This window comes from Miscanthus floridulus, chromosome 13 (genome assembly GCF_019320115.1).
Source record: "Miscanthus floridulus cultivar M001 chromosome 13, ASM1932011v1, whole genome shotgun sequence".
NCBI lineage: Eukaryota > Viridiplantae > Streptophyta > Magnoliopsida > Poales > Poaceae > Miscanthus > Miscanthus floridulus.
The window spans coordinates 65,038,422-65,099,211 of NC_089592.1; the positions used below are offsets into that span (position 1 = coordinate 65,038,422).

At 47.3% G+C, this 60,790-nt stretch overlaps 1 protein-coding gene across 1 annotated transcript; it reads left to right on the forward strand.

Annotated features, from left to right (window-relative positions):
- The first annotated feature begins 25,025 nt into the window (after positions 1-25,025).
- Positions 25,026-28,810, forward strand: LOC136501357 (alpha,alpha-trehalose-phosphate synthase [UDP-forming] 5-like). Its single transcript, XM_066496870.1, has 3 exons — positions 25,026-26,890; positions 27,455-27,728; positions 28,221-28,810. The coding sequence occupies exons 1-3, from the start codon at positions 25,026-25,028 to the stop codon at positions 28,548-28,550; spliced, it is 2,469 nt and encodes an 822-aa protein (XP_066352967.1). The 3' UTR covers positions 28,551-28,810.
- Positions 28,811-60,790: the final 31,980 nt, after the last annotated feature.

The following is a 60,790-nucleotide window of genomic DNA, read 5'->3' on the forward strand; positions in this document are numbered from 1 at the left end:
ATTTTAAATGTTCAAAGATGAAACTAAGCGTCGAGTAATAGTTGAGGAACTAAAATAACTATTCTACCCTTATCTAACGCAACCCAGTCAAGATGGAAACGAAGTCAAACAATAAAATAAGCAACGTGGTGACCCTTCACCAGCCACGTTTTGACAATTATTATATAAACCTGCGAACCCGAGACGTGGTTCAAGCACCGTGTTATATACCTTTCCCATCTCTTCTAACGACGAACCAGGCGTATAAATTAGCAGAAGTAAATTTAATACCAGCCAAACACAACCCAGGGCTCGCCAATTCATCGCCCTAGCTCATACCAGGTACGACTTGCCAATTAGATGGCCGTTGACAAATCGACTGAACAGCCCGGGTGGAGTGAATTTGGATTCTGGCTGACCGTCGCAGACCCGCTGATAGCACGTTCGTTTGACTGTGGTTTATCATAAATGATAAATTTTTAGTTAAAATAATATTTTTCTGTCACACAAATTAGGGCACTCCTAATGCAGAAACCACTATAGTTTCTATGGGTATTAATTGTACTGCCACCTAAGCATTTTGCTGATGTGGCAAGATAGTTATTGAAGAGAGAGAACAAAAATCATAGAAACTGGGTCTAAGTTAGAAACCATGTCTACACGAGAACCAAGACACGAAGGGATGTGATTGGTAGCGAATGGAGAGAGAGTGTATGTGATTGGATAAAAAGTTGTTCTGTAGAAACTATCCATTGAAACCATGGTTTCTATACATAGTGTCTATAAAAATTAATAGGTATAGAAACTATACGTAGTTTCTAGCATTGCGACTGCCCAACAGTACTTTTTCACGAATCACGAGAAGAATCATAGCATATCTGTCCCGGACGCCGGACGTCTACTGTCCTGGCACGTGTGTATTCGCACGAAGGAGCGGTGCAGTGGGAATCTAGAAGCAGACGCAGTGCAGCGTGCTCTGTAGTATGCTGTACTGTAGTATCCTAGCTCCTCCGGTAAACTAAAAGCTATGTTTATTTTCCCCTCCTAAACTTTAACTCTTATCATATTAAATATTTGGACATATAGAGTATTAAATATAGACTAATTATAAAAATAAATACACACATTGAGACTAATTTACGAGATAAATTTTTTAATCCTACTTAGTTCATGATTTGACAATACGTTGCTACAGTAAAAAATGTTCGCTTAAGCTTATCAGCCAGAATCAGCTCTACTTTTCAGCCATAGGAACATTGTTTTTCTCTCACAACAAATCAGTCATACAAATCAGCCGCATCAGCAGTAAGTCTTGCCGAACAGGACTAAAGCGGGGGGCAGTCGCCGTGTGTCGAACGGACGATATAGAGGAGCACCGACCCAGAAGGTGGAGGACACCCGGGGCAGGGCCAGCCCTAGCCGGCTAGCCGATCACATTGACTCCACCGCAAAATGCCATGCCCATCGTCAGTTGCCCCCGCGCCGCAACCGTGACCCCCGCCTCGGTCGGCCACGACGCGCGAGCGAATCGTGGCAGCAAAAGTGCCCATGTTTTGCTTGCCTCTCGGTCTGTGTCTCTCCGAGTTCGATGAGTGGTCGTGTCGGGTTCATAAACCCAGTGTCCCCAATGGACCCGCTTCCATGCAAAAAGTTTGGCCCAGCAGACGGCATCGTGACAAACGCGCCCCTCCTGGGCCGGCCTAGGAACATAATGATAGGCCAGGACAACGATCCGGTCCCCGACCAGAAGGCCTGCCCAAGGTGGGGACATAGTCCGACTCTGACCTCCTTTTTCGATTGGGGATACGCCGGACCTCTACTCATGATTCTTCCCCGACCGACCTGGTTGGAGCCAACTGAGAACGGCCGACTGGGGACGCCCGCTCAGTGAGGGTCCATGGATCAGGCAAAGCAGATAAGGTAAGGCGTTCAAGTCAACCACAATACCGATGACCATACCCTGCCATGCCTTGCGCGCCTTCAGGACAGTGCCACCATGTCATGCCAGACGAGCACTATGCAACCTTCCAGGCGTGTTAGAGTACAAACAGTATTATAGGCGCCGACGTTTACCGTACCAGGTGAACACAGTAGAGCATGCCACATGTGTCTGATATAAACAGTATTGTGGGTGCCGACGACCGTCTCGTACCCAATAGCGTGGGCAACAAGCCTAGGTAGCACACATATCCATTCTCCCTTTCTCTAACTTATAAGGCCATCCCCTTCAATTATAAAAGGGGATGTGCTCTCTCCTCTCTAGATGGCGTTCTCTCGGCCCTCGAAAGAAACGAGGCTAGATGTTCTCTCTGGCTCTAGACAACCTGAGCACTTGAATAGCTCAATGGTTCTAGAACCCCTAGTTACACAGCGCAAACGCTGTAATACTTAACACACGTTAGAGCACCCGTCACTCTCGCCCATTTGGTTTAGAGTTTGACTGGGCCTCTAACACCCCCTTCTCATTCCTACTCGTTTATAACCCTACAACAAACTTTGAGCACATGGGCTCAGGAATAAAGTTACCAACCGACTAAAACTAGACATAGAGCACATTGCCTGAACCAGTATAAATCATGTGTCATTGAGTGCTAAGCCACATCCGATAACAACGCACGGCAAAACTACAAATATTTACTTGTTGGTCACTTTTTGCACCGACAGTTGGCGCCGTCCATGGGGAGGATGCCGTGCATTCATACTTTTGGTCATTGGATGGCCCACCTTTCCACCATCTTCGGCATGGTGGGCTCAAGCGATACGATTCGCTTTGGCTCACTAGAGTTTCCTATGCTCCCATCTGTTGGGATGTGGGTTCCTCCTGTCTTCCAGCAGCTCTAGACTTTCCTCTAAGGGAGTCTGGACTTCGTCGTCGACCAGCTTGGCATACTGTGCCTCCACAAAGAGGCGCTCATCCCAGCGTCCACTAGAGGAGGAGCGCTCTCCACCGGCCCTGGGCCACTCAACGACCCCAACATCGAGACACTCGTGCCTCGCCTTGAGCCCATTCTGTGCTCAAACTCCACAATGAGTAATGTACATGTTATTCTTTACTCGCTGTTTAATACCTTCCGCTGACTCTCTAGAGGGACCCTGTTGTCCCCACCGTGACCGCCGTGCTACCAGTTCCCTTACGGCTTCACTTCCACCACGGACGTGTACGCGTGGGGGCTCCGAAGGATGCTCACGCCGCCCCCTCTCACATCTGAATTCGTGGGGATGGCGGGCTACACACCCGCCTCCTTTCATGACCTCATGGATCATGAGGTCAAAAGCGATGGCTCCAGCATCAGCGACCTCGTGGCACCTAGCCACCCTCTGTCCCGAGAGTGTGCCATGGCTGATGCTCCGAGACAGCCACCGGTGGTAGCGGAGTCTCTACAGACTCACACCCCTCTAGACCTTCACGCGGAGGCCCTCGCGCGTGTGTAGAGGCACGGCGAGGAGTTACAACAAAGGTGGTATAGCCAGCCACCACCTACGCTAGAGTGCTCGACGTAGCATGCTGTGTCACATGCGCATAACCCAGCAGGCGACGCCCGAGGTCGTGCCTGTCAAGTCCATCACAACATCCTAGATGGAGGGAACGACCCTCAGTTTGCTTGAGCTGGCCAGAACATCGTTGCTGCGTGATGCTTCTATGTGGCCTCCCCAATCTTATGGACCCGTAGGAACAACCAATCCACCAGAACCTCCAGACACTGGTAGAGAACGCTGCTATTCAGCAGGCAGAGAGCTCCACGTCACGACACCAGCTCACGGTCTCATGCCCCACTAGGGGACTAGGGCTACACTAATCGAATCGCTCTATCCACTCGCCACTACAGTTGCCAGGAGTGGGGCAAGAGGCCATGGCTACACCACAGCCCGACCCGGCGCCCGCTCCACACCGGCCACATATGTGCGAATGTCTTGGGCCGAACCATGACACTCGCTGCATCATCAACAATCGACGCCATGCTTGGCACGATGATAACGTCTATCGAGTGGCTGTGAGAGCAGGCAGCGCGGATCTCAGCCTAACCATTGAGGAGTGTGGGGACACACACCCTAGGTGTGGAGACCGACCAAACAACTGTAGCCCCAGCCCAAATGGCCTAGGGCCACGGGCCTTTGGTTGTCATATCCAGAGAGCGACGTTCCCATATCGCTTCCGACCACCCACCAACATCGTTAGAAACTCCAAGGAGACCAACCCTAGTATATGGCTCAAAGACTTCCAGCTTGCCTGCCGAGCTGGAGGAGTAGATGATGACCACTTCATCATCTAGTACCTCCCCATCTGCATGGGGGAGCATGTATGAGCATGGCTCAAATTCCTTCTGCCCGACAGCATCCATGACTAGGCAGATCTCAAGAGAGTCTTCATTGGCAATTTCTAGGGGACATATGTCCGTCCTAGGAATTCCTGGGACCTCAAGAGTTGCTAGCAGGAGCCCAACGAGTTCCTATGGAATTACATCTATAGGTTCTCAAAGTGGTGCAACTCCCTTCCTGATGTCGTCGACACGGACATCATCAACGCGTTCCTCTCTCGGATGACCTACGAGTCCTTGATCCACAAGCTCGGCTGTGTGAAGACCTGTACCACCCATGACCTGCTCGACATTGTCACGAACCATGCCTCTGATGATGAGATGGTCGGGGTGGTCTACACAAAAGGCCAAGCACGAGGACTAAGGCGAGGGCCCATCTACACAAAAGGGGAAGAAGAGCAAGAAGGATCGGCGTTGATCGACTAACCCAACCTTGGTTGCTATGATAGATCGTGCGGGCAAGCAGCCCTAGTAGGGCCAGCCCGACCACTTTGACAAGCTCATGGAGAACCCATGTACCAACCACACTTATCCCTTCAAGCACCTCTATAAGGACTGTGAGCTCCTCAAGCGCTTTCTGTGATAGTCCAGCAAGCCAACGGAAGGGAAAGGCAAGGAGGTGCTGGCCAAAAAAGGAGGCACGGCGGACAAGGATGACGATTGCTTCCCCGACCTCAAGGAATGCCTCATGATCTTTGGGGGATCTAATGTCATCCACTCTAAGCGCTAGCACAAGGTACACTACAGAGAGGCATGTGCCACCGAATCGGCCGTCCCCTCTCTCCTTAGCTGGTTAGACTCCCCAATCACTTTTGATCGGAGAGACCATCCTTCCCATGTTGCCCGACCAGGTCGCTACCCACTCATTGTCGATTCATCGTCCGTAGGAAGCGCCTCACCAAGGTGCTGATGGACAGAGGCAATGACCTCAACATCCTTTATGTCGACACCCTCAACGCCATGCACATCCCTCGGTCTGAGCTCCGCCCAGTGAGCTCTCCCTTTCATGGCATGATCTTGGGGACACAGGCGTACTCGCTTAGGCAGATTGACTTGTCCGTCATGTTTGGTGACCGAGCCAACTTTTGCTCAGTGGTCCTCACCTTTGAGGTGGTGGACTTTCTAGGGTCCTACCATGCCATCTTGGGCAGCCATGCTACACCAAGTTCATGGCCATCCCCAACTACACCTACCTCAAGTTGAAGATGCTAGGACCGAATGGCATCATCACCATGGGTAGCACCTTTTTCGCATGCCTATACATGCGACCGCGAGCATTATGAGCTCGCTGCTGTTGTCATCAACTCCGCCAAGCTCCCAGAGCTTAGGAATTTGTCAACTCTAGTAGTCCCTAACTGCAATGAGCCAACCTCCTCATGTGCCTTCCACCCAACCAAGGAAACCAAGGCAGTGGGGATCGACCCCACCGACCCGACCAAGATGGTGCGGATTGGGACCAAGCTCCTAGCCAAATAGGAGAGTGAGCTCGCTGACTTCCTATGTGCCAATCGTGATGTCTTCATGTGGAAACTTTCTGACATGCCAGACATACTAAGGGAGGTCACCGAGCATGCACTACGCCTTGTTCCGGGCTCAAAGCCCACCAAGCAACGCTTGTGTCACTTTGACGATGAGAGGCGTAGGGCCATATGTGAGGAGATCGCCAAACTCTTGGCAGCCGGATTCATCAAAGAGGTATATCACTCTGACTGGCTAGCCAATCCTATTCTTGTTAAAAAGAAGACTAGAAAATGGAGAATATGTGTTGATTATACTGGCCTCAACAAGGCGTGTCCAAAGGACCATTTTCTTTTCCCACCAATAGACCAGATAATTGACTCCACCTCAGGATGTAAAATCCTCTCCTTTCTAGATGCCTACTTTGGCTACTACCAGGTCACGATGAAAGAGTCCAACTAGATCGTGACTTCATTCATCACCTCGTATGATTCGTGCTGTTATGTAACCATGCCTTTTGGTCTAAAGAACACTGGCGCCACTTATCAACGGTGCATCCAGTGGTGCTTTGCCGACCAAATAGACCCGCCCAACTAGCCTGACCAAGTCGAGCGGCTAAAACCAACAATTGTCGTCTATGTAGATGACATAGTGGTGAAAATGGCTCAAGCCAGTGACCTGATCGTAAACTTGGCCACAACACTCGTGAACCTCCAAAGGTTCAGCATCAAATTGAATCCCGAAAAATGTGTTTTTGGGTTTCCGAAGGGGAAGCTACTCGAATACATCGTGTCCTACATGGCATTGAAGCCCACCACAAAAAAATCATGGCCATCTCCAATATGGGCTCTATACGCAACGTCAAGGGCATACAGAGGCTCACTGGCTGTTTGGCTGCCCTAAGCCGGTTCATCTCCTGACTAGGCGAACGGGGGATGCCTCTCTACAAACTTCTCAAGAAGACAGACGCATTTGTCTAGATAGAGGAGGTACAACTAGCTTTGGAAAGCCTCAAAGCATCACTAATGTCATCACTAATCCTTGTCACCCCCGAATGGGGAGAAGCCCTCCTCTACATCGCGACAAGCAACCATGTTGTAAGCGCCACCCTCGTCGTCGAGAGGGAGGAGCCAGGACACCCCAGAAGGTCCAATGTCCAGTATACTTTGTCGATGAGGTACTCTCTGACACCAAGGTTTGATACCCCTAGGTTCAGAAGCTTCTATACGCCATGCTGATGGTAACCCAGAAGCTCCTGCATTACTTCATCGACCATGAAGTCATAGTCCTCACTTCATACCTATTGGGAGACATCGTTCATAACTGCCATGTCGTGGGATGGATCTCTAAGTGGGATCTCGAGCTTATGGACCATGACATTGGGTATATCCCTCACACTGCTATTAAGTCTCAGGCTCTCATTGAATGGACAGAAGTCCAGCTCCCGACCATAGACATCACCCATGAGTATTGGATGATGTACTTCAATGAGTCAGTCATGGTGCCTTGATCTCCTTGGATGGGAGCAGGCACCACTACATGATCCGTCTCCATTTTTTAGCCTCAAACAATGCCACAGAGTATGAGGCTCTCATCAACGAATTGCGCATCACAGTTGAGCTCGGTGCCATGCGACTATATGTTTGCGGCAACTTAGATTTGGTCATCAACCAAGTCATGAAGGAGTCCTCCTACAAGATCCCTCTCATGGCGGCATACTACCAGGAGGTGCACAGGCTTGGGGACAAATTCCAAGGGATTGAACTGCATCATGTCCCCTAAAAGGACAATGATGCCGCCGATTTCCTCAAAAAATTAGTGGCTAGGTGGGCTCTGTCTCCAGATGGGGTCTTCATCAATGATCTCCATGAGCCGTCTACCCGCGTTATGGAGGATTTAGTCCAGACGCACTCCAAAACTAATCTAGCACTTGAGGGATCCGACCTTCCGACGTGCCCTGACCCCGACCAACCGCTCGGGTGCTCCGACCCAGGCACCTTCATGGCAATGTCGTCCAATAAAACATAATCATGATGGCGCTCAATCTGGTCGACTAGAGAGCACCACTACTCACCTACCTCCTCAAGGAGGTTCTCCCACTGAAAAGGACTAAAGCACGACAAATTGCTTGATGCGCCAAGATGTTCATCACCATTGGTGACAAACTTTACAAGCGGAGCCCATCGGGAGTACTCATGAAGTGCGTCCCGACCGACCAAGGGAAACAACTTCTTCTTGAAGTCCATGCCAAAATTTGCAGACATCACGCGGCCCCGAGGTCGTTGGTTGGCAAAGCCTTTCTTCAACGTTTTCATAGGCCCACCATGCTACAAGATGTAGAGGCGGTCGTCCACAGGTGTGAGGGATGCCAGTTTCACGCTTAGCAAACTCATTTGCTGGCGCAAGAGCTTTAAACCATCCCCATCACCTGGCCATTTGTGGTCTAGGGCCTCAACATGGTTGGACCCCTCAAAAAGGCCTCGGGCGACTCCACTCACCTGCTCATAGTGGTGGACAAGTTTATCAAGTGGATAGAGGCGAAGCACAACACCAATATCCACTCAGAAGAGGCGGTCAAGTTCTTCCTCGACATCATCTATCGGTTTGGTGTTCCTAACTATATCATCACCGACCATGAAACAAACTTCACTAGAAAGAAGTTCCTGGACTTCTGTAATGGATACGACATCAGGATCGATTGGGCCTTGATCAGACATCCACGTACTAACGGTTAGGTCGAGCGGGCCAATGGCATGGTCCTCCAGAGACTCAAGCCCCACATCTTTGACCGACTCAACAAGAATGTCATGTGATGGGTTGTAGAGATCCTAGCGATTCTCTACAGCCTGAGAACGACCCCAAACCGATCCACAGGGTTCACATGTTTCTTCCTAACCTATGGAGCTAAAGTAGTGTTGCCCTCTAACCTTGATCACGGTGCCCCAAGAGTGAAGGCTTTTGACCGAGACCGAGCCATGGAGGCTTAGTAGGACGTGGTCAACCTACTCAAAGAGGCTCATGAGACAACTGTCATTCGCTCTGCTAACTACCAGCAAACTCTCCTCAAGTACCATAAATGAAAATCAGGGGGAGGATCCTCAAGGTCAGTGATCTCATACTCAGGAGAGACCAGTCCACCAAGGACCAACATAAGCTCTCTCCACCATGGGAAGAACCCTACACGGTGATTGAGGTGATCTGACCAGGCGCCTACTGGCTGAAGGACGACAACGGCAACGTTCTCACCAACACATGGAACATTGAATAGTTACGTCATTTCTTCCCCTAAAGCTCGGGCTTACCATTTCTTTCCATTCAATGTTTGCTCCTATAGCACCCTAGCCCGAGAACTCTTAGCCTGGGTCGCTCAGGGGCTCCACAAGGGTGCGACACCACCCTCCTTTTTCACTATCATGTAGTAATACTTTTTGCCCAAATGAAAGGGCATTGCCCAAGCGAAAGGGCATTCCATTTCTTTGATTACCCTACGTAGCTTGCGTTTTAAACTCCCAACTGATCACACCCTGCCACGACCTACGGTTATGAGCAGCTAAGCCTCGCAGGCCACACTCGGGTTCTTAAGGTTGCAGCCTATGGGTCAATGCATAGGTGTGAAAAAAGAAAGGACAAGAAAGTAACCTATGCCTATGGTAAAAACAAGGGCGGATCGGACAAGCTTCCCCTCATGAGTGATTTCATGACAAAACGAATTTGGAATATTCACGAATGTAAAACTATTCACACAGGGGGCTCTCCCATGAACTCATCTTTTACATATACTGACTATTTCTACTCTAAACTTGGTTATGGCCCCCTAGTGGCATCGGCTGACGGGACGGTCGATGAGGATGAGGGCAGCTCGCTTCCGGTTGGGACGATGCTCGTCTTTGACCCAGTCTCCACTCCCTCCATAGGTTGGACGACATCTTCCTAGCACACGTCTTTAGCCACACATGAATGGTGAGCGTCCATCACCCACTATGCGGTGACCTGCTCGGCAACCATCTATGCATATGGCGCCAAACTCTCCCCCAGCACATGGACTTCGCCTATGCTCCACCCATCATCATATCCTCTATAGATGGCTACAAAGTCTAGATTGGGGTGATGGGTCACCACCTAGGTCAACACCCCTGATGTCCTATAGAAGATGCCATTGGAGATGAGCGCCCAAACTTCATTTGGGACCTCCACCAGCTGGACGATGGGCGTACTGGTGCTCGGTCCTAACCTAAACACTTCAGAGACGACCACCTACGTGATGTTGCAAATCTAGTTGAGCTCTCCCTTGAGAGTGTGTCACTCCTCAAGGGATTGGGCTAGTGCCTCCGTGCTCTGACCGGCCACTGCTTTGGCCATCTCCAGCTTTGCTCTAGAGAGCCGATATTTCCACCAAGTTCTAGAAATAAGACAACAAATTCAGAAGCTAAGGGAAAAAATTGAGGCATCAACCGTAGGTGGAACAGATACATACCAAGATGGGCGCTTTCAAGAATGGAGAGCCCTTCCTCTTGCCAGGTCACCCTCTCAAGCAGTCGAGCGTTTGACTCCTCTGTCCTGAGCATCTGCCCCCATAGCGCAACCACTTCTTCTTCAGCTTCCGACCCAGCCTTCTGCTCTGCCTCCAAAGCCTCCAAGGACTTTTGAAGCGCCACCTTGGTCTCTACCAAGTGGACCTTCACCGCCCCGAGTTCCCGCTCAGCAGCAGTTGCCTACTCGACCACACATAGTTCCATCGCCCACGCTCCCATCACCTCGGCCGCTCGGTCTTGGGACTCATGGTAGGTGGACTCTAGCTAGTACCTGAGCTCATCGACCTACCACGATGTCATTTCTTCTTGCTCCATCCGATCGTGTTCCTTCCAAAGAAAACAGGAGTTATGGATCGACATCATCTCTAGATCCTGTGACAAGAAGCAGGCATGCTGAGATAACCAGTGAAAGACCAATGAGTCAAGGACAAACACCAAAAATGTAGAGAACTTACCTCTACAATGCGTGGTAGGTCAACTATCATGGCATGATAGACGACCTTGACCCTCTCCAAGGCTTCCTTGAGCCTTGCCTTGGTAAGGGCGAGGTCGGACTCCATCAATAGTCCTCTCTCCCTGAGAAGGCGCCAGAGCTTCACCTCCTCCTTGTCACGAAGGACGAACCAAGCCTTTCTTGGCTTGCCAGGGCAAGGCCACACCAGCTCGTGGGTCACCCTCAACCTGCTAGAAGATCTAGCCATCACAGTATCATGCGATGACAGGATCATCACCAGATCCAAGGATGGTGGGATGGCCGGCGGCTCCACCCTGATGTCCTCCTCGCCAACATAGGGGATATCCATCGCTAGGACTCCATGGCCCGCTGGTGGATGCACCACCTTTGGCCTAGCCATGGCTCCTTTGGACCCCTCAAGCTCTGACCAAGCGGGCAAACCATGCGCTCCTTCGCCAGGCGAGGCAGGGAACCCAGTTCCCCTCCTCTCCTCCACAGCTGTTGGGGGAGGGACCATGAGAGTCACCTCCGACTCGACCTCTACCATCACCATAGGGATCATTGCCATCACTGTCGTCGCCATAGCCACCGTACTCGTGACCGGCCTGGAAGACGTAACCCCTAGAAAGGAAGGTCACGCCGCCACAAGCCTGCTTCCTCCGTCGCTCATCGCAACCCGCTGTAGGCTGGGTCTCCACTCCTCTCACATGGGAGGTGGGGAGATTCCTAGTCCCGCTAGCCTGTGGCTGCTATCAAACAAAGCATAGGATAGTCACACTCAAAAACTCAACTACGAGAACAAAAGGTAGCATTGATGCATACCTGGACAAAAGCGATAGAACCCTAAAGCTCCGACTGGCTGACGACAAGCTGACCAAACGAGGACCGCTCACGGGTTGTGACTCGTGAGCCCTCGTACGGCTGAGGGAGGAGCCTACCCGGCTGGTCCCTGATCGGTCTGCAAACGACCATGACCGCCAGCTCATGGTGGAACCACTAGAGCAACTAGCAGGGCATCTCCCCATTGGGGTCGCACACACATGCCGACCCCAAAGCCATAGGGGAACAGTCATGTCCCCCTAATCGACCGGCATGCTCCACCATGCTCGAAGCAGGGGGCGCGGAGCCGACGATGCCTCCAAAAGGTGCGGTGACCGTGCTCGCTTCACTTCTCATTCGAGGGCAGTGTCTTCGCTTGTGGCACGCTTCCTTGACTCAGGAACATCACCGCACATCTTCGTATCATGCCCGTGGCCGATAGATGCGGCCGTAGGCTCATGGTGCTCCACTGAGGTCACAACAGCGCCCCTGTCTCCATCCTCAAAGGCACTCGCATTGCCACCCATCTCCGTGGGCTCCTCCGATTTGAGCTCTACCTCCACATCGCTCTGGCTCTCGCTCGCCCGAACCCACCGGCTGATCTTCTTCTCCTTTTCAAACCTCCTCCGATCCTTCTTAGCTTTATTCTTCTTCTTGGCATGCGCCACCTCCCTTTGAGCATCTTGCTGAGCTATGCCCTCCACCGCCCTCGAAAGATGCTCAGAGGGTGCGGCCGGGATTTATAACCCGTGAGTCCCTACAAAATGGGCAACTCAAAATCAATCAAAACAAGAAGACCAAGAAGGAAAAGGTCACGAAAAAAGAAGAGGGGGGCATACCAAATTGGACATGTTCGTGGCATGAAGGGGATCAGGCATCCCTTCGAGGGAGTCTTTATCACTCAACTATAGCACCTGATTGAGTCGACTCCAGACTTCATCCTTCGACAACTCCTCTAGAGATGCATGGTCGGGATCCATCAAGCCGGCATACTCCCACATCGACTGCGTTCTCTCCACCAATGGGGAAACCCAATGGTGGAAGAAGGTATGGAAGACCTACAACCCATCGAGGCCATGCTGCACCAACTTCTGAAGCTCTGTCTTGATGACCTCCAACTTATTCTACCAACCGACGGGACCCCATGACTAGGTTCCCTCCTCTCTGGTCTTCTTCCGATAAACATCGAGAATGGCACCTCCGCCGGGTTTCTGATGTAGAACCACTCGTCGTGCCACCCTTGGTTGGAGTCATAGGGGAGTACGTAGGGTAGGGGGCTGACAGATTCTATAATGTGACTCTAGGCGTGATTTTGGGCAGCCTCCCCTCAGATAGGGCTCACCCACTGAAGACCCAACGAAAGAAGTCCACGTGCGGCTCCATCCAAAGGAAGGCCTCACAGACGGTGACAAAGCTGGCGATGTGCAACACCCTAGTCGAGTTGAGGTATTGCAACTCTAGGCCCACTCATTGAGGAGCCCGCATAGGAACTAGTGCGTGGGATAATAGAGCCCACGCTTGTGGAAGGTGAGGAAGGATACGACCTCATTGGCCTGGGGGTGCGAAACAACCTCCCTTAGCATAGGAGCCCTCTAATGCGCCACCTCCTTCGACAAGAGTAGCCCCTTCTCAACGAAGGTGGCCAGCACCTCTTCATCCACACTGGAAGGCCTCTAGTTCGACATTGTGCCTCGGATTTGTGAACGAATCTATGAGTTTTTCTCTCCCTCTCTTTACCCTCCTCTCTCCTAGAAACCGTCGTGGCACATAAACAGGCTTGGCAAAAAAGAGGAAGGGGAAGAGGAAGCAGTTGGAGAAAGGCGAAAGAATGGGAGGAAAACCCTCTCCCTTCCCCCTATTTAATGCGGAGAAGCGTGCGATGGGACACACTCTGCCTAACGAAACATCGCCTGGTTAACAGGACATGGCCAAGGCTAGGCCCACCACTACCACAACCCAAGCATAGGAAACAAGGTGCAACCACACGCAAATGACCCTCCATCTTCCCAGGTAGGGTTTAGAAGGGCCCACCAATAGAATCTCCATCAAGGAGAGGCCAACATGTCACTCGAGTTGATCGAACGGCTCAGGCTACTGCCGGGTGATAGGTAAGGAGCAACAGGATGCCCCATGCGGGTTATGCCGGTCCCCGTCACGAACGATGGACATAGATCCCTTTTGAACATATCCGATAAAGAGCTCCCCAGACCTGTCACTCGAGCCATCAAGGTAACTTTAACAAAACCCCCTTTTTGTCTTCTAGTGCATGATCATTCATTCATTCTCATGCATGCATCCATACATTCATCCCATACATCCAAGCAGTGCATATGCAACTGTTGCATCACAACACTTTGTGTTACGTTATGAAGCGGTAGTCACCTCATTTGACATGAGCAATGACTGACCGGGGTTCAAAGGCCAGCCCACGAAGGGCTCGAGGCCGCCTCGCATCAATTAGAGCCAAGGGAGAAAATGCAAATGAGCCCCAGCGGCCCTTGCCCAATCCGCTTCGAAGTGGATAGGGTCATCTCAACCTTCTCGTTCAATCCTAACCTTGAGCCACGCCCACAGAAAACTCCATCGAGGGGAGGCCAGCGGGCCACCTGAGTCGGTCTTCGGAATGGCTCGGACATCTATTGGGAGGCGGGTTAAGGAGCAGTGGAATGCCACATGAGGGCTATGCCGACCCCATTATGAACAACGGACCTGGATTCCACTCGAACATACCCGTTATTGAGCTCACCGAGCATGTCACTTGAGCCATCGAGGCAAGCGATGTTAGCTCAACCCCTCTGGTTGTGGAAACCACAGGCGGGGTAATGCACGAAACTAGCCCCATGCCTATGTAGGCGCCCCAACACCTTAGGTTGGCACTCCACCTTGCCCGACCCCTTGGCTGCGCCTGACGCTTGGGTTGGCGACTCCACCACACCCGACCCCTCGGCTGTGCCCAATGCCTGGGTTGGTGCCCCAACAACCTGGAGTTGGTGCTCCACCATGCCTGACCCCTCAGCCACGCTCGATGCTTGGGTTGGTGACTCCGCCTCATCCAATGCCTAGGTTGGCGTCTCGACACCTCGGGGGTTGGTGCTCCACCTCGCCCGACCCCTCGGCCACGCCCGATGCTTGGGTTAGCGACTCCGCCTCTCCTAACACCTTGGCAGCACCCAATGCCTGGGTTGGCGCTCCGCCTTGCCTGACCCCTCGGCCGCATCTGATGCTGACTCTGCCTTGCCCGACCCCTTAGCCATGCCTAACGCTTGGGTTCGTGCTCCGTCTCGTTCAACGGTGACCCACAATCTCACACCCACCTGGTGCGCTCGTAAAATGAGTATAAACAGCCCCTTTACGACTTCATAGAAGTCCCAAAAGGGCTCGGAGGCTCCTATCAGGTTCATAACCCAGGGTTCCCAATGGACCCACTTCCATATAAAAAGTTCTTCCTAACAGACGGCATCGTGACAAACACGTGCCTCCCGGGCCGGCCCAGAAATATAATGATAGACCAGGAGAACGATCCGATCCCCGACCGGAAGGCCTGGCCAAGGCAGGGAGATAGTCTGACTCCAACCTCCTTTTCCGATTGGGGATACGGTAGACCTCTGCTCATGATTCTTCCTCGACCAACTCGGTCGGAGCCAACTGGGAATGGCCTAGGGATCAGGCAAAGCAGATAAGGTAAGACTCTCAAGTCAACCACAATACCGAGGACCGTACCCTACCATGCCCTACGCGCCTTTAGGACGGTGCCACCAGGTCATGCAGACGACACTATGCAACCTTCTAGGCATATCAGAGTACAAACAGTATTGTAGGCATCAACGTTTGCCGTACCAGGTGAATATGGTAGAGCCTGCCACGTGGGTCTGACATAAATAATATTGTGGGCGCCGACGACCGTCTCATACCTAATGGAGTGGGCAACAAGACTAGGTAGCACACGTATCTATTCTCTCTGTCTTTAACTTGTAAGGCCATCCCCTTCAACTATAAAAGGGGATGCGCTCTCTCCTCTCTAGACAATGTTCTCTCGGCTCTCAAAAGAAAAGAGGCTGGACGTTCTCTCTGGCTCTAGGCAACCTGAGCACTCGAGCAGCTCAACGGTTCTAGAACCCCCTAGCTAGACAGCGCATACGATCCAATACTTAGCGCACATTAGAGCACCTGTCACCCTCGCCCATTCGGTTCATAGTCCGATCGGGCCTCGAACACCCTCTTCTCATTCCTACTCATTTGTAACCCCACAACAAACTTTGAACATCTAGGCTTAGGAATAAACTAACCAACCGACTAAAACTAGACGTAGAGCATGTTGCCTGAACCAATATAAATCATGTGTCATTGAGTGCTAGGCCACATCTGATCACAATGCACGGTAAAACTATAAATATTTTTTTTGTTGGTCACCTTTCACACTGATAGACCACGTGGGCGATCAGGCTACCAGCCAAAACAACGTGCGCTGACACGCAACTGCACCGGCACCCGCCGCCATCCTCCGATCCTAGCGGCAGAAGCAGCGCTATGATCTACCAGCCGAGAGCCCGAAGTAAACCGACTGACGGTCGCGGGCATGGGGCGTTAGAGGCTCATAGGCTCATAGCTGAGTGCGCTGAGTGGCCGAGTCATGGTCGTGCTGGCCAGGCCGCTGCTCCTTGGAACTCACACCTCCCGTACGGTGTCGGCCTGCGCCCCACCCCAGCCCCCAAATTTTTTACATTTTAGCCCTTTTTTAAAGTTTCTCACAAATAGACCCCTGGTGGAAAGAATTCAAAAAATGGACCCTTAGCTCAACGCCATTGGTGCTGGCACCGAGCTAACACATCTCGGCGCTAGCGTCTTTGGCACCGAGCTCCTAGGCATGGTAGATGACATGGCAGTGAGCTCATCGCCAGTCACTCTGGCGTCGAGCTCGGCGTCGTAGATCTTGGTGCCGAGCTCGATGCCAGAGTGACTAGCGCTGAGCTCCCTGCCATTTAACCCCGACCAACCTTCCTGCCCAAGCGTTCTTCCTCTTCTTTCCCCTCCCTCTTGGGTTTTTTTTCTCCCCACTTCACCCTATCTCACGAATCGGCATATTGGACCTTGGAAACTTTGATTTGATCCATAGATCTTCGAGAGCAAGGTATCCTCGCTCCCCTCCTAGTTTTTTCGCATTGATTCGGTATGTATTAGTCGGATTTTTGAACGTAATAGTCATCATCACTTAGGGTTTCATTATATCCATCAATATATGTATTATACAACCGTAGGATGATGCCAAGGCATGGAAAAGCTCGCAAACCTAGATGCATGTAGTTATATTATGGGTTCATTGTTGTGCATCAAATGGGAAACCCTAGGTTTATGGTTTAATGTTAACTACTTTGGGTTCTTAGAATAAAATTGGTTGTATTGTAGTTATGGTTCTCATTGACATTTATTTGTGATATTTTGATTTATGTTTGTTAAATTACATCCATTTTGTTAGATGCAAGAAATGTTTCGGGAGGAGTTTTGGCGAAAACGGGATCATCCTCGAGAATTATACCCCAACGCGTCTAGCAAAGATGCCCCGTCCCTCCCGACCTCCCTGTCCCTAACTATGACTGTGGTTTTCTGACCCATGATTTTCAATCGAAACATCCGGACACAGCGGCATGTTGCTTCTACACATGCAGTCATTTTAATGTAAGAAATTGTTTCCACTATCTTTTTTCTTTATTTATGTAAGTATGCTACTAATATTTTGTTGGAATCTCGTTGTGTAGGACTATGAGAGATGCTTTTCCTTTTAGTGGATCGACGGTGCATACAAGTTTGATCCTAGGTATCTCCTTTTCGACGATTGATTTAGAGGGAGACATCCACATGAGCACTTCAAGCGGTGGGTTCCACCCCCCTAACCCTCCACCAATGACGGCTAAGGAGAAGCACCTAGCCACAGTTAGATGACTCGAGGAACCTCCTCTGTGCGATTGTGGAGATCGAGCTATGATAAACCCTGAGAATACGTTGGAGTTTATGTGTCCAAACAAGCATGAAGTAAGTGCAAAGTGTATGTGTTGAAATATTGAGCTATATGTGTTCATGTACTAATGTCTACTTATTTAGGTGTTTTCAATGGCGAAGTGACGTTTCAAGGAGTGGTTGTATGGTCCTAAGAACCAATGGCCGGAAGAACCGCGAAAGGTTAAGGAAAAGAAGAAAGCAAGGGTAATTTACAAAGCACCTCCTATCATGTGTGAATGTGGTGTTAAATCCAACTATGGCCTAGTCCCTTCGGAGCTTGGAATAGGCCATTATTGCGGCCATATGGTTGAGTATGATGAGGTTGGTTATTTTTGTGGTAAACATGAAATCGTATTTTATTTCTTTTGCTAAGACATATATGATAGAATTTGCCGTTTGAACAGAGCACTAGGAAATGTAGGTGGGAATGTTATGATGGTCAAGCTAAGTTCTTGGATGAACTGAAGAAGAGGCGAGTAATTGCATGGAAGAGGGGATATGCACCTGACTACGTCAACCTATTCATTAAACATCACAAAGAAAATATGCGTGGGTTTGCTAGACAGCGCGGTATATATAACTCGATCGATGTTGGGCTTAACAAATGGGGATTGGAGAGGCGGATGACGTTAGAGGAGGAGAGGGCAAGGAATGAGGCAAGGGAGGAGACAAGAGTATAGATGCAGGTCTTGAACGAGTATATTGTTGCATTATGTGGCAGTGAGTGCTTGAAAGCATTTTTTGTTGCATGATTTTAAATGAAATATAATTACGTTGCTAACTGATTGTATTTTATACATGAAGGGATTGGTTGCAGCGAGGAAGATGCCACAGAGCTCATTCGTGCAAGGTATGAGGAGAAGAAGTTAGATGAGCATAGATCTCGAGTTGGTCGTGTCGTTTATTCACCGATTGTGTTGTCTGGTGAGGGGGACGAGAATGAGGACGACACTGGCAGACTGAGTGAGCTTATTGCTCTAGCAGTGGCGGGCTTGCAGACGCAGGAGGTTGAGGACGATATTGGCAAACTGAGCGAGCTCATTGCTCTAGCAGAGGCGGGGTTGTAGGCAGAGCAGGTAGAGGAAGACACTGGCAGACTAAGCGAGCTCATCGGTCTAGCAGATGCAGGCTTACAGGCAGAGGAGGATGACGACACATTCTTTACTCAGGCCACAACGGCCGCAGATGAAGCGGAGGCCGCTTACTACAGGCGATAGGCAGGTCAGAGAAACGCAGGTGAGCTTAGCCACAGCAACAGGGTTGTAGTAGAGGATTGATACTCGGATAATGAGTTGCTTACTCAGTACGTTTCAGACTAAGGATTTGAAAGTGCATTTGCCCCTATGTCTATTGTCGGCACGTACTTCTAGTATTAATATGTTGTGTAATGTGGCATAGTATTGAACTTTTCATTATGTGGTTGTTTTCATTATTTATGGTTTTAATATTCCGCTTAATAATACGGACGTATTGAAATGTAAACACGTGTTACAAATAAAACCTAACGACATACGATATTATATAATTCTTCTGAAATGACCATCGACCGTGCAGGAGTCCAACCATGCTATCCTGTTGGGGTTGGACTCTGCACGGTGGATTGTCGTCCCAGGGGATTGGTCGGACTGGGTGGGGGCCGGGTTTGATTGTTGCCTTGTTGGGCCGTGTCCTGTCTTGTCACATCGCAGGTTGGAATGGGCGAGACTTGAACGTTGCGTTGGCGATCACACGGGGGCTCCTCAGCGTGCGCTTTCTCGGAAGCAGGCACTTTCTTTGGGCGTACGTATGTGGTATGTCACGTTATTCCGAGATGTTTCTTGTGCTGTTTACCGTCAAATCCCTTGAGTACGTAGTAGTACATGTTTGCGTTCGTTTTTCAAAAAGTGAGACTCAAGGTTGACAGACATTGCTTCGTACGTTGTTGGCATTGGCAAGCTACCCCAGCGACGCAAGGTACTGGTAACTACTTCGGTAGGCTCCTCGGTACGGTGATGCGGTCAACGGTCACCACGGATTGGATGCCATGAGCTGCATGCGCTGATGCGCATCTACATGGACTTGGCATTTTCTTCCCTATATACTTCTTTTTTCCCGTTGATTCATCACGTCGTGTTTTAGCTGCTTTTTAGCGTGCCCTTTTCTAGTTATTAATAACTCGGCTTGCACGTTTTTCTCGTGAATTCATGCTGCCTCCCGGCCTCATGCGTCATACCAAACGGTGCTCTTCTCTTATTCCCGTTCCTATCTCTTACAGTACTATGACCCTTCTGGTAGTACGTTGTACTACTGATTTGCCATTTCATTTCAGGAACCTCACAAGTTCAGAGAACGATATGATGTGGGCACCTCCTTCCCGAAAATAGATTCACGACATCTGAACCCAGGTACGTGTGTCCGGCTAAAAGTAGATGATGGTCCAAGATCAGATAAAAAATCATCATTCCATCCAATCCCAGACAGGCGAAAGACACCGGAAATTTCCCTTTTTGTAGAACGGAGAACGACCGCTCGTTGATGAGGTCTAACAGCGGCAAGTTCGTCCTTTCTACCTCTGAAGTTTCCATATATGTCCCGACACAAGACGAGAGATTAAAACCTGCTAATTCTAGCATGATTTTTCACAAACAAAAAAAGGTATACCAGCATATTCACAAACGAAAAAAAGAATATACATGGAAATTGGACCTAATCAACACTTCCTTCTATGACCGTCCGTACAGATATCTTAATTTCTTTTGGATGAGATATTGGTAGTGGATCTTTACTGGGTGTTTAGTTGGGTGAATTTTAGATTTTGGGCTACGGTAACACTTTTGTTTTTATTTGGCAATTAGTGTTCAATCATGGTCTAATTAGGCTCAAAACGTTCGTCTCGCAATTTCCAACCAAACTGTGCAATTAGTTTTTTTTTCGCCTACATTTAATGCTCCATGCACGTATCGCAAGATTCAATGTGATAGATACTGTAGCACTTTTTTGAAATTTGGCCCGGCAACTAAACACGGGCTTATTGTGCCCTCCTGATCTCTCAAGTCTGAAGTCTCGTCCACAACCTACCAGATTTATTGAAAATCCTCATCGGCGGATAAGCTGCCATATTATGCAACGATATTTGCGAAATCTTTAAGTGTGTCTGTTTTATCGTGGTTATTTCTGGCCATAATGAAAGACCAGGGAGAATAAGTTTCAGATCAGTCTTCCTTATTTTTCGATAGCAGAAAGAAGAATGGAGACACCAGAAAAAAAGAAGTTTCTCAACTCCGGCTACATGAATGTTGGCCGTCGTTCATTGGGCATCTGTTCTCAGGCCTTTTGCCGAGTGTTTACCTGTGCGGTCATCCATACTGCAAAGCGTCGTACATGTTTAGTTTTAAGATCTGGAGCTATTCACAGCGCGGGTATAATTTAGATGAAAATCAATTTCTAGATATTTGTGTAATCCAGAGTGCTTATAATGTGTTTATGTACCTAACTATTATTTAATATAATTCTTCTTTCGTCGTAAAAAAATACACGTACACACTCGAAATTTATTATGTTTTATGAAAAAACACAGTACAACACCAAATTTCACTTTTTGACAGTTTCCTGACAAACAAAGAAAACGCTGAGATCGTCAGCCTTTTTTACAGGAACAAATGAAAGGGTTCCTTCTCCCTTGCGTGTGAATAAAATCATCCGGTGATCAAGCTTAGCAAGCGTAGTAAAAAGACGAGGGGAGAAGAAGAAACGAATCGAAGGCAAACTGCTGGGTGCACGTGTTTGTTGTTGAGCTTGGTCCACTGTTCGAGGGCAGTTGCGTAATTCCATACTCTGTTGTGGATAACCCACATTCCATTCTCTAGACACAATTATATGGACACCCTGCAACTGATGTGAAACTAGAAATTCGTCCTTCTTTGTGTTGCACTTAGCTCCATTTAAATGGTTATGCTACTAAGCGGCCATTCGACGCCCCCCAACCCCCCCCCCCTTCCCACCGGGCACCCGTGCCATTGCTCGCTCTGGCACAGATGTTTGCTCGCTCCCGCGCCATTGCTCGCTCTCGGGCGTTACACGCCCCGCCTGCCGCAGCCGTATCACAGAGCCGCCTCCACCGTGCCAGTTCGCCGCGTCGTCTGCCCATGTTGCACTGAAGGCGCATGTTGCAAACGTATGTTTTAAGTATTTCAGATGTTCCAGAGGTATGTAGCAAGTGTTTCATATGGATGTTGCAAAAGTAGATCACGATGTTGCATATGTTGCAATGACTATACACGTATGTTGCAAGTGTCTATTCACAATGTTTCATTTACTTCAAACGTATGTTGCAAGTATTTTTCTCTCGATGTTTCATATGTTGCAGTTGCTATACACATATGTTGCAAGCATATGTTCCAAATGTTTCATCTACTTCAGACGTACGTTGCAAAAAGGCATTTCATGTTGCAAGTGTTTCATGAGCAGACGTAGGCGGTCCCAGTGTGCGCGATACGTATCGAGCGCAGGCGGTCCTTGCGATATGAAAAGCGCAACAGCAGAGCAGGCAGCAGCAAGCGTGTGCAGCAGAGCAGGAAGCAGCAGGCGTGTGTGGGCGGGCGAGTTGACGCGTGCAGCAGAGCATAAAGTAGCAGGCGCACGTGGGCGAGCGAGCTAGTGCAGCAGCAGGCACAGGCGTCTGGACGTGCGCGTTCGTCCGAACGTCCGGACGCAAGCCTAGCCCCCATTTAAATGTTGGGCAAAGTTTTCCTTTTGAGAAGAATGTTGGCTCAAGGTGTACCAATAAAAACACAAGATGACTAAAGATAAGGTGCCTATATGCATGCTTTATTCTCTTTTATTTAGGTTGAAAGCCTAAGCTGATACGGTTGCATTATTTTTTTCATCTACAAATATTGTCACATAGAGAGGGATGTAAATTTATTACACTAATAGTTTTTGTTGTGGGGTGGGGGGATTGTCAATTATAACCAATTGAAAATGCAAGGGACAATACACACAAAATTTCGATCATCTATTGACCTCTCATGTGACGTGCTCCATTAGTAGCCATATTCCTGCAGAGGAGTTCGTTGGCCATGTGTTGTAATAATGTTAGAAAGCATAAAAACTAGACCTACCATTGCATGGTTTGTGTCATACGAGAACATACATGCCTATATAGCACCAAGTTCGTACCGACATCATGCCTTTCAGGTGTAGTATCCAGTTATGCATCCTTATACAATATCAATAGAATATTTTGCAATGTTCTATGGGTGACGTGAGCATTGACTATGGAGATATATTGTCACTCAAAATAAGTTTGTTTCTGTATTAGATATGCGTCATATTTTAAGGTACCATGAAAATGTGCGCAACGTAAGATGTTTGCATGAGTTGTTTATAAACAATGCCACTACATGCCAATATGTCTCACGCAGTCACGTTACGTAAACACCCACACCACCAGTCCTCCACCACACACACAGAAATGAAAACATCCAAAGAGACTTGGTGAAGTTTGGGATGTCCATGAGTATCTCAATTCACAACTTAGAATACACATAAGAGCGCATTTGGTTTGCTGATTTCGAGTGGCCGTGGCTCACGTTGTGCAGGATTGGCGGGATTAGGTTTGGCACCTCGATGTCGGCTCTTCGCCACCTGGAGCTGTAAGTGGTTCCATGGGTTGGGGTGTTCGCCCATTAATACGGTACGTGAGCTGGGTTCAAAACGTCGTGAGACAGTTCAGTCCATATCCGGTGTGGGCGTTAGAGCATTGAGAGGACCTTTTGGTCGGCTAGGCGAGCTGCAGAGCCTGGCTAACAGCATGCAAAAAGCGTCGCTGAGCTTGGTTCCTAGGAAACATATCTTGTTTTCGTTTCTTGGGAGCCTAGCTCCCGTGGGCGCGAGCGCGCGCCTCGTGACTCGACCGAGAGATAGTGAGCGCAGCTACAAGCCAGAGAGCATGCAATCAAATTAAACAACTGTTGTCGGGATCCTAGCGCTGCAAAGCAAGGCAACCAAACACCAGTGGCCTGCATGATCTGGATGTTAGACCCGATACAGGCTAGGCAGAGAAGAGAACCAAACATGCCCTTAAGAAAATACAATTGGTGCTACGAATACTGGACATCGTATCTACTATTTTTCATCGAAAAAAAACTACAAAGCCACCTTATTGTTTTTTACATTGATGGATTGGCTATTCTGGTAGGCATGCATGGCTAAAGGAGCAAAAATTCTTCATCCATTACACACTGTGAGGCAAAAAAAAAAAGTGAGCTGGCATACTAGGTAGTTTATCATGATTTTCTTGGCAATGTTGATATGCACTACGGAAAAAAAATCATTCCTAACCCATTGTGAAAGCTTTTGTGAGCAACTTTACATAATGATGATATTTTTTGAGAGTTTAAGGGCTTTATTTGGATGGGATAAAGGCTATGGCTATGGATTATAGAATTTGTATAGTTAAAAACTAACATGTGGCTATTTGAATCCAGTATTATAAATGATTTAAATTAAATTGTCCATAATATCCCTACATTAATGGGAAGGGATAAGGTCCGGGCAAAACTATCTTTTCACTGCCCAGTATCTCTTTATTATTATATAGTTGGGTTGAGCTAGATTATATCTGAGTTGGTATATTTTTAATATTGACCATAATCTTGCCAATTTGAATGGGATAGCCATATCACAAAGGAAGAAAAGCCTCACAACAAACATATGCCTGTATTCTCTATTCATACGACGTAGCATTGTGCCAGCAAAATCCTGTAAAGAATTCAATGGATGTTGGTGCGAACACGTGAACATTAAGCAAACGTTTTTTTTTTCTATTAGAGCCCTATTATATTACATAAAGAAATATAGTCCGCTGACATTCTGGTATCTCTATCTCTATCTCTGTCTCTATTTATCTACGTCTAAATAGACTCTAAAGTCATCGTATAACCGGTGCTACCAAGTACATCCGGGCCTACTTGCCACGTCAACCAAATACATTCGGGCCCGCACCCGCGTCACGTTTGCGCGTCCGAGACGAGCTACAGCTGGGCCTGCTTCCGCGTCAAGCGTCGACCTCCTATACGAGTTGCGGTCGAATGAAAAAGCGAACAGGGCGGAGCTCACCGATGCCATGCGCAAACTGGCACTGGTCAATGGTCATTGTACAGGCATGCGACAATGTCCTGGTTTTACACCTCCAACTCCAGGCAGTCGTTGAACTTCTTCTCCTCCACGCCGCCATTTATGCCCACGAACACATGTTGTTGCTTGCATTGCCAAATCATAGTCTCTCGTTTTTTTGAAAAACAAGAAAATTGGGGTTTTCGAAAAAAAGAAAATTGGAGGACCAGACTGGAAAAATTAGTTGCCATTGCCAGCTTGCCCGTCCAGCGCTTCCTTCTCGAGGCGGCCGGCTGGCAAATACCACGACCCCATCTCCCTATTCCCACAAGAACCCAAACTAAACGGCCGGGCCCCTGTGCTGTGCAGGCTGCTGCGATGGCCTCCCCCTCCGCCTCCGATGGCGGGCTCTCGTCGTTTCCGGTGGAGGCGCGCCGCATCGTGGTCACCCACCGCCTCCCCCTCCGTGCGGAACCCAACCCGGACGCGCCGCACGGCTTCGATTTCTTTCTCGACGCCGACGCGCTCCCGCTCCAGTTCGCCCGCGGTCTGCCCCGCCCCGTGGTCTTCGTCGGCGCGCTCCCCTCCGCCGCCGCGTCGATCCCTGCGTCCGAGGAGCTGGCGGCCGATCTCCTCGCGCGCTTCGTCTGCATCCCGGTGTTCCTGGAGCCCAGCCTCCACACGAACTTCTACGACGGATTCTGCAAGCACTACCTGTGGCCGATGCTCCACTACCTCCTGCCGTTCACGACCTCCTCCAGCGGTGGCGGACTGAGCTTCAACCCGGACCTCTACCGCGCCTACCTCACCGTCAACACGCAGTACGCCGACCGCGTGTTCGAGCATCTCAACCCCGATGAGGACCTCGTTTTCATCCACGACTACCATCTCTTGGCCCTCCCCACCATCCTCCGCCACAAGTCGCCGCGCGCCCGCATAGCCTTCTTCCTCCACTCGCCTTTCCCCACCTCGGAGCTCTTCCGTGCCATCCCGGTTCGCGAGGAGCTCCTCCGCGCCCTCCTCAACGCCGACCTTGTGGGCTTCCATAACTACGATTACGCCCGCCACTTCCTTTCCTCCTGCGCCAGGCTCCTCGGCGTCTCCAGCCACACCCATCGAGGCTACATCGGCATCGACTACTTCGGCCGCAATGTTGTCGTGAAGATTCTCTCCGTCGGTGTCGACATAGGCCAGCTACGTGAGGTGTTGTCATCGCCCGAGACGGCAGCAAAGGCCAAGGAGGTCGCCACGAGGTTCACCGGTCGTCAGGTGTTGCTCGGGGTGGACGATGTTGATCTGTTCAAGGGGATTGACCTCAAGCTCTTGGCCATGGAGAGGCTGCTAGAGTCGCGGCCGGAGCTGCGTGGCCGGGTGGTGCTCGTGCAGATCAACAACCCGGTGCGGAGTCCTGGGCGCGACACCGACACGGTTCGCGCGGAGGTGCAGGCGACGCGGGATCGGATCAATGCCCGCTTCGCCAAGCCGGGGTATGACCCGATCGTGATGATCGACGACCCCTTGACGATGCACGAGAAGCTGGCGTTCTACGCCTCGGCAGACATCTGCATCGTCACCGCCGTGCGCGACGGCCTGAACAGGATACCGTACATCTACACCGTGTGCCGGCAGGAGGGTCCGATCTCCAGCGGCGTGGCGGGCGCGCCGAGGGAGAGCGCCATCGTCCTGTCCGAGTTCGTCGGGTGCTCCACGTCCCTGGGCGGCGCGGTTCACGTCAACCCGTGGAACGTGGACGACGTCGCCGAGGGGATGAGCTCGGCGCTGAGCTTCAATGGGCGCGACAAGCAGATGCGGCAGGAGAAGCACTACAGGTATGTTGTCACGCACGACATTGCCTACTGGGGGAGGTCGCTCGACCAGGACCTGCAGAGGGCGGGCAAGGATCACGCGTCGATGAACTTCTTGAGAGTGGGGCTCGCCATGAACTTCCGCATCGTCGTGCTCGGTCCCAACTTCCAGAAGCTCTCACCTGAGCACATTAATCCATCGTACCACCGCACCGGCAACAGGCTCATCTTACTGGACTATGATGGCACAGTAATGATTCCTCAGGGGCTGCACACCAGATATCCTAGCCAGGAATTGATTAGCGTCCTGAATGAACTGTGCTTAGATCCGAAGAATACGGTCTTTGTAGTCAGTGGGCGGAGGAAGGATGAACTGGCTCGATGGCTTGCGCCCTGTGAAAGTCTGGGGATCTCTGCAGAGCACGGCTACTTCACAAGGTAAACACGGTTTCCTCTCCCATGTTCCCATGGCATGTCCTTAGTTGGGTGTTTGGTTTGTGAAATGGAATGCTGCATTGCTCTTAGCATTTGATAAGTGACAGGCGGATAAGATGGCCTAGGACCCCTAGGTGTGGGCAGTTTTCAGTGTTTGAAGTTTTCTAATTCCTCTTCCATCACTATTCTGTTTGACTAACTGCTGAATAGAAATTTTGTAGCTAATGGTATTGAATTAGTTCACCATTGTACTTCTGACATACGCGTTGATCATACATGCAGTTCTTGAAAATAAATAAATCTGATTATCCATATAGGAATTGCTTTTTGTAGTACACCAGAAAGGTTGGTAGTGAGTTGATGATGTCGACTGTCGTTACTCCAAGTAGTATACTTGTTCAGAGTTCTATAATCCAAACTTCTACTATACAGTCGCAATATAGTATGACGAGTGCTTCGTATACCATGACAGTTCCATTTTCTCTGTATTCTACTATTACTTGATGATTACGTGCATGTGGAATAAAGATTGGCTGCTTCTTGAAGTAACTCTGTTTTGTTTATCAGGTGGAGCAGGGATTCTCCATGGGAGTCACCCAACATGTTGGTAGACTATGATTGGAAAAAGATTGTTGAGCCAGTAATGAAGCAGTACTGCGATGTGACTGACGGGTCATACATTGAGGCTAAAGAAACAGCACTAGTCTGGCACTACGAGGAAGCTGATCCAGTTTTCGGATCAAGTCAGGCCAAAGAGCTCCAGGACCACCTGCGCGACGTGCTTGCCAAAGAGCCTGTATCTGTGAAAAGCGGGCACCAGATTGTGGAGGTTAATCCTCAGGTACGGCAACATCTAAGAATCTCACGTGCTAGTCTTTTAGATAGCTACTGCTTAATCGTTCTGGAAAAGGGGCCGCATCCTATCTTGCTCTGCATCCTCTGCGTGGGTCGCTATTTCGCTTTCGTATACACAAGCCAAGACGAAAAGAACAAGCCTCGAAATTCCAACGGTAGCCATCGTGATCAATCAAGTGTAGCTTTCAGACCAAAATGCATTTAGATTAGACTGACTTTAAGAAGATTTATCCAGCTCATGTTCAGCTGTTCAGCTACCATATCTCTTTAGCGCATAGTTTAACATTTTGTCATGTGTATTAGCTGAAACATTTTCATAAGCCATGCTTACCTAGGATGACTCTATTGCCTATGTTTATGACTTCCAGCTATCTTTGTTTACCAATATGCCAAGTTAATCTCGATGAACGTCTTCTTTGTTTTGGCATTATCACTTATTTCCTTTTGCCTCACAACAAGTTATCATATTCTTGTGAAGGAGGTGGGCAAAGGAACCGCCGTGCAGAGGCTCATTGCCGCCTTGGGGGCTCGCGGGAGAATGCCAGCTTTCATCCTATGTGTTGGCGACGACGGGTCTGACGAAGACATGTTCAAGGCTATCAGTGCTCCGTCCAGCAAGTCCGCGTTCCCAGAGGCTGCCGAGACATTCGCCTGCACCGTCGGCAACAAGCCAAGCCTGGCGAAGTACTACCTGGAAGACCCCGACGAAGTTCTGAAGATGCTCAAGGGCCTGATGGACTCGTCGGCGCAGCAGCGTCCCGGGGCCCGGGGAGGGTCGCGACCTCAGGTCTCGTTCGACGACCCCTAGCTGTGGCTCTCGGTAGAGCAGTGCATTTTGTTATGGAAATGGTAGGAGCAACAAAGGGGCAAAGGAAAAATCCACTAGGCTGATAGGTTACTGATGGCCGATCAATGTTGGACGATCCATCTGGCGGTGGCTGTTATGTTTACCCTAAGAAGCTTAGAAATTTAGAATGCAGGCTCTATTGCATAGCACTGTAGCAGCAGTGCAGGGTAGTAGACTAGCAGTACAATTGTTTTTTTTAAAAGGCAGCAGTACAATTGTTATTACATCTTCTGCGGTACCCATGACAGATTTGTTTGCTTCCAGACCATCGATTCCTCAATCATTCCACTTAAGATCCCGCGCACTGTCCACGGCGTGAAGAGCGTGCTGCTGTTCGCTTCCCAGTACCAGTGGCATCTTGTTGGCGTTTAAAGCGAGCAGAGTACTGTACGCGAACTGGCTGCTGTACGCGCAAAGACAGCACTAGACGTGTCAACGTGTGACGAGCTGGCTGCTGGTCATCGTGCTCTAGGCATTTATCAGAGCCGTGTGTTCTGAGCGCGGCTCGCTCGTCTTTTTGGCAAGGCAGGTTCTTCGCAGGGCATCGATCTGGCAGTTCACTGAAGGGCTGGCTAGCTGGCCCTGAAAGCCACTGCTCTCCGCGGCCGCGTGGTCCGCCCCCCGCATTTTGCCGTGCTCGTGCCCTGGCATGGTGGCGTCCGCAGTCCGCGTCTCGCCCTACCCGCGGGGTCGACGGAGGTCGGCGACGACATCACGACAACAGGCTTGCGGTCAGGTCGTTGTCTGTTGATCGCCGTCGGTGACTCCCACAGGGGAGCTTGCTCCCCCGCTGCCGTGCCGTGTCGTGCCGCGCTACTTGCTTCTTCTGGTCACGTGCCTTAATTTTGCGTCTCACTTGCGCGCTCTTCCATCGGCGGCACCTGTTGTTTTCGCGACTTGTAGGTGCCAAAATCTTGGAGAATTCTAACTCTGTCACCAGTCACCACACCGAAAGTCCAAGTACGAGCGAGTGCGAGTCATAATTGGACTTATATTCCTGGCAGTATGCAGTGCATTCCAGACTTTTTATTGACTTTGTCTGTGGACGAAATTCAACGATGGATGCTTTACAATCTGGGAGCACAGGAAGAACAGAAGAACCGTGCCGAACCAGCTCGTTGCAGCGAAGGTTTCTTGCTCGGTCAGCTTAGGACCAGCGGAGCGAATACGTTTGCGATCGGGAAGAACCCTTTTGGAATGCGGCTGCCTTGTGTCTCAAGGTGAAACTGAAACGCAAATCCATCCGGCTAACGATGCCAGGCAGGCAGTCTGTCTTGCAGGACGAGGTCTTTTTCCAACAGCAAGTTTCTCTTTTCGACTGAAAACGATGGCACCAAAGAGAACAGGATCGCTACAATGAGACGTATGCTGATCGAAGTGGATAACCTTTGCTGCGCTTTGCCTGTTTGTGTACAAACTGTCGGTAGTTAACTTGCCATGCAATTAATTAAGCAGAACACGAGTACATCTAACTTTCATGGCTATTGTACAATACAGAGTATTCCTATAACCTTCTTATTAGGCGGTTTCTATAATACATATATTCTTTTTATAACTGAATTAATGTTGCTTTGGGAGTTCTGATCTTGACGGTGTGATCCATATCTATCTACATCTTCTCCATGCTTAAAGCACAAGCTTTCTCAGTGTACTCTCGGCCTCTCTCAACATAAAAGGAATGGGAATCGTTTAATAATTAAAATTTGAAACCGGATGGAAGAGGGTCAAAACTACCTATATTTTTCTTTCCTATAAAAGGTAAGCCAAGAGGCCTCTTGATTTAGGCTCAAATTAAGAACCACCGGATATGGAAACCAAATCATTGTCGTACTCAGGATAATCCAAAGAAAGGAAGAAAATGGGATGAAAAAGAGGAAAGGAGGAGGAAGTAAGAAATCCAAATCCGACATACCAACTTTGATGGCTCCAACTCTGGTGACCTCATCTCTTTCTCTAAGAACCACATTGTCTTCTTCGCCAAGCTCTGATTAGGTTTAGGATTAAGGAGTTTGGATTAGGGTTAGGATTTCGGGGTTAGGGTTGGGGAGGGAATTTGTGGCTACCGGGTCTAGAGGGATGCCTAGGGAGATGGCCAGACCAGTGGTAGTGGTGGTGTGTGGGTGGAAGAATAGGTGGTGGCGGCGACGTGATCAGGGTTGATAGTGGTGATGGCACATCGGATCGAGAGGGTTGGTGGTGGAGGTGGGCGGGGGCACATGAGAGGGAATGAGGGGATGGTGGATCTTTCCAATGTTGCTATAACGGTTAATAGTGGTGTTGAATCGGAAGGTCCAGTGGTGGAGGCAGGGGAGAGATAGGATGGAGAAGCTCGCTGGTGTTTATGTATATATAAACACAAGTGACAACTTAGAAAAAAGTCTTATAGTAACAGTAATGTCCTGCACTTTTTTTAAAAAAAAAGGACATGACTTGGGGAAGAAGGCTCTTCCGATAACGTCTAGTTAGTGGCACTCGTCCCCCAGCCCATCAGCCCTATTGCCCTAGTTGTATCCTCTCCCACCAAAAAGAAGAAAACACTCTTCTTCCCCCAAACCACCAAAGCCCTAGTCGCTAGCCCCTCTCACATGGTTTCAACACCGCATACACCACCCATGACCATTGCCGGCCTCAAATCATGTCATTGCCCCTCATGTGTCCACTCCTTCTTCCTCGCAACCACATCATTTCGTTCCCACCCTGCTGTCGGCCATGACTCCCAACACCCACACCCACCACTCCACTAATCCCTACCAGAGGAGCGAGGAAACCCTAAGCCCCTCGGCCCCTCGGCTCTGCCCAACCGGATATCTCACGCCACCTGCTCGATGACACCCTTTACACCTCTCTCGTTGCCCCTCCAACCGCCTTTGTTTTCCTATAATTGTGGTTAAGCAGGCGATCCCGAGCTTCCTGGCTAGTCTCGTAAGGTGCCACATAGTCAGACTCGTAGTGGTAGGGGGAGTGTTGGGGGTATAGAACCCGTTCTCCCTACAACCATCTTGATGGTAGGCCTGCTTCTAAATTCAATGGAGTAAGTCCCAAGCTCGACAGCCCACTTGATGATATGGCCGTTGGCCTCTTTGTTGCGGAGGATGTCCCCTAGAGGGAACTCGGTGACCACGGCAATCTTGTAATACTCGAAGTAGTGGCGGAGCTTGCGCGACGTAACCAGGACGGCATAAAAAGCAGCTTCTGGACCTGAGGATAACGAGTCTTGGGCTTGTTAAGAACCTCGCTGATGAAATATACCAGATGTTGCACCTTATAGGTGTGCCTGGCCTCCTCGTGTTTGACCACAATGGTTGTGCTGACGACACGAGAAGTAGCGACGATGTAGATCAGGAGAGTTTCATCTGGTCATGGCGCCGTCATGATCGGAGGCATTGTTAGGAACAACTTGAGCTGTTCAAAAGCTGTGTCTGCCTCTTATGACCAGGAAAGTGCTCGGAGGCCTTGAGGAGTTTGAAGAACGGTAGCCCTTTTTTGCTGAGGTGCGATACGAAGCGGCTTAAAGCAGCCATGTAGCCTGTAAGCTTCTGTATATCCTTGACGTATATTGGCCATTTCATATTGGTGATGGTGGAAACTTTGTCAAGGTTGGGCTCAATGCCTCGTGCGCTGATAATGTAGCCCAGGAGTATACCAGATGGAACTCCAAAGATGCACTTTGAAGGGTTCAGCTTCCATCGGTACCTTTTAAGGTTGGCGAACGTTTCTTCGAGGTCAGCAATAAGATCATCAGCAGTTTTTGACTTGACGACCACATCGTCAATGTAAGCTTCGACGTTGCAGCCGATCTATTGATCAAGGCACATATGGATAGCCCTTTGATAGGTCGCCCCTACGTTCTTGAGTCCAAAGGACATGGTGGTGTAGCAGTACGCACCGAAGGGTGTGATGAACGGCGTCTTCATTTGGTCTTCTTCCTTGAGGGAGATCTGGTGATAGTCAGAGTAACAGTCAAGGAAGGAGAGCAGTTCGTAGCCGGCGGTGGAGTCTACAACCTCGTCTATCTGAGGCAGATGAAGGGGTCTTTAGGATACACTTCTTTTATGAATTCAGCAGCTAAGAGCCATTTTATTCTCCATTCTTTATGTGGGGTCAAGGTGAGCCCCAACCTTGACGGTCTTAGAGGGGTCATCGAGGCTGAGGCCGACCTCCTTGATTTCCTTAGACTTGGTGGAGGTGCGAGGAGGCTCTAGCTCTGGGATCTCCATATCATCGGAAGACACCGTCTTGGCTTTGGTGACTACACTAGCCATTTGGATGGAGAGGTTAGTGGCTTTGGCGAGGGTGAGACTCTCTGTCTCGTAGGCGTAGGTGATGGAGAGGTTGGCCCGTAAGGCCAGGACTCCTACAGGTGAAGGCATCTTCAGCACCAGGTATGCGTAGTGCGGTACGACCATGAACTTGGCCAGAGCTGCCCGACCAAGTATGGCATGGTAGGCGGTGTTGAAGTCGGCGACATAGAAGTTGATGTGCTCAACGCGGTAGTTGCTTGCCATGCTGAACTATACTGGTAGGGTGATCTCTCCAAGCGGTTTGGAGGCCCTACCAGGTACCACACCCCAAAAGGAGGAGTCTGAGGGTGTGAGATCTGCTATCCCGAGGCCCAACTCCTTTAGGGCTCTAGCGAAGAGGAGGTTCAGAGCGCTCCCACCGTTGACGAGCACTTTTCTAAAAAGCACTTTTTGGATGGTTGCGTCGAGGATGAGGGGGAAGCGCCCTATGTAAGGGATGCCCGCCCACTGGTTGGCCCTGCTGAAGGTGATTGGGACGTCAGACCATGGGCGATAGCTGGGGTTGACGACGGCGAGCTTCCGTTCTCTTCGGCTCTCGGTGGAGGCGAGGCCCTCGAAGATGGTGGCGACCACCTTGTCGTGGTCCTGGAAGGCATTGCCATTGCCCCTAGGTGGTCATCGGCTTCTGGCTCCATCATTGGTGTCATCGTCCAATTTTTTGTCCTAGAACTCCTTAGCCAAGCCAAGGGAGTCCTTCATCCTATGTTTGGCATTCTTGTAGAGGGGACACGGGCCGTCGAGGATCTTGTTGTATAGCTCATCGTAGTTGCGCTTGGCGTGAGGTTCATTGACAATGGCGATGATGTGGTCTGGACAGCGGCGACGATTTTGACTAGACTTGGGTCCTTCTAGCCAATCATGACCGCTGTCACGATGGTAATTGCGGTCGTCGTAGCGGCGGTCGTTGTGGCATCGGTCGTCGGGGCGGTTGTCGTAGCGGCGTGTTGGGCGATGAGTGCCCACATCCTCATTGAAGCGCACCTCGGCTTCCTCAGCATCGGCGTACTGGTTGGCGGTCGTGATCATCTTGCCAATCCTTGTGGGCGACTTGCGGTTGAACTTGGAGCGAAGCTTACGGTGATGGAGTCCTCTAATGAAGGCGGTGATGACCTCTGCTTCCGTGATGTTGGGAATAGAATTCCTCATCTCAAAAAAAATGTCTAATATAGCTGCGGAGGAGCTCGGATGGCTTCTGGTTGATGCGGTTGAGATTGTGCTTGGTGCCTAGCCATGTACACGTAGCCATATAGTTGTCGGTGATGACTTTTTTCAACTCTTCCCAGGATCCGATGGAGTCCGGGGCAAGGCTTGTGATCCAGCTCATGGTAGCTAGCATGAGCATGATAGAAAGATAGTTCGCCATGACGCTAGTGTCTCCTCCGATGGCGTGGACAGCAGTGGCATAAGCCTATAGCCACTGTGTCGGGTTCATCCTTCCTTCGTAGGGCTCAACCCTAATGATTTTGAAACCACGGGGCCACTTAAGTGTTTGTAGCGTCCTTGTGAATGCTAGGGGCCCTTCGAGGTTGTCGGCATCGTCATCTACAGCATTGTCGGCGGCGGCCAGCTCGAGAGCTGAGTTTGGGTTACTGAAAGGATCAAGATGCCCAAGAGGGGGGTGAATTGGGCTAATTCTAAATTTTCTTGCAATAATTAAATCCTATGGTTAGCCCAATTAACCCCTTGTGCCTAGAAAAGTGTTTCTATTAATCTAACGCACAAAGGACTTGCAACCTATGTTCTAAACTTACTCTAGCATGGTAATTCTATGAATGTAAAAACAAGTATTGAATTGCTCAAAGTAAATGCTCAAAGTAAATAGAGAGAGAGGAACGCGGCGCTGTTTTACCAAGGTATCGGAGAGTCGCCACTCCCCACTAGTCCTCGTTGGAGCACCCATGCAAGGGTGTAGCTCCCCCTTGATCTGCATAAGGATCAAGTGCTCTCTACGGGTTGATTCTTCGACACTCCGTTGCGGTGAATCACCCACAAGCGCTCACAACTTGAGTTGGGTCACCCACAAGCTCCGCCGGGTGATCACCAAGCTCCCAATCACCACCAAGCTGTCTAGGTGATGGCGATCACCAAGAGTAATAAGCACGAACTCTCACTTGACCACGCGAAGCCTAATGAGAATGGTGGATACACACTTTGCTACTCTTGATTCACTAATGAGGCTACTCTCTTGGATTCTCAAATCTCAATCACCTCACTAGGACCTTGCTCTTCTTGGCACTCACAAACGTGTTTCTCAGCTGTTGGAATGAGCAAAAGTAACTCCACACATGAGTGGAGCTTCTATTTATAACGTGGGCTGAAAAATGAACCGTTATGTGCCTCTGCGGGGTGACCAGACACTCTGGTCATGTTTACCGGACGCTCTGGTCAGTTCAACTAGCACACTAGTGTTTAAGTGTTGACCGAACGATCGCAGCGTCCGATCATCACTGACCGGACACATCCGGTCACATTTAACCCTCACTGGAACCTTACTGTACTCGACCGGACACTAAACCCCCAGGGTCTGGTCAGTACTGACCGGAAGCGTCCGGTCGTAGATTTACTCTTCTGGAACCTTACTAGAGTCGACCGGACGCTGACCCTCAGCGTCCGGTCACTCGACCACTCAGCGTCTGGTCACGCCAGACGCAATCTCCTTGGTCAAATGAACTGATCGGACCCTGCAGCCAGCGTCTGGTCCGACCAGAGCCAGCGTTCGATCAGCATTTGACCCTCCATTCACTTCCAACTCTCAATCATATGTGAATGAAGTTTGCTCCATAGGATCTTAGGGCTGTTGTGGAGCTACCTAGTGCTAGTTTTAACAAGTGTGCACCACACCTAACTCACTGGACTCATCTAGGTCAAGCTACACATCCATACCCCCCTTAATAGTACGGCCAAAGGAAAAACAAAGTTCTAAACTACTCTAAGTGTCCCTCCAACTCCAATCAACACTTAGAACTAGTCATCCTTAACCTTGTCGTCCATCCTTTGAAAACCGAAATAATTTCCATCGTAGGGGCATGACCACCTTGATTGCCCAATTGATCTCCATTACCATGACCTAACTTAATTGCCTCTGCAAAACACACGTTAGTCATAGTAATCTTGTATTGTCATTAATCACTGAAACCCAATTAGGGGCCTAGATGCTTTCAATCTCCCCCTTTTTGGTGATTGATGACAATACCACCTCGAGTATATGAAAGAGTGAGGTTTTTGACATGCTTGGTTCATATAAGCTTTTGTCAATAAGAACAAAGTAGTTAGGCAAGCTTATGTGACCCAAGCCAACACGATGTACTCAAAAGATATGAAATAAGCATGAGTACAAGTGGTGAAGCTTATTTGCATCGGAGTAAAGCGCGGAAGCAAAAACACATGAGCATAACACAAGTGATATGACATATAAAGGAATTCAAAGTAGAGAGCACACATGTCATATATCACAATCACGTAGATATCACTATCACATAAATATAATAGTGTGCATGAAAGTAAACACACGAATGCATAAAAGTAATAGTGTATCACACAAATAAAACTCCAAATGTATATAATAGACTAATAGCTAACTAGGCTCCCCCTAAAAATCGCTCCCCCTGAGTCTACATACTCGAACCCTTTCCCCCTTTGGCGTCAAACACCAAAACCTAAGGATCGGTCGGCGGGGCTACAGTGGACGAGCCGGGCACTGAGGTACGAGGGGCAAGCTGGAACTAGGCACCATCATCATCTGCCCCTGAGCTCTATACTAACTGACCCTCTATGGCTGGAAGCATCACTAAAGTGGTCTGGGTCTGAGTTGGGGTAGGTGCTGCCTGTGATGCTGCTGGTATGTCTGTCGTAGGATCTGAAGATGCAACAGAAGAAGGGAGCCTCTGAGTAGTCACGGTGATGGGAGCTGCTGTAGAAGGACCTAGGACATGCATATGTGGCGGTGTAGGCATCCCTGTCAACTCACTAAAAGATGCTCCAAGACTCCTGGAGACTGACGTGTCAGGCACAAATAGCGAGGGTGACTGATCCGGTGTGAAGCCCATCTGAAGTGGTGTGAACTGCGGAGCTACCACTGGCGAGGATAACCACTAGGACACCTGTACTGTGGGAGAAGCAAATGGAGCTGGAGGCTATCCCTGACTCTGAAGCCCACTAGGCTATACTGCTGGAGTCATCGTAGTGGTAGTAGGCTGACCAATCTGGGGCGAAGGCTGTGGCAGTGGGGCCCCAATGGCTATCACTACATGCTGCATGAATCCCAAAAGCTACTGCTGCATGAGTAACTGCTGTTGATGCATCTGCTACTGCTGCCGCTGGAGGACCTGCTGCTATCGCTGGAACTCATCCTGACGAGCCTAAAACTGTGCAAAGTTGGCAGTGGTCTCCTAAGCCTATCTAGCCTAATCCTGCTGCATTCGCTCAAGGATAGTAATCAAAGCAGGGTCCGTCTATGGTGCAGGTGGAGCGGAGCTGGAACTGCCAACCTCTGCATCATGTTTGCGTGGAGGCATCTGAGGAATAGGCAGGTAGTCGTCATTCGAACTGTCACTAGACTCGCTCCTCTCCTCCTGCTGTGCCTCAAGCTACTCCTCCTCAGTAGCTACTATGCCTTTAATGATCTCATCCTGCTAAGCTACAGACTTTGGTATATCTAGACAACGGCGAGGCTGACTGGGTGCCTGTGGCGTGCTATGCCTGATCCTCTGTGCCATGTTATAAGCAGGAAACTTGGTGGTGGCACCTCTATACTCTGCAACCATCTCTGGTGATCTGACTGTCACTGCCTTAAGGATAATGAACGTGATCCAGTGAGCATAGGGTAGCTACCTACGACCCTTGAAGCCCTCAGCTATCGTGTCCTCCATCTCAGACAAAGAAGATCCCAAATATCAAACACTGTCTGCTACATTAGGGTGTTGAGGAGCCATAGCTAGATACGAGTCAAGTCCTCTCTGTATCCCATCCTAGGAAGTAGTGTCCTCCTCATAATAGCCTCTAGAACTTGAGCAGTTGGAGTAAGGTCACTGGGGTTCCTGCGCAAGCCCTCACCAAAAGGCTCCTTGAAGCAGTGATGAACCAAGTCCGTAGGGGGCACATCACCACCATGAGGACGCCTAGGAGGCTCTGTCTATCCATAACAGACCTCATGTAACCTAATGGGCTGCTCCTGTAGCCTCAGTATCTCCCTGACCCTCTGACTCGTCAGTCGATAGTCTCTGCCTCTGAATGCAAAGTGAATAAAGTTATGGTGCGGGTCAATAAAGAGAGAAGCATAGAACTAACAAACCCAAGATAGAACATATACTCCTATCCGTACAATCAAATCTATCAGCCCCGGTAGATATGCAAGGTAGGGGCGAATATGCTCTCCAGCTGTTGTGACTATAGCCTCAATGCTGCAAACCCGCTGAGATCTGAAAACTGCCCCACTATTCAGATATGCATTGTAGAAGTCTTCCTGGAGCGGTGTGTAGAATCCCTCAGATGCTCTCTCATCCCTCCTCGAAGGAAACCATATATCAAACTCTATAAACCTCAGCTGCTGAACCTGCTTGGCCGTGGCGGCCCTCAAGTCAAGGTGGGTCACTAGAGGTGGACCCTGTGGTCGAGGCGGTGGACGAGAACCCCTGCGCTGAGTCAGCGGCCCTCGGTGAGACTAGAACATGGGTATGACCAGAGCGGTGTAGCTGTGGCTGGGGTGCCTACTTGGTCTCCTCGGCCTCCTTGGCCTGCTGGCCCTGCTCACCCTCCTAAGGCTGCTGTGACGGTTGTCCCTCCTATGTCTCCTGAGCTAGCTAAGGCTCCTAAGTCTGGTGTGGCACCTGCTGTGACTCTCCATATGGATGACTCTCATCAATAGCATGATGCCTTCCTGCAAACATGATAGTCCTAGGTGCACCACCATGAAGGCGCTCAACTAGCTCGATTTCAGCCCTTGCTTCTGGTGAAAGCGGCTGATCTGCAATGACAACTCCACTGCGGGCACCTCCTCTCTTGGCATGCTCTACGGCCTCAGTGACTGCAGCTGCTCTAGCTATCTCTACATCAGGGTACTTGTGCTTCTTTGATGCAACCTTCTTAATCATCTTGCCTTTAGGACCTATAGGCAAGCAAGGCGGAGGCCTCCGATCATCATCTCCTAGACCACCACCAACATTCTTGGTGCGAGCCATCTGATCTAACTAGAACCACTGCCACTGACAAGATCAACTATCCACTGACACTTTCGAGGCTTGGCCTTGATCTGTACTCATGAGCTTGGCTCTGAGTTAACTGACAACAGCACCTGTCACCTCAACGACACCGACTCGCTGCATAATGGAATAGATAGATATACAAATAAATATGATATATCTAATAGATGCAAAACCCTATGAGAGCAAGCAATGTAGGTACTAAATAGAATCGACTAGCTTGCTACCTGACAACCGACGATCTAAAGAAAAGGAGAGAAGCGTCATGCGGAGGATCACCGGGACCTCTAGGGTTAGGGTTTGCGATGAATCAATGGCCTTGGTTGCAATTTGAAGTCAATGCTTGTAATAGCAGTGCGGGTTAGGGCACGACAGAGTTAGAGTAAGGCCTTACCAGCGCTGGTGGAGTGTAGCACGGGCACGGCGGCTCAAGTCCGGTTGTGGTGCACAGGAGCAGCGGCGTGCAGATTTGGTGCGATGGAGGCACTATGGTGATGGCGTGGTGACTATGGAGGCGCGCAAGAGAAGCCTAGGAGCACAGGGAGGCGCTGTGGCGGTGAGCTAGATGGTGTGGCACTACTGAACGACGGCTAGGGCTTGAGTGGATGCAGTGCAAGGTACGGTACGCGCGAATATATGGGTCCCCCGACGTGACGGGAAAGGAAAGGAGAAAAGAGATTGAAAGCTGCATAAGATCTAAGGACCAGACGCTCCAGTGGTAGCGACCGGATGCTACCACCTAGCGTCCAGTCGATTCCAGAGAGGTCCAATTCCTCTGGAATCATGACCGGACACGTCTGGTGGACACCAACCGGACATAGCTAGAGTCCGGTCAACTCAGCCTGATTCTTCTCCAAACAACCGGACACTGAGACATCTTCTGACCAGACATAGAAAGGCAGAGTCCGGTCACTCCTTCACAGCAAGTTCACCTCCTGTGAACTGACCGAACGCTAGGCATCAGAGTCCGGTGCAGCGCCCGGTCACTCTTTTCTAGCAAATCTTCAAAGATCTTTCACGCTGCCCGTTCTCAATCAAGTCCCAACTAGAATAAGATCCAAATAAACACCAATTGGGACTGATGTGAGTGACCTCTCTCAAACCCTCAAGTTTTTCAAAATATTTTGCCTTAGGCTATAATTCTTTTTATGAAAATAGGCAATAAAAGGACAAATGGAACAAAACAACATTCATGCATATGCAATACTTATAAGTAAATCTAGTTGCTTGTCAAGTTTGATCCAAGGTTAAGCTTCTTCACATGCTTTTTGGCGGTTATCTTAACCATGTTAGACAAGCCCTATATGCATTACCAAAAATTAAACATGTTGTAAATTACAATGAATGCAAGGAACAACACAAGCTCATCTTTTAGTGAAGTTACTAAAATCAAGTATAATGAGCTCATTCCGCAATCTACAAAATGTAGCCTCATCTAGCAGTTTAGTGAAGATATCCGCTAATTGATCTTCGGTCCTTAGACCTTCTAGTGATATATCATTTTTAGCAACATGATCTCTTAGAAAGTGATGGCGGATATCTATGTGCTTGGTGCGAGAGTGTTGAACCAGATTATTTGCAAGTTTTACCACACTTTCATTGTCGCACAAAAAAGGTACATTTTCTAGAACTACACCATAGTCTAGCAAAGTTTGTTCATGTATAATATTTGTGCACAACAAGCACCCGCGGCAATGTATTCCACTTCGGCGGTGGACAAAGCCACACTATTTTGTTTCTTGGAGGACCAAGACGCAAGTGATCTACCAAGCAAATGGCACCCTTCGGATGTGCTTTTTCTATTAACTTTGCAACCAGCATAATCCGAATCAGAATAGCCAACTAATTCAAATCTAGCTCCTTTGGGATACCAAAGGCCAATGCTTGGTGTGTGCTTAAGGTACCTAAGGATTCTTTTTATAGCAATTAAATGTGTTTCCTTAGGATTAGCTTGAAATCTAGCATACATACACACACTAAACATGATGTCGGGCCTAGATGCGGTTAAATATAATAAGCTACCAATCATAGAATGGTAGAGAGTTTGATCAACCGGGTTACATCCCTCATCTAGGTCGAGATGTCCATTGGTAGGTATTGGTGTCTTGATTGGCTTACATTCATCCATCTTGAATCTCTTGAGAAGATCTTTTGTGTATTTCTCTTGAGAGATGAAGATGCCTTCTTTCATTTGCTTGACTTGAAAACCAAGAAAGAATGTAAGCTCACCAATCATTGACATCTCAAACTCCTTTGCCATCAATTCACCAAATTCTTTGCATGAGTCTTCATTTGATGATCCAAAGATGATATCATCAACATATACTTGACAAATGAAGATATGCCCATCAAGCTTCTTGGTGAATAGTGTGGTGTCGACCTTCCCAATGGTGAAGCCCTTCTCAATGAGGAAGTCCCGAAGGCGCTCATACCAAGCTCTTGTGGCTTGCTTAAGCCCATATAGTGCCTTGGACAACCTATAAACATGATTAGGATATCTAGGGTCTTCAAACCTAGGAGATTGATCAACATAGACTAGTTCATTAATAAAGCCATTTAAAAATGCACTTTTCACATCCATTTGATATAGTTTCATTTCATGATGTGATGCATATGCAAGTAGGATACGGATGGCTTCTAATCTTGCAACCGGTGCGAAGGTTTCTCCAAAATCCAAACCTTCAACTTCGGAGAACCCCTTTGCAACTAGTCTTGCCTTGTTCCCTACAACAACACCTTCATCATCTTGCTTGTTGTGGAACACCCACTTTGTTCCAATGACTCTTGCACCTTTTGGTTGCTCTTCAAGAGTCCAAACTTCATTGTGAGTGAAGTTGTTCAACTCTTCATGCATGGCATTGATCCAATCTAGATCTTTAAAAGCTTCTTCTATCTTGGTAGGCTCATAGCAAGAGACAAAAGAGTGATGAGCAATAAATGAAGCAAGTTTTTGAGATCGAGTCTTTACACCCTTTGATGAACTCCCTATGATGAGATCTTGTGGATGATATTGTAGGAGAGGTGTATTTCTTCTATTGACCACTTGAGGAGGAGGTTGTGGAGCATCAACATCTTGTGCTTGTACCACCATTTGCTCATGGGAGATATGAGTATCTTCATTTTCTACTCTCCTATCTTTTTCATCATCTTGTGGCACACTTGATGAAAAAGGTTGATCAATGACTTGTACATCATCTTCATCATCTTTTGGCTTGATGTCTCCCACCAGAATATTCTTCATAGCCTCCCTCAATGGTTCATCATCTACATCATCAAGATTCTCATGTGCTCCTTAGGAGCCGTTAGATTCATCAAAGTCCACATCATATGTTTCTTCAACCAAGCCGGTAGCATGATTAAATACTCTATATGCTTTGGACTTTGATGAGTAACCAATAAGAAAACCAATATCACAACGTCTTTGGAACTTCCCTAGGTGTTGCCGCTTCTTGTAGATGTAGCATTTGCAACTAAATACCCTAAAGAAGGAGACGTCTGGCTTCTTCCCATTGAGCAACTCATAAGGTGTCTTGCCAAGGAACTTTTGAAGGAATAGGCGATTGGATGCATAGCATGCGGTGTTGATTGCTTCTGCCCATAGAGCTTCGAGGGTGTTGTACTCATCAAGCATTGTTCTTGCAAGAGTGATCAATGTTCGGTTCTTCCTCTCAACTACACTATTTTGTTGAGGAGTATAAGTTGCAGAGACTTCATGTTTGATTCCAACTTCATCACAATAGGCTTCAATGTTTGTGTTGTCAAACTCTTTGCCATTATCACTTCTAATCTTCTTGAGCTTCACTTCAAATTCATTTTGTGCTCTCTTGGCAAACTTTTTGAAGCAAGATGCAACTTTGGATTTGTCATGAAGAAAGAATACCCATGTATACCTTAAATAGTCATCAACAATCATAAGACAATAAAGATTTCCTCCCAAACTCTTGTATGTTGTTGGTCCAAATAAATTCATGTGAAGGAGTTCTAGCACTCTTGTGGTTGACATGAAAGCTTTGGTTGGATGAGTATTTGCAACTTGCTTGCTGGCTTGACATGCACTATAAAGCTTGTCCTTCTCAAACTTCACATCCTTCAACCCTCTCACTAACTCATTCTTCATTAGCTTCTTGAGTGAGCCCATCCCAACATGAGCAAGTCTTCTATGCCATAGCCACCCAAGTGTTGTTTTGGTGAATAGGCAAGTCTTCAAATTTGCATCTTCGGAGGTGAAGTCCACTAGATATAAGTTGTTGTATCTAAATCCATTGAATATTACTTGATTATCATCTACCTTGGATACAACAACCTCCTTCTCAGTAAACAAGCATTGGAAGCCAAGATCACACAATTGTCTAACGGATAGCAAGTTGAAGCTCAATGAAGCAACATAAAGCACATTGGAGATGAAATGATCATTTGATATTGCCACTTTACCCAATCCTTTAACCTTGCCCTTTGAGTTATCTCCAAATGTTATTCTCTCTTGTCCATCTACCTCTTCATCTAGTGAGGTAAACATATGAGGATCACCGGTCATATGTTGAGTGCAACCACTATCAATAACCCAATGACTTCCACCAGTCTTGTAGTTCACCTATACATAAGAGATTAAAGCTTTAGGAACCCAAACTTGTTGAGGGCCCTTCACCTTCTCAACAAGTGACTTAGCCACCCAAATCTTTTTAGGCCTATTCTTGTTAGGGGGTCCTAAGAACATGACTTTCATCTTTCCATTAGAATCCTTTCTAAGCATGTAGTGAGCATTGAAGGCAAAGGGTCTAGCATGCTTGGGTAAGGGTTGTGGTGGTGGAGTTTGGCACTCATGAGCAAAGTGGCATTCTTGTCCACACTCAAAACATCTCTTTGCCTTTGGCTTTGGCTTTGATTGTTGTTGTTGAACTTAAGCCTTCTTCTTCTCTACACTTGCCACATATCCAATGCTGCTTCTATCCATCTTCATGATGGTGTTCATGAGTAGCTCACTTTGGAGATGCTTGCCTCTTGCAAACTTGCTCAATCCCATCTTGAGATGCTCTTTCTCCATTTTGACCTTCTTGTTCTCTTCCTTGAGAATATCATTGTTCTTCTCTTCCTTGAGCTTCTTGTTCTCTTCTTTGAGTTTCTCATTCTCAAGGATCAACTCTCCATCATGATCAAGAGTTTCTAGCACAATGGTGTTGTGGCTTTTCATCTCTTCAAGATCTTTCATGAGCTTTTCATTTGCATTCTCGAGCTTGACATATTCGTCATAGTCATTGCACTCAACCACTTTCTTGCCTTTGCCACTAGATCCTTGCTCAATGCTCTCATCAATCAAATCATCACATGATGTAGCTATATCAATCTTAACAACTTGGTTAGTAGCATCATGTGGCTCATTTGGTAAAAATTCTTGAGCAATAACAAGAGTATCATAATTGATCTTTAGAGTTGTATGTTCATCTTTTAGCTTGTTGTGGCTAGTGATGAGCTCATTGTGCACCCACTCAAGTTTATCATGTTTACCTTTAATCTCTTTCTTAGAAGATTCGAGCTCCTTGAGTTTGGATGATATAGCATCATTTGTCTCTTTAAGCTCAACATTAGCCTTTTCCAATGTGTTGCATTTTGCTAAGAGTGAATCATTTTTAGCATCAAGCTTTTCATTTTTAGCTCTACTCTCTCTAATGATCTTAGTGTATTGTCTTAGTATTTTGACAAGATCATCATATGAAGGTGAATCATCATCATCGCTATCGCTATCATCATCACTAGCTTGCTCATCATCACTACTATCATCGTTATTAGTTACCTTGCGTTCACCCTTGGCCATAAGGCATAGGTGTGTAGAGGATGATGGCGATGGTGGCGGTGAAGATGAAAGATCAATAGCAATGGCGGCCACCTTTTCATTTTCACTATCATCATCAGATGATCCACTAGATGAATCAATGTCCGTGAGCCAATCACCGATGATGTAGGCCTTTTCACTCTTCTTCTTCTTGTGGAAGTGCTCTTCTTGTATGGCTTGTTCTTCTTCTTCTCATCTTCATCTTCGTTACTTGAGTCATCTTTCTTGCCCTTGTTCTTGTTCTTGAACTTGTCTTTCTTGGGCTTGGTGCATTGATGTGCTAGATGACCAAGTTCACCACAATTGAAGCAATCTATTTCAGAGATTGGCTTTCTTCTAGAGCTTGTGAAGAACTTCTTCTTCTTGCCGTTGATCTTGATGCCACTCTTGTTTAGCTTCTTTAGCATTTTGGTGGCTTTCTTCACCATGAGAGCAAGATCTTCATCTTCATCTTCTTCATCACTTGAGCTCTCATACTCAAGTCTTGCTTTGCCCTTATCTTGGCTAGCTTTGAATGCTAAGTCCTTCTCTTTCTTCTTGGTAGAGGATGAGCCATCTTGTGGCGTGATGTGCATGTACATCTCATGAGCATTGATCTTTCCCAAGATTTGTGTCGGTGTAGCGGTGGAAAGATCACCTTGGTGTAGCACGGTCACAATATACCCATATTTGTCAATGGGGAGGACACTCAAGATCTTTCTCACAACATCGGATGGTGACATTTGAGTAAGTCCAAGCCCATTGACTTCCTCTACAAGAACATTCAAACGTGAATATATCTCATTAGCACATTCTTTGGGAAGCATCTCAAATGAATTTAGCTTTTTAATTATAAGATGATAACGTTCCTCACGCTCACTCTTGGTTCCCTCATGGAGCACACAAACATCCGACCATAGTGCATGGGCATCTTTGTGGTTCCTTACGCGGTTGAACACATCTTTGCAAAGGCCTCTAAAGATAGTGTTTCGAGCCTTTGCATTCCACTTTTCATAATTAACCTCATCGCCTTGTAAATGTGTAACATCCCGAGGTTTTGGGAAGCCTTGTGAGGCAGCTCTAAGTATACCAACATCTAGAGCTTCTAAGTATGCCTCCATGCAGATTTTCCAATATGGAAAGTCATCTCCCTCAAAGATAGGAGCAGGTCCATCCCCGTGAGACATCTTGCTCTAAGCGATTAAGCTAAAAAACGTGAGCATGAGGCTCTGATACCAATTGAAAGGATCAAGATACCCAAGAGGGGGGGTGAATTGGGCTAATTCTAAATTTTCTTGCAATAATTAAATCCTACGGTTAACCCAATTAACCCCTTGTGCCTAGAAAAGTGTTTCTATTAATCTAACGCACAAAGGATTTGCAACCTATGTTCTAAACTTACTCTAGCATGGCAATTCTTTGAATGTAAAAACAAGTATTGAATTGCTCGAAGTAAATGCTCAAAGTAAATAGAGAGAGAGGAACACGATGATGTTTTGCCAAGGTATTGGAGAGTTGCCACTCCCCACTAGTCCTCGTTAGAGCACCCGCGCAAGGGTGTAGCTCCCCCTTGATCTATGCAAGGATCAAGTGCTCTCTACGGGTTGATTCTTCGACACTCCATCGTGGTGAATCACCCACAACCGCTCACAACTTGAGTTGGGTCACCCACAAGCTCCGCCAGGTGATCACCAAGCTCCCAATCACCACCAAGCCGTTTAGGTGATGGTGATCACCAAGAGTAACAAGCACGAACTCTCACTTGACCACGTGAAGCCTAATGAGAATGGTGGATGCACACTTTGCTACTCTTGATTCACTAATGAGGCTACTCTCTTAGATTCTTAAATTTCAATCACCTCACTAGGACCTTGCTCTTCTTGGCACTCACAAATGTGTTTCTCATCTGTTGGAATGAGCAAAAGTAACTCCACATATGAGTGGAGCTTCTATTTATAACATGGGATGAAAAACGAACCGTTATGTGCCTCTGCGGGGTGATCGAACGCTCCGGTCATGTTGACTAGATGCTCCAGTCAGTTCAACCCGCACACTAGTGTTTAAGTGTTGACCGGACGCTCACAGCGTCCGATCATCACTGACCGGATGTGTCCTGTCGTATTTAATCCTCACTAGAACCTTACTGTACTCGATCGGACACTGAACCCCCAGGGTCCGATCAGTACTGACCGAACGTGTCCGGTCATAGATTTACTCTTCTAGAACCTTACTGGAGTCGATCGGATGCTAGCCCTTAGCGTCTAGTCACTCGACCACTCAGCATCCAGTCGTGCCAGACACAATCTCCTTGGTCAAATGAACTAACCGGACCCTACAACCAGGGTCTGGTCCAACCAGAGCCAGCATCCGGTCCGATCGGAGCCAGCATTCGATCAGCATTTGACCCTCCATTCACTTCCAACTCTCAATCATATGTGAATGAAGTTTGCTCCAAAGGATCTTAGGGCTGTTGTGGAGCTACCTAGTGTTAGTTTTAACAAGTGTGCACCACACCTAACTCACTAGACTCATCTAGCTCAAGCTACACGTCCATACCCCCCTTAATAGTATGGCCAAAGGAAAAACAAAGTCCTAAACTACTCTAAGTGTCCCTCCAACTCCAATCGGCACTTAGAACTAGTCATCCTTAACCTTATCATCCATCCTTTGAAAACCGAAACGATTTCCATCGTAGGGGCATGACCACCTTGATTGCCCAATTTATCTCCATTACCATGACCTAACTTAATTACCTCTTCAAAACACACATTAGTTATAGTAATATTATATTGTCATTAATCACTGAAACCCAATTAGGGGCCTAGATGCTTTCAGTTACCGTACTCTTGCTCATACTCCTGGCGGTGGTGTACTTCTTCTTCATGGTGACTGAAATGGCATTCGTCGATACACCGTTGTGCATCTCAGAGATTGTTGAGGTGCACTCGGACATCCTGGTCGACCTCCTGGTCATGTTGGCAGTGATGTTTGTTGCGGTTGCCCCTAGCTCCACCCTAGAGGAGTTGCCTATCATCGCGGTGCTGATTGGCGAAGCGACTTTGGTGGTGATCGGTTCTTGTCGTGGCTGATCGACGAATCAAGGTTGTGGAGTAAGAAGGTCTCTGATCTTAGTGGATCTCATTGACCTGGCAATGTGCCGCTTTGAGCAATGCGGTGACCTTGGTGACCTCTGGTGTCTGTGGGAGCTGGGCGAGCTCATTGGCGGCCACTGCGAGATTGGCGCTTGGGGTTTTGTAGACATAGTGGCCGTCAATGCAGACAAACTCATCATCAAGGTTGCATTGGAGTGACCTTCCTTGCGAGTCAAGTTGCTGCTCGGCCGTCGTGAGAGCAACCTCATTTGCGTGGCGCTGCTCATGGTTGATGTTCTGATTCTTGCAGGCAGCGTGTTCCTCCTTGGTTTCACCATTCTGAGGTGTGATGTCGATGCTGACGTTGAAGATTACGCCGCCATAGAACAGAGGGGGAAGAAGTAGCTTGGTGGTTGTTTCGACGATTGTCTCTGTAGAGCCCTAGGACTCGAAGTCCAGATTCTCCTCCAAGATGGTCTAGAGGGATGCTCCGGAGCATCGGCCGACATGGAGCATGTTGATGGTGGGCGGAGGCTGGTCAATGATCCGGTCAGCGAGAGGATAGACATCTCCAACCTGGTCGGTGAATCTACCCCTTAGGGCATCTTGGTAAGCGGCGATGGCGTTGGTGAACCCAAAGGGTAGGGATGTAGCCCCTAGAGTTTCCTGAGCAGCCTTTGATAGATCTAGATCGGAGGGTGGTCGGCGTTGAACCAGAGTGTCTAGAGTTGTCTCGGCGATGGAGAGGCAATCGGCGAGCTTCAGACCAACCTGATTGATAGATGCGATTAGATTGTCATTGTTGATCTGCCTCCTCTAGTAGCAAGGAAGCGGGTGGTGAGTTGTCAATGAAGGTGACCTTAGAGGTGGTTCCAAGATTGGATCTACAGTCATAGGTGTTGGGGTGGTCAGCGCAACATTGATCTACACTGGCTCAAGGAGCTCTCTGACTCCATCAGTGTTGATGACCTAGGAGATGGATCTGACCATGAAGATCTGGCCGGTCTACGGGAGGGACGAAGAGCCTGTGGAAAAAGCCATCTTGTTCGACAAGGGAAATAACACGCAAACCCCTACCTAGCATGCAAATTGTTGATAGAATATCATCGGCAGTCCTCTAAGGGGTATCCCACGAAGGTAGATTGATCGGCAGGGAAACGTGTGACCAAGAACAAGAAGGCAACAGAGACACACGATTTAGATAGGTTTAGGCCGTCAGTATGATGTAATACCCTACTTTTGTGGTCTATTGGTTTGTATTAGCTATCATATGATATTGCATGAGTTTAGAAGGGTCCCTGCCCACCTTATATAGTTCGGGGGATAGGGTTATAAGTCGGTTAGATCTGAGAGATAACCGAAAAGTAATAATAGATTATAGGAGTCTTGGGATTATGCTCGGTATGTTTGATGTTAATTCCACTCCTGCCACTGTTCTTTTTTATTCTGGAGCTTTGCATTCTTTCGTATCACAAGCATTTGTTAGAACGCATAGCATACCCTTATGTGCCATGAAAGATCCTATATTAGTAAACTCACCAGGAGGTAGTATGCAAGCTTCTTATCGATGTGTTCCAACTAGTCTATGCTTAAGGGGGGTCGAGTTTAAAGTGAGCCCCATTGTGTTGAGAACATTTGGTCTTGATGTGATTCTAGGTATGGATTGGATGATGCAACAACATGTAGTGATTCAGTGTTAGGAGAAGGTAGTTGTGACCGCACCGAATGGGGATAGAATTAGTGTCGATGTTGTAGTGCAAAAGCAGCCGATAGCCACAGTGAACCAGCTTGATGATCGCGTCAACAAGGAGGACCCAGTAGTGGATGAGTTTCCAGATGTGTTTCCCGATGACTTGCCAGGTATGCCACCTGACTGTGACATTGAGTTTATTATTAAATTATTACCTGGAACTACACCTATAGCTAAGCGTCCATATAGAATGGGGGTTAATGAACTAGAAAAACTTAAGAAACAAATAAAAGAGTTATAGGAGAAATATTTCATGCGTCCTAGTTCATCACCTTGGGGAGCACCAGTTATATTTGTGGACAAGAACAATGGTACCCAGAGGATGTGTGTTGATTATCGGTCACTAAATGAGTTTACTATCAAGAACAAGTACCCGCTACCTAAAATTGATGACTTGTTTGATCAGTTGAGAGGTGCTTGTGTTTTCTCTAAGATTGATCTTCGTTCTGGTTATTATCAGTTGAAGATTCGTGCAACTGACATACCCAAGATAGCTTTTACTACGAGGTATGGTTTGTATGAGTACACAGTTATGTCCTTTGGTTTGACCAATGCATCTACATACTTTATGTACATGATGAATATGGTGTTCATGGAGTTTTTGGATAAGTTTGTGGTGGTATTTATCGATGATATATTGGTATTCTCCAAAATGGAAGAAGAGCACGCTGAACATCTAAGGTTGGTCTTGCAAAAGCTCAGAGAACACAAGTTGTGAAGCAAGTGTGAGTTTTGGTTGAAGGAAGTTTCTTTCCTAGGCCATGTTGTCTCTAATGGTGGAATAGGAGTAGATCCAAGCAAGGTGAGAGATGTGTTGAATTAGAAACCACCAACCGATGTGGGAGAGATTCGTAGTTTCTTGGAATTGGCTGGATACTACAGAAGGTTCATAGAAGGGTTTTCTAAACTTGCCAAGCCTATGACAATTCTATTGGAGAAAAATGCTAAGTTTGTGTGGTCCGAGAAGTGCTAGGCTAATTTTGAGGAAATGAAGAAAAGATTGGCTACAACCCTAGTATTGGTTTTGCCAATTTTGAGCAAGAACTTTGCTATCTATTATGATGCATCTAGTCAGGGTCTTGGATGTGTTCTTATGCAAGAAGGAATAGTAGTGGCCTATGCATTCCGACAGTTGATAAAGCATGAGCTAAACTATCCTACTCATGATTTGGAGTTAGCAGCAGTGGTTCATGTTCTGAAAATATGGAGGCACTATCTTATCAGACATAAGAGTGATATCTATACTGATCACAAGAGTCTGAAGTACATTTTCACTTAGACAGATCTGAACATGAGACATCATCGATGGTTGAAGTTGATTAAGGATTATGATCTAGAAGTACACTATCATCCTAGAAAGGCAAACATTGTTGCCAATGCTCTTAGCAGGAAGAGTTATGCCAATGAGGTGCAAGTGATGCCTATGGCAAGTGAGTTGTGTGCTGAACTTAAGCAACTAAACTTGGCATTCATCACTAATGCAGTAGATGTAACACCCCGGGTGTTTAAATACTAAAACTGCCATATCATCATATGCATTGCAAGACAATTGGTCATATTAAAAACTTTGAGATGCATACACTAAAACCAGTTTATATTCATGTGGTATGTGTTGAATTGTATTGTTTGACTCAAGTTCAAAGTTCGTTTGATTTTGAATTTTTCGTGAAAACCCCGATTTTCAGCATTTAAATCCTACCCTGAAAATCTATTTCAAAATCTATGTATATTTTGGGGTTGAGTCCAAAAGCAAAAGTGTAGAGCTTGACAATTTAAGCAAAGTTGGTTTTTGGAGTTTTTCAAGTTGTTTAGTAAAATTTGGAGTAATTCAAAAAGACGTAATTCGTTAAATTTCCCCATTTGAATTCAAAAGTTCATTTCAAAATCTAAACCAAATTAGGAGTTGGTTATAAAAGCAAAGTTGTAGAACTTTTGATTTTGAACAACTTTTGTTTTTGGAGAGGCCATTTGATTGGGGTGTGTACTTGGCCGAGAATTGATGTCTAATTCCAAATTCATCACATAACTCATCAATTCTAGTGTTCTTGAACTCACTACCATTGTCACTTCTAACTCTCTTGATGGTTGTTTCAAACTCATTGTGAATGTCTTTGACAAATGATTTGAATGTTGCAAATACATCACTTTTGTCCACTAGAAAGAATACCCATGTGTATCTAGTGTAGTCATCCACTATTACAAATCCATATTTGTTACCACCGATACTAGTGTATTGTGTTGGCCTAAACAAATCCATGTGCAATAACTCAAATGGTTTACTAGTGCTCATCATGCTTTTCTTAGGATGGGTGTTTCCAACTTGTTTGCCGGCTTGACAAGAGCTACAAAGCTTATCCTTTTCAAACACAACATCTTTCAAGCCTTTAACCAAGTCATGATTAACCAATCTATTCAATTGTTTCATTCCAACATGACCAAGCCTTCTATGCCATAACCAACCCATGGTAGACTTAGTGAACAAGCATGTAGATAATCTAGCTTCACTAGCATTGAAATCAACCAAGTATAGATTCTCATATCTAAAGCCTTTGAAGATCAAGTTAGAGCCATCTATACTTATGATCTCTACATCATCTATCCCAAATATGCATTTGAATCCAAGATCACATAATTGTGCCACGGATAGCAAATTGAAGTTCAAGCTCTCTACTAGCAACACATTGGATATGCTTATGTCATTGGATATTGTAATCTTACCAAGCCCTTTGACCTTGCCTTTGCCATTGTCACCAAATGTGAGACTATCATAGCCATCATTGCCATTGGTGTTGATTGAGTTGAACATTCTTGCATCACCGGTCATGTGTTGAGTGCAACCACTATTAAGAACCCAATGCCTTCCTCCGGCTTTGTAATTGACCTACAAAAGAAGATCAATTATTTTTAGGTACCCAAACTTATTTGGGTCCTTGAAGGTTAGTTACTAAGCTCTTTGGCACCCAAATGACTTTCTTCTTTGAGCACATCCATGGTTTACCAATGAACTTAGCCTTTACACTATTTGTACCCTTAGTAAGTATATAGCATGAATCAAGCTTAATGGAGGATATATTAGCATTTTTGCTCTTATTTTTGCATTCTTGCTCTTTGTGACCCACTTGCTTGCAACTAGTGCAAAACCGACCATTATTCTTTACAAAACTAGTCTTGTGAGGAGCAAAGGCCACCTTGCCTTTCTTGGGGGTAGAGCACAATCCCTCTTTGTAGAGAGAAGCTCTTTGGCTACCCAAGCACATAAGCAAGCGGTCCTCACCACCATAAGCCTTAGCTAAGGTGTGAGTGAGCTTAGTGACCTCCTTCTTGAGGTTTTCATTCTCAACCACTAGTGAGGCATCAAAAGTGAGACCTTCACTACTAGATAAGGTAGAAGTGGAAGTGCTACAAGAAGGGTTAGTAGTAGCAACAATGATAGGCATAGATAGTGATTCATCAAATATGTCACAAGTTAAACCTATATTGCAAGTTTCAACATGCTTCTTTTTATTTTGCTCATCAAGCAAAGAGGAATGAGCCTTTTCAAGCTTTTTGTGAGCTTTGCCAAGCTTCTCATTGGCTTCCTCTAGCCTCTCATGAGATGCATTGAGGTCATCAAAGGCTTGCTTAAGGGCTTTTAGTTCCTTACGCAAGCTTTTGCATTCCCTTCTCTTGATATCAAAGTGTTCTCTAGCATCTTCTAGCATGTCAATTAATTCATCCTTAGTAGGTTCATCATCATCACTATTACTATCATTTTCATTTTCATTTTCATATTCATTATCATCAACATGTTCTTCATCACTTTCATCACCACAAGATTGTACCTTAGTGGCCTTAGCCATGAAGCATGATGAAGATTCAAAGAGAGAAGGCTTCTCATTGATGGTAATGCTTGCAAGAACCTTCTTCTTGGTGGTCTTGTGATCATCACTATCATCATCATCATCACTTGAGGAAGCATCACTATCGCAAGTGACTACATATGAACCACCCTTCTTCTTCTTGAAGGCCATCTTGTCCTTCTTCTCTTTCTTTTCCTTCTTGTCCTTCTTCTTGTTCTTCTTGTTGTCATCATCATTGTCACTATTGTATGGGCATTGAGCAACAAGATGATCTTTGCTTCCACACTTGAAGCACCTTCTTGACTCTTCTTTGTTCTTGAATGAAGACTTCTTTCTTCTAGCATGGTAGCCCTTCTTTACCATGAACTTGCCAAATCTCTTGACAAATAGAGCCATCTTCTCATCATCATCATCATCCCATGATTCATCTTCTTCACTTGATGTTTCTTGCTTTGCTTTGCCCTTGGATGATGTGGCTTTGAATGCCATGCTCTTCTTCTTCTCATCCTTCTTCTCATCTTTCTTCTCCTTCTTTTCTTCCTTCTCATCATCATCTCTATAAGTATCATCAGTCATTATATCTCCCAACACTTGGTTTGGTGTTGTGGTGTCCAAACCACTCCTCACTAGAATAGTGACCAATGTACCAAATCTTGAGGGTAAGCATCTTAAGAACTTGTGGGAGAAGTCTTTATCCTTCACTTCTTCTCCAAGTGCTTTGAGATCATTGATAAGCACTTGAAGCCTATGGAACATTTCCGGCACACTCTCATCATTCTTCATCTTGAAGCTTGCAAACTTCTCTTTGAGAATGTATGCCTTTGCAGCCTTCATGGCTTGAGTGCCCTTAAATGATTCTTCCAACTTCTTCCAAGCCTCATGAGCCATCTCAATATTCTTGATTTGCTCAAATGTTCTCTCATCAATTGCATCATGAATAGCACTTACAGCAATGTCATTGTTTTGGAGAAGTACTTCTTCAGCCGCGGTGGGATTCTCTAGATCACCAATCTTAATTTTGGTTTCTACCACCTTCCACACCTTTCTATTGATTGGCTTGATATGTGTGGTCATCTTTGACTTCCAATAAGGATAATTTATGCTATCAAATTGGGGTGGCTTCTTGGTGTTGTTGATTTGAGCCATTTTAACACTGAAGGTTGTTAAGCCTTAAATAACGGTGACCTTGGCTCCGATACCACTTGAAAGGTCCTAATGGCTAGAGGGGGTGAATAGTCTAATAAAATTTCTACAACAACACTTAACAAAATAGTTAGACAATTATGAGGCGAAGCAAGTGTTGTGCTAGCCTACTCAAAATGCAAGCCACCTACCACAATTCTAGCTTAGATAGTGTTGATTCACACAAGAGGTATGACACTACCCTATGTTAGTGTGCTCTCAAAGGCTAACTAAAGAGCCACACCAACCAACCAAGCAAGCTCTCACAACTAGTTACACTAAAGAGCTTGTCAACTAGTTTGCGATAATGTAAAGAGAGTGATCAAGATAGTTATACTGCCGTGTAGAGGAGTGAACCAATCAATCACAAGAATGAATAACAATGAAGACCAATTACCTCAGAATCAAAGGATGAATATAATAATTTTTACCGAGGTTCACTTGCTTGCCGGCAAGCTACTCCTCGTTGTGGTGATTCACTCACTTGGAGGTTCATGCGCTAATTGGCTTCACACACCAAACCCTCAATAGGGTGCCGCACAACCAACACAAGATGAGGATCACACAAGCCACGAACAATTCACTAGAGTACCTTTTGGCGCTCTGCCGGGGAAAGGTCAAGAACCCCTCACAATCACCACGATCGGAGCCGGAGATAATCACCACCCTCCGCTCAATGATCCTTGCTACTCCAAGCCGTCTAGGTGGCGGCAACCACCAAGAGTAACAAGCAAAACCCACAGCAAAACAAGAACACCAAGTGCCTCTAGATACAATCACTCAAGCAATGCACTTGGATCACTCCTAATCTCACTATGATGATGAATCAATGATGGAGATGAGTGGGAGGGCTTTGGCAAGGCTCACAAGGTTGCTATGTCAATGAAAATGGCTAAAGATGTGAGCTACAGCCAGCCATAGGGCTTAAATAGAAGCCCCCATGGAATAGAGCCGTTGTACCCCATTACTGGGCACACTGCGCTCTGACCAGACACTTCGGTCAAACTGACCGGACCCTGGACTCAGCGTCTGGTCCACTAATGGACACCACGCGTCACTAGCTTCAAACATTGTTCATTAGATTTCAACGACTACGAAGCTGACCGGATGCTCCAGCAAAACTGACTAGACGCTGAAGCCCCAGCGTTCGGTCGAGTACAGTAAGGGTCAAAAACCGTTTCTCCTCGACCGGACGTGTCCGGTCCACCTCGACCGAACATAGCCCAGCGTCCGGTGGTAAACCCTAGCCACTGTACCACCGAGTCAGCACGACCAGATGCAGGCAGTCAGCGTCTGGTGCATTTAGATCCAGCGTCTGGTCACTTGACCGATGCTGGCATCTCTTCCGTCTTCTTCACCCTTGCTCAAATGTGCTAACCACCAAGTGTATCACCTTGTGCACATGTGTTAGCATATTTTCACAAATATTTTCAAGGGTGTTAGTTCACTAGATCCTAAATGCATATGCAATGAGTTAGAGCATCTAGTGGCACTTTGATAACCGCATTCTGACACGAGTTTCACCCCTCTTAATAGTACGACTATCAAACCTAAATATGATCACACTCTCTAAGTGTCTTGATCACCAAAACAAAATAGCTCCTACACATTATACCTTTGCCTTGAGCTTTTTGTTTTTTCTCTTTCTTCTTTTCAAGTTTAAGCCTTGATCATCATCATGCCATCACCATTATCATGCTATGATCTTCATTAGCTTCTCCACTTGAAGTGTGCTACCTATCTCATGATCACTTGATAAACTAGGTTAGCACTTAGGGTTTCATCAATTCACCAAAACCAAACTAGAGCTTTCACCCCTGCTGCCTCTTTCGAGCTTGTTATGAGCTCCACGAGGTCACTATGGAGCTAACCAAGCAGAGAAAGGAGGACGAGAAGGTCTCGGTGGTGGTTGGCCACGGTGAGCTCCACTCCGGCGAGGTGCGACCATGGAGACGGCGGCGGGAAAACGGCCAATGGCCCTCACCTAGGGCTCGGATGGCGCGACTAGAAGGTCGACGATGTAAAGGAGGACACGGCGGAGCTATGGTCAAGCTGGAGGTCGCATTTTTGCGGTGGCAAGCGAGCTAGGTGATGGCGGAGCTTGCTCGGCAATGGCGGAGTGGCGCTACGATGCTGCGGCGAGCGGGGAAGGCGAAGGAAAATGAAAATGGACTTGTGAGCCGGTCGAGCAGGCGGGCGTGAGCTCAAGTAGTGGCCAGTAGCGCCAGGATAGCCATGGCGTGTGTCCTACATGGTTAGGCGACCAGCGACGAGTGGTGCCACGCAGCGGTGAAACGCTAAAACCGGTCAGTGCACTGTAGCTGCGTTTTAGAGTTCCAATCAAGCCTGACAGTACATCTTCATCGTGTTGAAACGACTAAGCTGTTGATCATTAGCAAAAACCATGTACATGAAAGTTGTAGCCCTACCTTTCATCTTCAACTTCTATTAAAGGATCATAGTCTAATTCACCATGAATCAGGAGTTACATCAAGCCAAAGTCGGCTCAAACAAACTGAAATTGCAACTAAGACTTAGAAACTTTTCCAAGTGTTGAATCAGCCCTCAACACTAACTTGTGGGACCTTTTTGAGCATGTTGTGCACATTTTCATGACTTGGCTTCTAAACAAAGTTTGTTCCTTATAAAATTTTCTACAACTTTGCTTTAGGTTGCTCAGACATGCAAACATTGTAAGCTACACTTTTTAAACAGTCAAACAAAAGAGTTTAGGAGTCAAAACAAGTCAAACCACTATTTGAAATCATAATTAGGCAACATGATCAACATGAACAATGTCCCAAATGACATTCTAAGTGTAACTAAGTTATTTAAGAGAATTATTAGCCACACCACACATTGGTCACACAAGAATCAAGCATTGTTTGTACTGAAACAAGGGAAAACCAATGAAATGTTACATTTGTTTCATAGTCATGTTTCACATGTTTCATGATCTTATTGCATAGTACTAACTAACTATGTTTCACTAAAGTGAGTTGCACATATTGCACTTGAGTGTTGCACACTTTTCATTTCATAAAAACAACACACATGAAATATAACAATATGTTGCAATGTTTTGAAAACATGTTTCATGCAATATAAGCTCATGAATGGATGAATGATGCTCATGTTCATGAAATGCAAGTGCAAATGTGGAAGCCAAACACCTAGGGTGTTACAACAAGGTAGAAGAATGGTTCTGCATTCCTTCAACCTTCTCAACAAGGTAATGGTCGGAGGTTGGAAGAGTCAGGCCAACTTAAGGAGAGGCACGGGTAGCAAGGCCAATGACTCTTTGATTCACTTGCTTGGCAAAAGGTGGAAACTGAAGAAACACAACAAAGCACAACAGTCCACTACCTTTCGATCCACTCATCATGGTAATGGATGGGAACCAAAAGAAGCGATGCACAAGAAAGGGTTGAGTCGACAAATGCTCACAAACAACACTCCACACCAACCTGTAGGGCACCATGACCTCGTGCAACTATATCAGCACAATGCAATCCCTAGGGTTCATAGCGGTACGGTTGTCGCCGATAGATCCAAAGGAACGCTATGGTCTAGGTGGTGCAAGCATACGAGGTGGATAGGGAGAAAGAAAGAGCAAAAGGGGTAGATCCTGGTGGTCATGGCGAGGCAACTCGCGGCCTTGAGCTTCACCTAAACAAGTTGGCTTCCATCGTTACATGATTGTTGTCCCCTAATTTGCCTCCCACTAGACTAGGTCACAAAGGGCTCATCGTGCGCGGGTAATATCTACACCGATGTTGAGTCCCCAATGGCCACATCCTAGGGACGATTAGAGTTGCTAACGATCATAGTTCGAAGGAGATAACTAAAACACTAGAGAGAAGGGATCATGCTTGGCATTACAGCCATGGCAAGACGAGCTTGCGATCATAACATACAAACATATTGCTCTCCCAACCAGCTCGAAGGCTCAGTCCACAAACGACAACACACAATACACAAAAGAACCAACAACACAAACAACAACCGATGGAGTAGCACATCACCATAGCATAAGAGATTGAATGGTCCTAAATGGCTAGAGGGTGGTGAATACCCTATAAAAATTTCTACAAATACACAAGAGCAAGAGGTTAGAACACTAAATGGCAAAATGCAATTTTTCTCTAGCTTTACAAGGGTTGCAAGCCACCTATCCAACAATTCTAGTTGCTATGATCACTAGGCACAAACAAAGGCTATGTCACTACTCACTAAAAGCTCTCAACAAGTCTACACTAAAGAGCTCCACTGGGTGACACTAAACTAGCAAGTAAACAAGCTCTCAAAGCTAATTACACTAAAGAGCTTGATACAACTACTTTGCAAGTAAGTAAGGAGTGATTGGGACATTTATACCATTGTGTAGAGGGATGAACCAATCACAACAAGATCACCAATACAATGACTGAAAGAATGCCAATGGCAGGAGACAAGCGATTTTTCTCCTGAGGTTCACATGCTTGATGGCACGTTAGTCCCCATTGTGTCGACCAACACTTGGTGGTTCGGTGGCTAAGAGGTGTGTAAGGAAAATGGACCCTAGGCCCATTTACTTTGGATTTTGGTGTTTGATGACCAACATAACCAAATTAGACTAATGAATTTGCAAGTGATTGTTTTGTAGTTTAATAGGGTGCAAGACGTGACTAGGACGAAGGCAACATGATGATCCGATGATCAACACCACAAGCAAGACCTTAGGAGCACAAGAGAAGACACAAGATATCAAGTAAAGTCCAAGCACGAAGATAGGAACCAAGCTGCACACAAGATCATGAAGAAACGAGCTCACAGAAGTGATCGGTCGCTCCGATCAGTGGCTCAGCAACAACAGGCGTCAGCAGTAGTGACCGGACGCTGAACAAGTGAATCGACCGGATGCACTGATGGCACTATTCATCAGCCCGACAACTCACTCAGCATTGACTGGACATTGGTGGCAAATCGATCGGACACAGGATAACAATGTCCGATCGAGTACAGAGAGGTTCTAGATCAGCGAAATTGCGACCAGACATGTTCGGTGGCAAGTGACCGGACGCTGGTAGCGTCCGATTAGTTGTTCGCAGCTCCAACGGTCGAGATGACCAGACACGTCCGATCAAGACGACTCCAACGTCCGATCAGTAGCAGAAAAGCAGGATTTCGTCCCCAACGGCTACTTTCTCAGTGGGGCTTATAAATACAACCCCCAACTGGTTATTTGAACCGAGTGGAGCTGAGGAAACATATCAAGAGTGTTGATACACCATTCTAGTGATCCCCACTTGCATAGTGTTTAGTGTTTTATTAGGTGATTAGTGTAGGTGCTTTGCAAAGTGCTTAGGTTGATTAGACCACCGCTTATACGCTTGCTCTAGGTTTAGACTTAGTGTTTAGTGAGGTTTGCATACCTCTTACCACCTGGTGTGATGAGGACATGACACCCATGCATATGACCATGTTTGGCACATGGTATGGAGGGTTATGAGGCCAGCAAGGGTGTTCAAGTCAAGAAGGAGGCCCGAGGCTAATTCGGTTCGAGTCTCCGAGGTGGAGGCCCAAAGCAACTACAGTTCGAGCCCGTCTCGGAGTCCAGGAGCAGCACGTACTAAAAACGATGCCTAGGTCGCATACAGTGTCCGTTTTGGGCGTTCTTTATATGGATGGAAAGATAATTTCATGGAGCTTCCAATGGCACCAGTCCCACCTTAAAATTCGATCAGAGTCAACAGGAATTGTAGAAATAAGTGGACATCCAGAATCTGTCAAGGTGCTGCTCCACCGTCGGCGACAACTTAATTTAGAGGTGAGCTCGTTCTTAAGTGATCATTTTCATCCTTTTGAGAATAGATTGCTACCTAATGATGTTATATTAATTAGGAACATTGGAGAGTGTCATGAGGGACTTAGAGGAAGAGGTGGAGGTGATGATGACCAACAAAGACGTCCAACAGAAACCGAAGGCCCAGTCCAATATGATTTCGAGTCTGCCTCGGCCTCCAGGACTAGTCTGCTTTAAACTGGTCACCCA

Coding starts and splice junctions, on each gene's coding strand:
- LOC136501357 (XM_066496870.1), top strand. CDS start 25,026: ATGGCCTCCCCCTCCGCCTCCGATGGCGGGCTCTCGTCGTTTCCGGTG. Junction 26,891..27,454: donor GAGCACGGCTACTTCACAAG/GTAAACACGGTT, acceptor TTTGTTTATCAG/GTGGAGCAGGGATTCTCCAT. Junction 27,729..28,220: donor TTGTGGAGGTTAATCCTCAG/GTACGGCAACAT, acceptor ATTCTTGTGAAG/GAGGTGGGCAAAGGAACCGC.